This window comes from Lepidochelys kempii, chromosome 2 (genome assembly GCF_965140265.1).
Source record: "Lepidochelys kempii isolate rLepKem1 chromosome 2, rLepKem1.hap2, whole genome shotgun sequence".
Classification (NCBI taxonomy): domain Eukaryota; kingdom Metazoa; phylum Chordata; order Testudines; family Cheloniidae; genus Lepidochelys; species Lepidochelys kempii.
Genome location: NC_133257.1, coordinates 63,932,076 through 64,004,164, shown reverse-complemented (window position 1 = coordinate 64,004,164; position 72,089 = coordinate 63,932,076). Strand labels below are relative to the sequence as shown.

At 42.0% G+C, this 72,089-nt stretch overlaps 2 long non-coding RNA genes across 3 annotated transcripts; both read left to right on the top strand.

Annotated features, from left to right (window-relative positions):
* Positions 1–26,862: 26,862 nt before the first annotated feature.
* On the top strand, positions 26,863–41,253 carry LOC140906665 (uncharacterized). The gene is made up of 5 exons (XR_012157195.1): positions 26,863–27,156; positions 27,253–27,338; positions 36,762–37,198; positions 39,019–39,743; positions 40,322–41,253. It is a non-coding gene; the product is annotated as an uncharacterized lncRNA (long non-coding RNA).
* A 4-nt stretch (positions 41,254–41,257) lies between these two features.
* Positions 41,258–48,952, top strand: LOC140906666 (uncharacterized). Of its 2 annotated transcripts, none has more exons than XR_012157196.1 (3): positions 41,258–45,409; positions 46,186–46,975; positions 47,954–48,952. It is a non-coding gene; the product is annotated as an uncharacterized lncRNA (long non-coding RNA). The 2 variants fall into 2 exon arrangements; XR_012157197.1 differs by having other exon boundaries at positions 47,951–48,952.
* Positions 48,953–72,089: the final 23,137 nt, after the last annotated feature.

Below are 72,089 nucleotides of genomic sequence, written 5' to 3'. Positions count from 1 at the left end.
TCAAAGGGAGATGTGAACTACAACCACCTTCCCCTACCCTGGCATCACCAGAAAATCCTGCCCTTGTGCCTTAACTCAAAAATGGACTGAGAAAGACAAAACACAACTTTATTTGGTTCCCTGAAGTTTCAGATCAGCAACACAAGCCCCTCTCTTCTTCACTGCAAAGGGACATCACGTTGTGTTTATCCGACCACCAAACCGGATTCTTCTCCTACCCCCATTTTTTTCCAGCTTGTGCAGCACAGCTCAGTGTGGAGAGGGGGTCAGGGACAGAAAAAAATTCGTAAACTCCCAAGGGCAAAAAGACTGCTGACTAACTTTTTCCTCAGACAGCCAACATCTCCTATGACTGTTCTCTTCCCTGCTTCTTCACAGACTTAACCCCAGCCTCAATCCGTCTTCCTCACCATCACTGTTCTGCACAGCTTCCATTGTGGGTGAGGGGGGGAGAAGCATTGAAACTGTGTAATCTTCCCAGGGACAAAAGACAGCTATTACCAACTGTGTAGAAAAAACTTAGAATATGGTTATCTAATTGTCCCATCCCTAACCAGGACCTTTTTAATCCACCTTCTCCCGTCTCTTAGGCCCCTCAGCCCTGGGACCATCACAGCCTGATTCCTCCCAAGAAATGCACAGACACAGGGGCATGATCATTTTCCTTAATGTGTTTTTAAGATCTCTAGCGTTAGCTAAATGCATAAGTGTTTCACCAGAAATCATTGATTTATAAGTATCTTGCCTGTGGACCATTTTGGGGTGGAGTGGAGAGGGGTCTGGATGGAGAGGACTGGGGGGAAGCTGTCAGAGTTTGGTAAGGGGATGGGGCATGATGATGTGGCTTCAGCACTGCAGTTCAGACTCAGAGATACAGCAGGAATGTAGCACCAGAGCAAGAGGGGATAGCGGTGGGCAGGGTGGGACTCCATTGTAATTTACCAGCCTGGGGTTCTGGTTCCTGCCCTGGCTTGGAGTCTGCCTCAGCTTTGTCACAGAGGCTTCCTCAACCTGTTTCTCTGAGCAGAGATGCAGAATCACATTCTCCATGTCCTCCAGGACAGCCTCCGTATCCCTGTGGTCTCCTCACCCAGGCTCTTATCAATGACCTGTTGGGGAAGGAGGCTGGCAGGGTGCAGGAGAGTGGCATGAGCCACTTCCAGCTCGGTATTGAGAGCCCTTGTTGAGCTCCTCACAAAATGGGCATGTACAACATGCCCTCTGGGAGTGACTGTTTGAGTCTTTGGCCTTCCTGTGCAGGAATCTCAAGTGCTTGGTGTGTCCCTGGCATTCAATGCCCTCCTGCTCCCAGAGTGTGTAAAATTTCCTGGTAGAGGTAAATGTTCCTGCCGCTCCAGGAGAACTCCTGGAAGGTGGTGTATTTGGCCCACACATTGATCAGCACGTGCATGTGGTCGGCGGACCAGACAGCTACTCTTAGACAACTAGAAAAGGAGGACTTGTGGCACCTTAGAGACTAACCAATTTATTTGAGCATGAGCTTTCGTGAGCAACAGCTCACTTCATCGGCCACGAAAGCTTTTGCTCAAATAAATTGGTTAGTCTCTAAGGTGCCACAAGTACTCCTTTTCTTTTTGCAAATACAGACTAACACGGCTGCTACTCTGAAACTTGTCTTAGACAACTGTTCACCTGTCCTGATCAGAAGAGTGCAACAGGAAGCTGTTCTGATGTGGTCAGCGCAGCTTACCACTACTGGCGACAATGCGGCAGATGGACCTTTATACATTGGGTTAAGGGGCTGGAAGAAAAGCGTTCAGTTACTTGTGGGACCTGGGGTGGAGGACTAGTGAAACTCCAGACCTGGTATGTGCCCCTTACCCCTAGTCACACTGAAACTGGCATGGGTTTGGGCTGTGCCACAAACTAAGGAATGTACTTGCACACACCCCTCAGGTGTACTAGCTTCCTCCCCCTGTACTCACCTTCAGACATACTTCTGGTGGACAATAGGGGGGTTATGGCACAACCATACACTTGTGCAGGTGTGATAAATGAAAGGGGTTTGTACATGTTTAATTTGCTGGGGCAACAGCTAATTTCCTTTGTTTTCTTTCTCGGCCCTTCCCCAGAAGGGGGAGGGGTGAGTGGGTGGGTGAGTGTGTGTGTGAGAGAGAGAGAGAGAAAGGTACCCCACAGGCAGGAATACCCAAGTGCACTTTTCTGGGTCCCAAGGGGTTTTTTGCCCTTGGGTGGTGGCAGCATCTACCCATCCAAGGTCAGAGCAAACCGTGACCTTGGGAGTTTAATACAAGCCTGGAGTGGCCAGTATTAATTTTTAGAATCTTTGTGGGCTCCTACCTTCTGCACTCAGAGTGCCAGAGTGGGGAAATCAGCCTTGACAGCAGGTGCAAGTGAAAATGTACTAAAAATGTCATTACAGGCTGTTCGGCTAGACACCTTGATGCTATTACTCTTCAGCATTCACCTGTATGAGAAATACAGCTTGGAGCTCTTGCACCTCTATTGCCTTGGCTTGACAAGGCATGGGACAAGGGGTTTGCAATGCTTGGGTCTCTAGCTCACTTAATTTTTTGTTTTCTGTTTTTTCTTAATGTATAAAAGGTGCCATAGACATGGCCCATCACTTGTTTTTAAAAATGTATTCTTTAAGACTTGTTTGGATACTCTGTCCATTGGTTTTAAAAGATGAAGTAGGTTACAGCTCATTCTCCCAGAACAGTTTTGCCTTTGCAAGTGGTGAAAACATGTTTTTATCAGCACATAAATGTGACTTTCTCTACAAAGTGCTGAGATGCTGAATAAGAAAGTGTTAGTTTTGCACAGATATTAAATGTAGCCTTTGTTGTTTTATGGTAGCACTCACCTTGTGCTAAGCCCGAATAAACATAAAAGAAGGCTTAACCCTGGCAAACCGCTATTTAACTGACCACAGTTGCACTACAGGGTTACCTGTGGCTCACATGTATTTGACTATCCACTCTCCAAAGTTTGTGCGCTTTATGATGTATGATGTCAAATGCTGATAAAAAAAGTTTAAATTATAATGAAACTGCTAAGAATGTAACAGCAGAGGGAGCCACTGAGACTTGATTTATATTTTCCCTCTCAGCAGTTGGTTTCTACATAGAAATATTCTTGGAATCTTGCAGGGCTCGCATTTTTCTTGATGTGGGTGTGAGACAGAAAAATACTATAGTTCAGACTTATAACAAGCTAATTCCATTTGATTGCTTCTAGACTCCGATACCTACAGCATTTAGCTATCTACAGCATTCTACCTTAACGGGTTTCAGACTACCAGCCGTGTTACTCCTTTTCCCTTTGAGCATTCTAAATTGGAAATATTGCAACAAGTCTGAGGGGCCATCAAGGATAGATTACATTTAATTTTTTAAAAAACCTCGTATTATCAAGACAGCCAATCATCCCTTTGGTTAAATTCATAGATTGTTATGCTACTTTCCCTGACCCTTTGACGGTTTATCTTTTTACAATGGAAACCAGCTGGAGCAGGCTCTATATATTCCTTGATTTGTACAGTGCCTAGTACTGGGTGAGCACTGCCAGAAACTAATAACTTAAAAAAAGCTGGGACATCCTTGGAGCAAGAATGCTAATAACATCTTTCTGTCCTTATTTTCAGAAACCTGTCCCATACAACACAGAACTTTGGGTGAGATGAAAAATAAACAGCAAATGATTTTTGAAGGGACATTTGAAGGGAAATGGGACATTTCAGTTCTAGTTATTGATGTGTATTACAGTTGTAACTGGAAATCCCAACCAAGACTGGAGGCCTGTTTTGCTAGGTATTGTACAAACAGAGAAATTTCCTGCCCTGGAAAGTTTACTCTAAATAGACAAGACAAAGTGTGGAAGGGGAAACAAGCAGAGAGATGGAGTGAGCTATTGTAGGTCATACAACAGGGCCTTGGGAATGATCCCCTGAGTCCTATATACTAGATCACACAGCCTCTCCTTAAAATGCCATACAGTAAATATTGTCTCATGTAGGCTTTTACAACCAAAATATATTTTATCACAACAGAAACATCATAACATAACTATTCTCTAAATACAAATAGTAGTAAGTATTCTGCAGAAGACCATCCATGTATTTAATAATTCAGTCTAGGATATAATATTGTTCAAAGGCGTAGAATGAAACTGGCAATTTTTTATGGGGTTAGTTCCCTGTTGTGTGCTTTGCTCCCAAATTTGATATGGCACATTTGTGAGAACCATCTAGAAATACAGTACGTTGTATTCTAGGCTTGTATTTCCTTTCATAGTCCCTCACTGCCATTTTTAAAATTTTCTCCCTGCTACCCCTGCCCCACCTTTGTGGCTTCTCTCCTCCTTCTAGATTCCTGGTAAGATGATGATTTCTCATGGAATCCTCAGTTCTGTTCGGTCAATGAACACACAGGCACAGTTCTCTAAGGCAGAATTTCCTGAAGCTTCAGAAGCTGAGCTTCCCCTCAGCCCCACCGTGTATTGCTACAGACCTCCCAAGATGCAAGATCCTTATCACTGATTTGGACAAAGTGCTTCATGAAGCAATCATTTTCTCCATCCCATCCATGACCACTTATACCTCCTCCCCAATGCACACACTTCTCTTCTGGTGGGAGATGCTGCAGCATGTGTCCATTATAAAATAATTTGTGTTCATCGGACATGCCTCATTCCATTATAGGTAAGATAAAATGGACAAGAGGGTATGTTCCCTTTCACTGCAGAATCTGAACACCTCTCAACTGTAAATGAAATGATCACAACATGCTGTGAAGTAGAGAAATATTATCCCCATTTTATTGCTGGAGACCAGAGAACTTAAGTAACTTGCAGAAGGTCCCACAGGAAGAGCAAGGCCATCCTTCCAGGAGCTGTGCTAGGAAGGCTACGTATAAAGAAGGATCTTGAACACCTGTGGTGGAAGTGCACCAATGTAAAGTTCTTGGGAGAGAGAAACCGAATGAACATCCAGAAAATAGTAAAAGCCCTAGCCAGCTGTCAGTAACACAGGCCCTCCTGGGTATATCTAATGAAATACCACTGAGGCAAACAAGGCACCAATAAATAAATTCCTCTGGCTCACAATTAGAGTTCACCAGAGTAGCCTCAGGATACTTCTGTAAAGGAAAATAATTACTTGTCAGGACAACAATAAAAGAATGGGCTAGTTCTTTACTTGGTCCCCTTCTATCATTTCATATCATACTTCAATTAACAAACAACTATTGGGAATTGGTTGTCTAACTATCTTTTGTACACAGAACTTCACATACTTTTGATGTTTCTAGCCAAATTTATTACCTTGGAAGAAAGGAAGTGTGTGGTGTAGGTATTATCGTTATTCTCATTTCTATCAGTTAAACTATTAATATAGCATGTTGCTACACTTCTAGGTTATATATTTTGTATAGCTAGTCTGTTAGTCTTTGTGGGGGAAAAATGTGATTTTTTTTTTTGGTAAGGAAATGTGCTAGTTTCTAGATCTTTGGCTGTCCTTATCTCACTTCTTTCCAGCTTTGCTTGTCTGGCTTCTGGAGCTGCCATAAGTCTGTTTACTACATTTCCCATCAGGCACTGAGGCAGGATTCAATGTAAACAAATATTTAAAAGTGAGTGTGTTTATGTGGCCTGGATGCAAGCAGGCCTATTTTGCCACTAAGGAATTTCAGAGTTTCAGGATGCTGTTAGAAGCAGGGAATGGCACAATCAAGTTTCCCCAAAGAAGACATTCAAATTAATTTTGATGTAGGATGACAACTTACTTGTCTGTAATATGAGACCAGCTGTAAGCCTAGTACAAGGTGTACATGGTGTTTTTAAAAATAACTAGTTCATTATTTATGAAGGAGTAACAAGGCAGAGAAAAATACATTCAGAGCCAGTATTTATGTTTGAGCTTGGAAAGGCAATGTTCATTTATTCAAATCTGAAAATTGGTCCCCACAACTCAAAACAAATACAAATGTAAGACTTCATGCTCGTATTTAAAGCTGTAAACACAGCTAGGTTGTGATATTACAATGCTTTCTACCCTAGACAACTTGCTTCTGACACTATAAAGTTACAATAGCTGAATCATAGAATCATAGAATATCAGGGTTGGAAGGGACCCCAGAAGGTCATCTAGTCCAACCCCCTGCTCAAAGCAGGACCAATTCCCAGTTAAATCATCCCAGCCAGGGCTTTGTCAAGCCTGACCTTAAAAACCTCTAAGGAAGGAGATTCTACCACCTCCCTAGGTAACGCATTCCAGTGTTTCACCACCCTCTTAGTGAAAAAGTTTTTCCTAATATCCAATCTAAACCTCCCACACTGCAACTTGAGACCATTACTCCTCGTTCTGTCATCTGCTACCATTGAGAACAGTCTAGAGCCATCCTCTCTGGAACCCCCTTTCAGGTAGTTGAAAGCAGCTATCAAATCCCCCCTCATTCTTCTCTTCTGCAGGCTAAACAATCCCAGCTCCCTCAGCCTCTCCTCATAGCTCATGTGTTCCAGTCCCCTAATCATTTTTGTTACCCTTTGCTGGACTCTCTCCAATTTATCCACATCCTTCTTGTAGTGTGGGGCCCAAAACTGGACACAGTACTCCAGATGAGGCCTCACCAATGTCGAATAGAGGGGAACGATCACGTCCCTCGATCTGCTCGCTATGCCCCTACTTATACATGAATGAATGTATTGCAAGGGAGGGACAGATCCGCTAATTAGATTACTTCTGTGCTGTAGTCAACACCTTGTATGGCAACTACATGGACTTTAAGATGCTGCGTGCTCGATACATAAAACCCTTCTGACAGCCTTTTTACCTATATGAACATAGAGTGCATCCATATAATAACCAAATCTGCACTCTGCAATCTTCAAATCTCTGAAAGCACAGGACAGTGTGGGTGAGATTCTGTGCTTGCCTCTGAGTGCTACAGTACAGAATTTACAGCCCAGGGGATGGCAGAGGCTGAGGTGGTTTTAAATCCTCTTTGTGGCCTCCTATTCCTGTGCTGCTCTGTGGTCCCTGGAGTAATTCAGACAGCTCTTGGGGCCTGTCTTAAATTGTTAGTCTACCCCTTGCTGCTTATGGACCATAGTACTGCCCAGAATCTCAACTGTTCTGCAGCCCCCAACCCAACACACCCTGAAACACAAATAGGGCATCCTTGGAAGGCAGTCTTATGGCTGTCTAGTTCCGTTCCTGGGCTGGGGAAATCTCCCAGCTAGAATCGGTGCATTTATGCTGCCTCAGCATAAACCATGTGAACCAAGGGGGAGGGTCTTGCCATATGTAGGCAATCAGGTCTTTTTATTTTTTGTACTATATCCCATCATATGTAACTTTTTGATAATGCTTACCTCAGCATAAGGCAAGCTGTATTAATCATCGGCAACACCTTGAGCCAGTGCTGTCGTCACCTCTTAAAGGTAGAGTGAGTTAAATATTTTCCTTTGAAAACATTGCAGCGTTTGAATAATGTGAGGGGTGGGGGATTGTTGGGGAGGGATTAAAATACAGTAGGAATTGAGATCTCTGATGGTTCTCGGGTATCCAGGACTGAGAGTCACCTTGTCAACCCCTAGCCTCCAGCATGAGGTAGCTGGGTATTAGTTCTCTAACACTGCCAGTTTTTCAGACACTCAAGCACTCTCCTCCAAGCCGTGCCAGCCCTGTCTGTACCTTGCAGGTTAATAGGTGCTCCCCAGTCCCTTTCAATCACCTCCCCTGTGATATCCAGCACCTGACCCTGGTTACTCACAGAAACCCCAGACCCTGTGCCCCCAAACATGCAGTGTACACCAGTTTTACCTTAAATTGCCAATCCTGTAAAGTCCCACAGCACTTGTCCGCTCTTGGAATAAAACAAAAGTAGGTTTACTCAAGAAAGGATGCAGATGCTACTAGAAACAGAGAAGACCAATGGGAACAAATGCTTACACGCTAAAACACAATCATAAAACGCAAACTATGCTTACTGATAGTCACCTCTCCTATCTAATAAAATAGGTTTTCCTCCCAAAGTTCAGTCTGTTGCAGAACTGGCTGGTTTCACCAGAACTGAGATCCAATTATTTATGAGAACCACCTCACTCCTGAAGATGTCTTCACAATGAATGGATTCAGGCCAGGTCTACTCTAGAGATCTGTATCGGTATAAAATGTGTCACTTGGGTGAAATATCCAACACCCCTGAGTGACGTCGTTATACCAACCTAACCCCTCCCCCCGTGTAGACAATGTTGTGTTGATGGGAGAGATTCTCCTGTCTATATAATTCACCTCCCCAAGAGTCAGTAGTTAACTATGCGGACTGGAGAATGTCTCCTACTGATGTAGTAGTGTCTTCACTGAAGTGTTATAGCTGCACTGGTACAGTAACACTGTATGTGAAGACAAGCCCTCAGTGTACCTCTCCCTCATGTGTGTGATAGTGAAAGTCTTTTATTTCTGTTCATAGATGGGGTCAACCCTTGTCTTGTCGTAATGTTCCTTATTTTTTTTTAAACCCTCCCAGTAGGTTGTAATTGTTTATGGTTGTATCTGATGGTTTCCCATTGAAAGTCTTGGGATTGAGTAAGGCTAAGCAATTAAGCCTTACGTTGCATCACTGGCTAAACAGGGTGGGGTGACAACTCCCTTCTGCCGGAATGGGTCATCACTGACACAAATTAATCCCCTGTAACCAATTTTTAATCCAAGTCTATAAAGCATACCTTCAGCATAGGAATGACATTATTCCTTAAATATTACCCACACATACATCTCACAATGATTATAAATCTTGACAAGTTATGAGCTTTCTGTGGATACCTTATCCATAAAGAGTAGCACGTAAATACCCTGCAAGATGTATGTTTAGCACAGAGAGTTTGTCAGGTCTGAGGTAAGACTTGTTTGCAAAGAACCAGGATCCCTTTGCCTAAGAACCTCCATGGCCCAACATCTTGGAGCACACTAGTGGTCTTCTGGTGTGGTGTCCTGTTTCTAACAGTGACCTATATCACAGGAAGAAGCAAGACTCCTGGAATGCACCTATTCCATTGTGTAATACTATACCTTGAAGAAATGGGGCAGGGTATTTGCTTCTGAGTTCAGTTAGCGGACCAGTAATGATCATTATGAGGATTTGATGGTCTTACCCTCTCCCCCACCAAGAAAGTTTCCATCCATAAAATCATTGCAACTGTCACGTCTACACTAGCACTTATGCTGGCAAAACTTGTCGCAAAAAGATACACACCTCTGAGTGACCTAAGTTTTCCCAGCATATGCGCTTATGTGCATGATGCTGTTGGCGGGAGACACAATAATGCTGCTCATTGAGCTGGTTGTTTTTTTTTTTTTTTTGCTCTCTCCCTTTGGCATAGCGCTCTTATAGCAGCACAGCTGTATCGGTGACACTGTAGGCTTATAAGTGTAGACATGGCCTTAAAAAGATAATTTTTAACCTGGTGCCTGAACCTGGTTGGTCTGGTGGCCACCCAGGCTTGAGAAAAACGCGTAAACAAACTGCAGCCAGATGGGATCCAAAGGAATGAAGGCACTTGCTTATGCAAGAGCAAAAGGCTGGGGGAAAGCACGAATATAGAGGAAGTTACTGAATTCTCTAAAGTCTAAAATGCCTCTGCTCAATGGCTCAAATGTGATCTTCCATTTTGTGCCATCGGAGTCCAGATTATTAAATGAATCTAAACTTCTTGCAGAAACTTCCAAATGAAGAGATCAGAGGTGATTTTAAAGTGGTTATTAGTCATTTGGAATCAAAATTCTTATCCTGCAAACCAGCTGTGACAATGTATTGAGAAATCACGGGGGGAAAAAAAATCACATACTTCCCTTTAGGTTCCTACTGCATGTAATAAGAGATGTCAGCTGTGAAATATCAGGCTACCTGTTTACACCTGCAAGTGGTGGTCAGGTACATGAGGCTCATGTACAAATAATGAATTGCTGCTTAAAACAAATGAGGTTTATTCTGTGTTTGTGATTACAGCACATTGTGCCTTGTTCCAAATATCAAAAGAATGTTTTTTCCCTCTCTCTCAAAGGGATACCAATATACCATGTAGTAGCATAACACTAGTTGAATGGTCAGGATGCAAGGTATATTTCTGCATAAACTAGGAAGAGTTCAGCATGTCATGCCAGCTAAATACTTTTAGTGCATATTATTGACATCATATTTAATTTAATTTTTAATTTAAAGTGAATAAATTCAGTGTATCATCTGAAGACTGAATTTTACGCTTTTCAGAAAGTATCTGCACATTTATGAGCCAAGCTGCAGATCTTCCCGATTTCCTTGGTGTATTTATTTTGAAATGCACTAACGTTAATGAAAATGTATTAGATTTATAGCTAGAGGGACTCATCTTTTCCCTCCAATGATTGTGTTGTATGCTGCATGTGAATAATTCCCCTGACTATGGATAGGTAACTTAGACTGCTAAGAGTTTGTTTGTTTATCTTGATTTAGCAGATCATATTTCAGCTTTGCTCACACTTACCCTATCCATACTCAGTGATGAATGGTCAGTGATGTTGCCATATTCATCTGTAAAGGCCACGGCACTGATAACTACAGTAAATTAGAGGCTTGTTGTCTCTGTGGTTGATGGTGTCTGACTAGGTGTCTAATTTAAAGATCTCATAAACAGATGATATGAAAGCTCGCATTTAATTTTGAGGCTTGTCAGTCCTTTTTGAATGTTTGGTTTCTTTGCAATCAGAAATTGGAAGAAATGATGATTGACACCCTGAGATTTTTATACAGCAGACTTGGATGACATTGGAGGGTGTTGGGTTCCTAGTCCATTCTGATTTGTGACAGATTTAGATTATATTGACCAGAGAATAACCTTAATTTTGTTTTCAGTCATTTTGTTGTTGTTACTCTTTTGCTTCTACAAAACTACTAATGTCATTCTTAATTCCTAAGCTGGGCCTCAAATGAAAGCTTGGACACTATGACAAGTCTGTCCGTTGTAATTATTCTAAGATTTCTGGTGACAAGGTTGACCTCATTAGGTCCCAGCTGTCATCCAATAATATATATTACATCAACCTTAATCTTTGGATGTGGTGTTGTCTTTCCACATTGCCTTTCACATGTCTAGATAGTTTTCAGTTACCATTACTAAAATTATGAAGTTGATCCTGAAACTGCATGTCACTTCTTGCAGATGTAATGTATGACCTTCATAGCTGCATTGTGCCATTGGAGCCCAGTGATAACCAACTTCTCTTGCTGACATTTTTATTCCAATGGGCAGATGTACAGCCAATTATTTTTAAAAATGCCTTCCACCTGAGGAGCTATTTTAGACACTGGCTAAGCAGTTAGAGAAAGTTGTTGCTATTGTTTCTATGTTTAGGAATAGAGCTGTGTAGGAAATTGATGTTTTTGGTTCACTGGCAGTTACCAAAAAAAAAAAAAAAAAAAAAATTATGTCAACCTGAAATGAAAATTTTGAAAAACTTCTGATGTATTGAAAAGTTGAGAAATGCTTCATTTTCAGTCGAATTAAACATTTTGTTCAATCTGAAATGAAACATTTCCTTTCAATTTTGAATGTTTTAAAATGTTTTCTAAATCATTTTTAAATACAATCCAAGGACATTTCTTAATGGGAACTACTTTTGAATAAAAATATAAAAATGTCAAAACAAAACATTTTGATTATTTTTGGATTTTGTTTTTTTTAACTGAAACAATTTCATGAATTTGACATGAAGTAGACCCAAATCTGCATATTTTTTGTCCAAAACAAATTTTGTCCAAAAATGTCACCCAGCTCTATTTATGAACATATTAGCTGAGAATTACTTAAGAAGTTTCATTCTATTATAGCTTGAGGTTTGGCCACAGCACTGAGGCAGCCTATTTATGGTCAATGTCTACTCTGATTGTTCCAGCTAACTTCATGTCTTGAACATGGATTCATAAATCCTAAGAGCAGAAGGGACCACTGTGATCATCTAGTCTGATCTCCCGTATAACACAGTCCATAGAACTTCCCCAAAATAACTCCTAGAGTAAATCTTTTAGAAAAAGCACCCAGTCTTGATTTAAAAATTGTCAATGATGGAGAATCTGCCACAATACTTGTCAAATTGTTCTAATGGTTAATTACCCTTACTGTAAAAATGAATGTATTGTTTCCAGTCCAGTTTCAGCTTCTAGATATTGGATCATGTTATACCTTTTTCTGCTCAATTGAAGAACCCATTATTGAATTATTGTTCCCCATGTAGGTGTTTATAGACTGATCAAGTCACCCCGTAACCTTCTCTTTGTTAAGCTAAATAGATTGAGCCCCTTGAGTCTATCGCTCTCAGGCAGGTTTTCTAATCCTTCAGGTTCAGGTACAATTCTCCTGAGTCCTCTCCAATTTATCAACAACATTTTGAATTGTGGACACCAGAACTGGACGCAGTATTCCAGCAGCAGTTGCACCAATGCTAAATACAGAGGTAAAATAACCTCTCCTCTCCACTCCTACTTCAGATTCAGCCAAGGAAGGATCGCATTAGTCTTTTTGACCACAGTGTCACACTGGGAGTTCATGTTCAGCTGACTATCTACCAGGATCACCAAATCTTTTTCAGATTCACAGCTTCCCAGGATAGGGGTCCCCATCATGTGAGTATGGCGTACATTCTTTGCTCCTAGATGTACACAGAACATCTACATTTAGCTATATTAAAATGTATACAGTTTGCTATCACCCAGCTTACCAAGTGATCCAAATCACTCTGAATCAGTGACCTGTCCTCTTCATTATTTACCACTCCCCTTATTTGTGTGTCATCTGCAAACTGTATCAGTGATGATTTTATATTTTCTTCCAGGTCATTGATAAAAATAGCACGTAGCCAACAACTAATCCTGGAGGAACCCCGCTAAAACACCCCCTCTCAATAGTAATTCCCCATTTACAGTTACATTTTGAGACCTATCAGTTTGCCAGTTTTTAATCCAGTTGGTGCGTACCAGATTAATTTTATATTCTAGTTTTTTAATAAAAATATGTGGTGCCAAGTCAAACACCTTACGGAAGTATATTATATCCATGCTATTACCTTTATCAACCTCTGTGCATAAAAAAGTCAAGTTTGTGGTTATATAAGTTAAGACAATGCTAATCAAATCTCTGGGAGTAAAGTCCACAATTGCCATGGTCAGGAAGGAGATTTTACAATTGTTTACAGTGCAGTATGCTATTTCTTTACTTTGCTGTAGTGCATGAAGTAGGATACTGGACTAGAAGGATGAATTCCGTAATCAGGTTTGGAAACTATTTGCTCTTTTTGCTTACTATAAATAGATCTAGACCAATGTTTATTGCAAAGACTATAAATCAGAACTCTCAAAACGTCTCTTGTTGATCATACTAACAGAGTCATCCATATAACTTTTCATTGATTTGAAAAAAAATATTGAAACAGGTTGGGGATCTATGCTTAGTCATACAGTTTTATTTTAAATATGGGATCTCAGATCTTTTAGTACAAAACAAACAACCCCCCTCCCCCCGCAGCCCCTTCAAAAAGAGAGAAAAGGGCATTGTCATGTACCAAATGTTCATGCCAGTGCTCCACAGCTGTCGTGACAGGTGGTGTGGTCCAAAGAATAGGGCATTGTGTGGGAGTCAGGAGACCTGTGTTCTAACTTCAGTTTTGCCATCATCTTGCTATCACCTAACCGTTAAGGGGGAAGGGTGGCGGGTGTTGAAGTACCCACATCCATTCAATTTATAGCTGAGACCCATTTGATCCTTTAGCCACGTTTCCTTGTCATATCCTCTTCATTTGGCCTGCAGCCCTGATTCAACTCTCCCAATCACCAAAAGTGCTGTTCACTTGACTTGGTCTTCAACGAGCACTGCTCTCTCTTCCTCTGATCTGTTGCTGAGTTGCCCTCTCTCCAGCTATGAACCAATCTCTTTCAGCATCACCCCCATGCCCTGTCACTTTGCCTTTGTGTGACTTTCAGTCCAACAATGTTGATGACTTCTCTGCTCCCAGCCCTCTCCCTGCCCTCTTTTCTCTTCCTTCCATTGATATGGTTGTTGATTTTCTCCATGATTGACTCTTTTGCCCCTCTCTCCCATCCTAAGGGCTGTCCATCCTGCCAAACCCCAGTCCTGACTGACCCCCAACATCTGCTCCCTTCACCCCTGCTCTTGCACTGTGGTGTGTCTGACAGAAACTCTGTGATGAGGCTGACTTCCTCCATTACAAATTAATTTTCGTCTCCTTCAGTTCTGCCATCTTCTTGCCAAACAACTCTAAGAACATAAGAATGGCCATACTGGGTCAGATCAATGGTCCATCTTCCCCAGTGTCCTGTCTTCCAACAGTGGCCGGTATCAGAGCTTCAGGATTAGTGTACAGGATAGAACAATTCTGGAGAGATCCACTCCTGTCTTTTCCTCCCAGCTTCTGTTAATTGGATGTTTGGGGTCACCTGGAGCATGGGGTTACACCCTGACTTTCTTGGCTAATAGTAATTCATGGACTTTTCATTCATGAACTTATCTAGTTCTTTTTTTTAAACCCAGTTATACTTTTGGCCATCACAATATCTAATGGCAATGAGTTCCATAGGTTAATTGTGTGTTTGTGTGAAAAAGTTCTTCCTCTTGTTTGTATTAAAATTGCTGCCTATTAATTTAATTGGGTGACCACTGGTTTTGTATTGTGGGAAAGGGTAAACAAATAACACTTCTCTACTCACTTCTTCTACACCATTCATGATTGTATAGACCTCTATCAGATCCCCCTTTAATAGTCTCTTTTCTAAGATGAACAGACCTAATCTTTTTAGTTTCTTCTCATATGAAAGCCATTCCATACTTTTGGTCATGATTGTTGCCCTTCTCTGAACCTTTTCCAGTTCCACTATATCCTTTTTGAGATGAGTGACCAGAACTGAATGCAGTATTCAAGGTGTGGGTGCACCATAGATGTATATAGTGGCATTGTGATATTTTCTGTTTTGTTTTCTATCCCTTTCCTAATAGTTCCCAAAATTCTGTTAGCCTTTCTGACTGTTGCTGTGCATTGAGCTAAAGTTTCCAGAGAACTATTCATGACGACTTCAAAATCTTTCTTGAGTGGTAACAGGTAATTTAGAGCCCATCCTTATATGGGTGGTTGGGATTATTTTTCCCATTGTGCAGCAGTTTGCACTTATCAGTGTTGAATTTCATCTGCCATTTTGTTGCCCAGTCACCCAGTTTTGAGAGATCCCCCTGTAACTCTTCACAGTCGGATTTAGATGTAACTATCTTGAGTAATTTTGCGTCACCTGCAAATTTGCCACAGGTACTTTTCCACTTTAATTGAATCCCAGTTGTCTTTTCACCACTTTTGACTGACTTCTCAAACCCTCCCCTCCTGCTTCCACTTCTCTCTGCACAGAATCTCGCCAAATTTTCCCAAGAGAAAATTGACAAATTATTATCTGACCTTCCCCTCCTACAAACCTCCTTCCTTGTCACAGATGCAGAAGTTTGTCTGCTCTCTTCTTCTAACCTCTTGACTTGCCCCAGTAACCTTCATCCTATCCCATCTCCTGGTCACCGTAGCACCCACTCATCCTCTACTTTACTCTTCTCCTTAACTTCTCAGTCTCCTCTGGCACTCTTTCCTCACAATACAAGCATTCATTGGTCTCTTCCATTTTATAATCCTCATCCTGGAATCCATTCGGATCTCCCACTACTGTTCCATTTTCTTTTCATCTCTGAGCTCATTGAACATGCTGTTTGCAGCCATTGTCTGGAGTTTCTCTTTTCCAATTCCATCTTAGGACCCTCCCAATCCAGGTTCAGCAGCCCTCGTTTTCCACTGAAACCTCTCTCATCAAAAGTCTGTAATGACCTTTTCCTAGCCAAACCTCAGAATCAGTACTCCATCCTCACTCTCCTTGACCTCTAAGCCATCTACAACAGTCAGCTTTTCCCTCCATTGGTTTCCATGACTCTGTCCTCTCCTGGTTCTCCTCCTATCTTTCTAGTAGCTCCTTCAGTGCGTCCTTTGGAGGATCCCCTTCCCAGCTGCCCTTCAGCTTTTTGTGGGTGTTCTGCAGGGTTCTGCCCTTGGTTCCTTTCTCTTCTGCTCTACACCTTCTCTCTAGGTAATTTCATCTGCAAACACAAATTCAACTGCCATCTCTATGTTGATGACTCACAGATCTATCTCTCTAGTCTAGTCCTGTCCAAACTAAAATCTCAACCTGTCTGACACCTTGTGGATGTCAAGCTCAACATGGCTAATAGAGTTCCTTATCTTACCCCCCAAGCCTTGCCTGCTACCTTCTTTTTTATCCCTGTGGACACCACCACCATCCTGACCATCACTCAGGCCCATAACCTGAGTGTCATCTTCGAGTCGGACCTCTCTAGGTTCTTGCATCCAGGTTATGTCCAAAACTTTCCAATCTTTCTGTATAATATCTATAAGATACAGCCTTTCCTATCCATCCACACAGCTCAAACACTCATCTAAGCTCTCATCTCAAGTGTCAATTATATTGCCATATACTTTTCTCTGGCCTTAACAAATGCAGTCTTACTCTGCTCATGTCCATTCCGAATGCTGCTTGAAAGATCTTTCTCCTAGCCCATTGCTTTGGCGATATCACCCTGCTCTTTGCAGCCCTCCACTGGCTCCCTCTTCCCTATTGCATCAAATGTAAGCTGTTTGTATTCACTTTCAAAAGCCTTCATGACCTCTCCCTATTCTAACAACTTCCTATTGTTGTGGACTGGGAAGTGGATGGTCTGGCCTAGTAGTAAAGCAGGACTCAGGTCTAGTGGGCAGAGCAGGCTTCCAGGTTGGGGAACAAAGCTGAGGGTCAGCACCAGAGTCAGTTGCTAATTACCACAGCCAGGGGTCAAGCCAGAGTCAGGAATCAAAGCTGACATCAGACAGGACTGGTACCTGGGGATGGAAGTGAGATAAAGGCAGGAACTGGAGGAGAGGAAAGCACAGAGCAGGAGTGAAGGCAGGAGCCAGGAGCAGAGAAGGAATCAAGAACTGGGATGGGTGCAGGAGGCAAGCACAAGCATGGTCCAATGCAGCCACAACAGGAAATCACCTTATTGGTTAGACAACTTCTTGTGCCTCCCTTCTGGCATAAATAGCATGTTGGACCAATTGGTGGAGCTAAGGCAGTCCTCCAAACAAGGCTGCCACCAGTGGTGCCTTGGCTAAGGCTTTCTTTCTACTAGCTTCTCAGACCTCCAGGTTTCAGCAAACATTGGGTGGAGGCCAGGATGCAGTGAGAAATTGCACCCATCATTTCTGGTTTATGTCAATCTGTCCATTTCTGCTGCTAATTGGCCCATGATGCTGGCTTCCATCACTCACTCGTTAAATTTTCAAACAAGCACCTTTGTGCTTTCTCATGTGCTGCCCATCAAGGTAGCCAGGTACTTCTGATTAAACACTTGCCAAACGACCTCATTATTCATCTTCAAATTCCTCCTCAAAACTCTTCCATGACGACTACAAAAACTTGACACAGTTCATGGCAAATACACCTGTATTTCCCTTCAGTGGCCCAGCATGGACACCCACACTCAGGCTTCCAGCTCCACAGCAGTTGCCTTTCTTGCTGGGGGAGACCCTCAACTCACTCCCTGCTGACTGGTGTATTTCCAGGCTGCACGGTTCCCTGCCTTCACTGTTGTTCCCAGCAGAGAGAGGCTAGTCAAACACAGCTGCTAGCCGAGACAGTTAGCTGTGTGATTGCCTATCAGTTATGGATACCACACAGCTCTTTTTATGCAACCTATTTTATTCTTAAGGTAAAAGCACTATAGAAAAACAATATATTTAAAATAACCTATACACATGCTAATAAACTCAGAGATCCCCCGCACTCTGATAAGAGTTTGGGTTGGTAATTAATCCTTCCGACCCTTCCATAAGGATTGGGGCCCACCTTGGACCAGAAATGCTATCCGTATGCTGGATCAGCGATGAGTCGGTTTAAAACCAGGCAATTTACCCAGAAATCCTTTCTTTGTCTGTTGGTCACTGGAGAGTCTAGTTTGTAGTAGTATATATGGACCTCTCCAGGGGGATGGCTTCAAATGAGGAATTACATTTGCATCCCCTTCCTAGAAAGAGGTTATAATGCCGTGTACACAATTGTATTTTTAATAAAATGGGCCGAAAGGTATTAACTTAATCCTTATTGAATTAGTTTTAATTCAGTAAAGTTTATCTTAATTCTATAAGGCTTTTCCAGGCTATTGAAAGGTATTGTCAGTCTTTCATAGGCCAAGTCTACACTAGCGAGCTTACAGTGGTGCAGCTGTACTCATGCAGCTGTGCTGCTGTAAGATCACTTGTGTAGCTGCTCTATGCCAATGGGAGACAGCTCTCCTGTCGACATAATAAAACCACCTCCACGAGTGGCCATAGCTATGTTGGTGGAAGAGCATAGCGCTGTGCAAGCTACCACTTATGCCAGTGAAACTTACGTCGCTCAGGGGTGTGAGGAACAGTCACATTTAAATAGGACTCATTTATGTTTAACACATGAAGGCAAGCACCTGAATATTGACAAAATGTACAACTGCTTATCTAAAAATGCTGGAAATCTAAATACTAAGATGGGTGCACTAGAGTGCCTGGCACTAAATGAGGATTTTGATATAATAGGTATCACAGAAACTTGGTGGAATGAGAAAATCAATGGAACACAGTAATACCAGGGTACAAAATATATAGGAATGATGGAGTAGGTGGTGCTGGTTGGGGAGTGGCACTATATGTGAAAGAAAGTCAAATGAAGTAAAAAAATCTTAAATTAATCGAACTGTACCATTGAATCTCTGTAGATAGAAATTACATACTTGAACAATGAGAATATAAGCAGTAGGAATATACTATTGCCTACCTGTCCGGGATGGCAACAGTGACTGTTAAATGCTCAGGGGGAATAAAGAGGCTACAAAGGCAGAACACACAACAATAATGGGGGATTTCAGTTAGCCTCATATTGACTGTGTATATGTCATCTCAGAAAGGGGTGCAGAGATAATATTTCTAGACATCTTAAGCAACTGCTTCTTGGAGCAGCTAATACTGGAACCCACCAGAGGAGAGGCAATTCTTGATTTCGTCGTAAGTGGAGCACAGGGTCTGGTCCAAAAGGGGAGCATAGATGAACTGCTCAGTAATAGCAATCATGAATGTAACTAAATTTAACATCCTTGTAGGTGGAGAAATTCTGAAGAAACCCCCTGCAGTAGCATTTAACAAAAAGGGGTACTACACAAAAAATGAGAAAGTTAGTTTAATGGAGATTAAAAGGAACAATCACCAGGGTGAAATGCCTGCAAATGGCATTTAAAAACACCATAATGGAGGCTCAAACTAAAAGTATACCCAAAATGAATGAATGAATAAATAAAAGAACCGAACAAAAAATTCTACCATGGCTAAACCACAGAGTAGAGGCAGTTAGAGACAAAAAATGCATTCTTTAAGAATTGGAAGTCAAATCCTACTGATGAAAATAGAAAGGAATTGGCAAGTCAAGTGTAAAAGCATATTAAGGCAGCCCAAGAAAGAATTAAGAGCAACTAGCTACAGACACAAAAACGACCAGCAATTTTCTTTTTAAGTACATCAGAAGCAGGAAGCCTGCCGCATGATCTGTAGGGCTCTCAAGGAAGACAAGGCTGTTGCGGAGAAGCTAAATGAATTCTTTGCATCAGTCTTCACTACAGAGGATGTGAGGGAGATTACCAAACCTGAGCCATTCTTTTTAGGTGACAAATCTGAGGAACTGTCCCAGATTGAAGTGTCAATATAGGAGGATTTGGAACAAATTTATAAGTTAAACAGTAATAAGTGAGCAGGACCAGATGGTATTCACCCAAGAGTTCTGAAGGAACTCAAATATGAAATTGCAGAACTACTAACTGTGGCTTGTAACCTACTGCTTAAATCAGCCTCTGTACCAGATGATTGGAGTATAGCTAATGTAATACCTATTTTTTAAAAAAGACTTCAGAGTCAATCCTGTCAATTACAGGCCAGTAAGCCTGACTCCAGTACCAGGAAAATTGGTTGAAACTATAGTAAAGAACAGAATTATTAGATGTGTAGAGGAACATGATATGCTGGGGAAGAGTCAACACAGCTTTTGTAAAGGGAAACCTTGCTTCACCAATCTATTAGAATTCTTTGAGGGTAACAAATATGTGTGTAAGGGTGATCCAGTGGATATAGTGTACTTAGACTTTCAGAAAGCCTTTGACCAGTCTTGTCAAAGGCTCTTACGGTAACTCTTAAGAGGCTTACCAAAGGCTCTTAGCCCATGACTGCTTAGTTGGCTTAAGAGAGAAGGTCCTGTCATGGACAAGTAAGTGGTTAAAAGATAGGAAACAAAAAGTATGAATAAATGGTCTGTTTTTATAATGGATAGATAAATAGTTGGGTCCTCCTAGGATCTGTAGTAGACCTGTGCTGTTCAACATACTTATAAATGATCTGGAAAAAAGGGTGAATATGAGGTGGCAAAATAAATACAAAATTACTCAAGATTGTTAAGTTCAAAGCTGACTGAGAAGAGTTACAGAGGAATCTTACTAAACTGGGTGACGGGTTGATCACAGAACCCATCTGGGAGTTGCCACCTGATGTGCCAAGACTACTTCTGCTCCTGTTTTCAGCTTAGGACTTCAGTGCCTTGCCTGGTTTGAGCCAGACCCACTAGCCTGCTGCATACCCAGACCCAGGTCTGAACCTTGTCCCCTGACAGCTATAGGCTTAATTGAAAGCAACTTAGGAAGTGTCCTGTCCTTGACACTCAGATGCCCAACTTCCAATGGGGTCCAAACCCTAAATAAATCAGTTTTACCTTGCATAAAGCTTATACAGAGTAAACTCATAAATTGTTCACCCTCCATAACACTGATAGAGAGGTATGCACAGCTGTTTGCCCCCTCCCCAGGTATTAATATACACTCTGGGTTAATTAATAAGTAAAGAGTGATTTTATTAAATACAGAAAGTAGGATTTAAGTGGTTCCAAGTAGTAACAGACAGAACAAAGTGAATTACCAAGCAAAATAAAATAAAACATGCAAGTCTAAGTCTAGTACAATTATAAAACTGAATACAGGTAAAATCTCACCAGTTCCAGTAAGCTTTCTTTTACAGATTAGTCTCCTTCTAGTCTGGCTCCAGCAATCACTCACACCCCCTGTAGTTACTGTCCTTTGTTCCAATTTCTTTCAGGTATCTTGGGGGGCGGAGAGGCTCTCTCTTTAGCTGGCTGAAGACCAAATGGAGGAGTCTCCCAGGGGTTTAAATAGACTTTCTCTTGTGGGTGGAGACCCGCTCCTCTCTCCTATGCAAAGCTCAGCTGCAAAATGGAGTTTTGGAGTCACCTGGGCAAGTCACATGTCCATGCATGATTGAGTTCCTTACCAGCCAAGCCACATTCCTGGGAAAGCACAGATGTGGGTTGGTGTCTCCAAGTTCATTGTTGGCTTAAGGGCTTCTTGATTGGGCACTTACTGAGAATAGTCTTTTCTCAGAAAGCTGACCAACTGCTGCACTAAAACCTGCTTAGAATCAGACAAGTTTACAGCCAATATTCATAACTTCGAATACAAAAATGATACATGCATACAAATAAGATTAATAGATTCAATAGATCATAACCTCTACAAAGATATGTTACATGGCATATGTAGCATAAAATATATTCCAGTTATGTCATATATATATACATTCATAAGCATATTTCCATAAAGCCTTATGGGGGGCACCGTCACAAAATTTAGTGTTGAAAAGTGCATGAAGGAAAGTGCAGAGGAAAACAAATCCTAACTATACACACAAAATAATGAGGTTTAAATTAGCTGTTACCACTTGAAGAACATGGAGTCATCATGAATAGTTCCCTAAAACCAACTACTCAATCTGCAGTGGCAGTCAAATGAGCTAACAGAATGTTAGGAACATTAGGAAAGCGATAGATAATAAAACAGAAAATATCATAATGACACTATAAGTCCATGGTATGTCCACACCTTGAATACTGCATGCAGTTCTGGTCACCTCATCTCAAAAAGGATGTATGAGAATCAGAAAGGTATAGAGAAGGGTAACAAAAATGATTAGGGGTATGGAACAGCTTCTGTATGAGAAGAGATTAAAAAGACTTGGACTTTTCACTAGAAAAGAGGTGACCAATAGGGGGATGTATCCCAGAAGTCTATAAAATCATGAATCATATAGAGATAGTGAATAGGGAAGTATTATTTACCCCTTCTCATCACACAAGAACTAGGCATCACTTGATAAAATTAATGGGCAGCAGGTTTAAAACAAACATAAGGAAGCATTTCTTCACACAATGCACAGTTGACCTGTGGAACTCATTGCCATGCAATGGTGAGACACCCACCCCCGGGGTTCAAAGAAGAATTAGATAAATTGATGGAGGATAGGACCAGCAATGCCTATTAGCCAAAATGTCAGGGACGTAACCCAGTGCTCCAGGTATCCCTAACCTCCAGCTGCCAGAAGCTGGGACTGGACAACTGGAGATGGATCTCTCAAAACTGCCCTGTTCTGTTCATTACCTAGGAAGCCTCTGACACAGGGCACTGTCTGAAGACAGCTCACTGCCAGAGCCTTTCCCTGCTGCTGGTGTCTTTCACTGTGGTGGGGAAAGACTCTGGCAGCAGGACACTACACTACTAAAAACAGCAATACTGACATAGGAGCACTGCTTGGGCTTATAGGGTATATACCCTGGAGCATAGGTGCCGACTTCTATTGGCGCTGGTGGGTGCTCGACCCCTCTCTGGCCCTGCCCCGACTCCACCCTTGCCCCACCCCTCCAGCCCCCATTCCAACCCCTTTCCCAAAGTCTCTGCCCCCTCCCTGCCTCATTCGACTCCTTCCCCAAATCCCGGCCCCAGCCCTGCCTCTTCTCTGCCTCCTCCCCTGAGCATGGCATGTTCCTGCTCCTACCCCCTCCCTCCCGGAGCTTGCTACAGCTGTTTAGTGGCAGCAAGCGCTGGGATGGATGGGGGAGGAGTGGGGACGCAGCTCACTCAGGGGAGGAGGTGGAGGAGGTGAGGTGGTGGGGCAGGGCAGGGAGCTGCTGGTGGGTGTAGAGCACCCACTAATTTTTCCCTGTGGGTGCTCTAGCCCTGGAGCACCCACGGAGTCAGTGCCTATGCCCTGGGGTTCAGGTGTGTAGGACACTCTACTCACCTTAGCCAGGCCTCACCATCTACATTGCTATTTATACCCATGCTAGATTGGCAGGCAGTGTCTGTACTCTACACTCTGCCGCAAACGTAGACCTACCCTAAAAGTCCCAGTGAAGAAGAGAAACTACTATTCTTTATCAGCTCTCCCCACCCCCCATAGTCTGATCTTTTGTCTCAGTGCCAGATCCAATTCCATAGTAGTCTATTGGAGTTTTTCACTGATTTTAGTGAAGCAGTGTTTTGGGCCTTAATAGACATATCTGTGGTTCTCTGCAACAGAAAGACTTTGTATCTACAATCTGCCAGCAGATGGCAATAGCGTAGGAGTTTGAAAATATCTCCGTTAAGAGGAGCACCTTTGCCACCAGTTGTTCGTGTTCTTGGTGTGCAGAATCCTGCTCTTAAATCTGACAAAGAATTGTGAATGCAATATTTTTCCTGTAAGAAAGTTTATCATCTCAGTAGGAACTTTTTGATCTATTAGTGAATTTTTGAAGTGTTTCGTTAGCACTGACTTTTCCCAAGTATGTGAAAATGATGTTAACTCTGCTATTATGTTAGTGAGACTAGATACTAATAAAATTACAGTAAATAGAAGATTGCTTACACACAATGTTGTTGTTTACGTAGCATTTTCCCAGGGCCCCAAAAGGCACTTGTCCATCATGTATTATTGTTTACTGAAGTCCTTTACTAAATAGACAGGAAGGTCTCTTCAAGATTCTTCTGGTTACAGATTATAATCTCTGAGGGAAAAAAAGCAATGACAATATGTCTGGTGATAGCAAGTGGGCTTCCACCATAGCTGAGCTCTCATTAAAACTCTCCTCTCCTGACTTCTGTTTTTTTTCTTTTCATTTCTAAGAATACAGTGTTTAGCACTTATATGGAACTCCCCTGCTCTACATCTCGAAGTGTTTTTCAAGGATGAGTTAGCATCATCTCCATTTTCATGGATTGGGATACTGAGACAAAGAGAGTTAATGACCTGTCTGATTTCACAAAGGAAGTCAGTGGCAGAATCCGGGTTAGAAGCCAGGTGTCCTGATTCTCAGTCTGGTGTACTGTTCATTGGATCATGAGGCCTCCTATTTACACTTCAGCCCTCCTGGCACCCTAAGAAAGAACTTCCTTCCTACTTCCTAATCTATGGAATAACCAGACTCATATTTCTAGGGGTGGGATTTTTAAAAATGCCCAATTAGGTGCCTAGCTCCCATGTGTATGTAAGGCAGTTCTTTATATCGTATATTAATGATGGCATGCGGCGTCACATGTCCCCCCAGGTTTCTGCCTTCCATTTAGCATGGAGGTTTTCAAACTGTCGCCTCCTGCCAGGAGCCAGTGGAGTGGAAGCTGGTGGGAGCCACCTGGCCCACTTGGGTCCCTGGCTCTCTGTGCTATGGGAGCTGGGGCGTCTCTGCACACCTGGGCGCTCCCCAGGCAAGGCAGGCAGCACAGCTGTGAGCTGTGCTCCGAGGTGCTCTTGGCTCTCTCCCAAAGGAGCCCAGTGCCAGCTGGTAACACTCACTGGAGCTGGACCCTGACCATGGAGGTGGAGCCCAGCTGCCATGAGATGCTCCTGAGGGGCTCACTCACTGCTACCCTGGTGCTCCTGGCTCTGCTGCTGCTCCTCCAGAAGCATGTGTGGGGTGGTCATATGCCCCGTCTCTTCCCAGAACCCTTAAATTGGGTCCTCCTCTCCCACTATCCAGAGTTACATGTCCTTTCTGAACCAAAGGATACAGCTTCCTTATTGCATTATATTAAAACAGCTTAGATGACACCTTGTCGGCCAGCTTAGCTGTAGCACAATGTGCTACCATGTGGGGATCAGAGTTTGAGAGCCTAACCCTTTTGTTCCTAAGATCTGCCTGGGGGCTTGCAAATGTGTTGTAGAGACAGCTTTCTCCAGGTGGTTTAGGGTCACTGTGGGTTCCCTGGCTGATTTAGGAATGGCGTCCACCTGCTGCTGCACTATATAGTTTTATGGTGGGAGGAGGGAAGAAATAAGAAAGGAAAAGGGGCGATAGGAGGATCTTTGTGGTTCCAAGATGAACTCAAAACCACACCACAGCCTGGGAGGAATAGCAAAACCAACAGCAACCCCAGCTAAATGCTCTGAGGCATTTCCCCTCAGAAGTTGCTTTAAAGATAATCGTCCGGTTCATGGACTTTCAAAAGGAAAAAGCCCGTTATTCTTTCAAATATTATTGGTGTTTGTGTTCTGGCAGTACCCACAATGCTCTAGGGGCTTTCCCCTGATACATGAAGACACAGTCCCTGCCTCTAGGAGCTCACAGTCTTAGAAAATAAGCAACATGCAAAGGGTGGGGCAGAGAAATCAAACATATAATCAAAATATAACCATGTATAACATGTAATAACCATCAGCTATCCTGAAATGGCCCCAGCCAATGTTCGTTAGCCAACTGCTTGGAGGTATCTTGGCAGAGCTGAGCTTGAGGAGGGATTTGAAGGAGGAAGAATAGTAGCCTCACTGAACAATTTTGGAGAGGGGGGTGTTGCAAGTAAGGGGCATCATAGAAGAAGGTGGGAAGACAGTTGAGAGAAGTGGACAAAGGGGGAGTCAGTACTGCCCAACCCCAAATATTCAAACATGAGAGAGGCTTGAAAATAATGAGATTATGTTCAAACAATAAATCTGTTTTTTTTATTTGCCTTCTGCTTTTTGAGCCTTTAGGGTGCACTGGGGGTCACATCTGGAAGCTTTCTCCACAGCCATGAGGGCTAGGAACTTACTTTTTCTTTAAGAATGAAGGCTGAAATCATCATATATCACTTCACTGCAGGAGCTGGGGCTTTAAGGAAAACAACTATTATCATGAGACTTGTGACAAAATCATTGGAGTTGGCAACACTGTGGGAGCAGCGGGTGGGTTGGCAACCCTCCCGCTTTCGCCGGGAGTCTCCTGGAATCACGCACTATCTCCCAGAGGCTACTTCAGCCAAACTGGGAGATTTTGGGTGCTAACAGTCCGGCGCGGCAGCAGAGCTAAGGCAGGCTCCCTTACCTTCCTTGGCTCTGTGCCACTCCCAGAAGCAGCCAGCACCATTCCTGCAGCCCTGACGGGGGAGGTGGTCTCCGCACGCTGCCCCTGCCCCGAGCGCCAACTCCACAGTTGCCATTGGCCGGATACTGCGGCCAATGGGAGTTGTGGGGCTGGTGCCTGTAGGCAGCAGTGCACGGAGACCCCCTGGCCCTCCTGTCCGAGGATCCGCTGCCAGAGAGATGTGCCGGTTGCTTTCGGGAGCCACCCGAGGTAAGTGCCAACCCCCTGCCCCAGCCTGGTGAAAGTGGATTAGGGTAGGGGAGAGCAGGTGACAGGGGGTGGGGGGATGGAGTGTGTGGAGGGCGGAGCCCTGGGGAAGGGGTGGGACAGGGGCATGGCCTCAGAAGGGGTGGGGCAGGGGGCAGGGCAAGAGTCTTTGTGTTTGCGTGATTAGACAGTTGGCAACCCAATGGGCAGCACAATAACAGAAAAGAGTAGATTTTGTGGGAGAGGCAAAGCTGTGAGGGGGCTTGGAGGGGAAGAAAAGAAGGTTGAACTTGCTGCAGTGGCAGTGGTAGAGTCAGAAGAGTGAAATGGTGAGGGGGTTGAAATTAATGCAGGAGCTGCATTATGTCTGGACTGGAGGGCGTGGGGGGTGATGCGATTTGTTTGTTATGGAAGCCAGGGAGGAGAAAGCTGCAGTAATCAAGACTTTTCTCTTTCGCTCTAACAGATGATGTGGGTGGTGAATCCTCCCCTCCCCACAACCAGAAATGTCCTGACTTCTGGCTTGCTAGCTAACAAGTGCCTATGTATTCATAGGCTTTCATGCCACACACATGGCATTTGCCGAATCTAACTCATGCTTGTTGGCTGACATAAAGTAAGTGAACTTGGGTGCAAGGGAGGGAGTACATAATCGATTCCATATCTAACATGAAGGGTATATTTTTACTCCTTTTTTCTGTGTCTTCTTTAGGTCTGTTGCTCATACCCATTGTGCAGTTGCAGTGCTGAATACTGATGAGACCAGGCTTACTGCAACAGGTGATTGTAACATATAAGGTAACAAATGATTGGATCAGGAGGCATTACCTAATCACCTCTGGTTATTTTTGTTGTAGTTTTTACAACTTCTATCACATACAGAAAGATAATGCTAAGTACCAGCTGCTGCAAGAATGTGTTTCAGCCTTAAATCCAATATCATGTCCGTGGGACTGACCCTTGGGTAATGAGTTTTTTGTTTGCATTTTCCTTAGAAGCCACCAGAGTGTTCCATTGCCAAGTGCCAACTGTCTGCTAGTGCCAAACTCATCATTGTCTGGGTGGCATGAAACACAGGTGTTTGCTCCACTGACTGCCTTTCCAAAATATAAAAAAATAACTCTCCTCATTGATGCAATATCTTACATATAAGGGGCTGTGCAGAGGAGTTCCGAACGCAGTCTAGCAATATGTGAGTTTAGTGCTTTAAAATAACTGGAAGTGTTTAGTAAAATAGACTGTTCTCAAAGATGTAAGTGTGTATGGAGGGGAAACCTGTACTCGAGTCCAGATCATCTTTATTTTCTGCTCATACAGCGCCTAGCATGATGTGGTCATGGTCGGTGACTAGGGCTTCTTGATCCTACTGCAGTAAAAATAATAAAATGTTCAGTCTTCAATGAGTGGTTTAACCTAAGTAATAATACCTTGCTCTTTATCTAGCGTGTTTCATCCATAGATTTTAAACCATTTCACAAAGGAGGTCAGTATCATTGGCCCCATTTTATAGTTAAGGAAACTGAGACACAGAGCAGTGATGTAATTTGCCCAAAGTCATAGTGCTCATGGGGCAGGTGACTGTATCAGTTTACACTTCATGGGTACTGTGACGTTGCACTCTATATGATTTTTCAAAAATATGCTAATGAGTGTGAATATAATGTAACTGGAATATGCTTTATGCAAAAGGTCTCTTGTAAGGTATAATTACAAAGCTTATAATCTACTGAGTGTGGTCATCACATTTATACAAATAGATCACTCTTGCATCTGAAACTAGAAACATGAAATATAACTCCGAGGTCCTATTGTAGTTATGCAAAGTGTGGGCCATTAATGGTGGTTTGGAATCTTAATGGCTCTCATTAACCACGACAATTGACTGTAGATGGCTCTGTTTTACTTGACAGGTTTCAGAGTAACAGCTGTGTTAGTCTGTATTCACAAAAAGAAATAAATTGGTTAGTCTCTAAGGTGCCACAAGTACTCCTTTTCTTTCTGTTTTACTTGTAAGTCTTCCTGTATACTGGCAAGTGGGTAATGAAGTCTTACAGTGACATATGATCCTGTCACCTGAACTGGAATCCATCTTTAACCTGGTGCTTTTCCATTGAGAAGGAGGGGTCGGAACCCAGAGGGACAAAGGATTCCCACCTTGTGCAAAAGATATAGAAGTGGGTGGAATAGAACAAAGGGGAGTGGCCATCACAAGAAATCCCCTAGCTACCACCTGAGCTGGAACAAGGGGTGTACCAGGGGAAAGGATTGTGCCCAGACTAGGAAGGCATCCAGTCTGTGAAAGAAACTTACTGAAATACCTCTGAGGGTGAGATTTTATCTGTATTCAGTTTCTTACTGTATGAGCCATAGACTTGCATGTTCTATTTTATTTTACTTGGTAATTCACTTTGTTCTGTCTGCTATTACTTGGAACCACTTAACTCCTGCTTTCTGTACTTAATAAAATAACTTTTTACTTATTAATTAACCCAGAGTATGTATTAATACCTGGGCGGGCAAACAGCTGTGCATCTCTCTCTATCAGTGTTATAGAGGGTGAACAATTTATGAGTTTACCCTGTATAAGCTTTATACAGAGTAAAACGGATTTATTTGGGGTTTGGACGCCATTGGGAGTTGGGCATCTGAGTGTTAAAGACAGGAACACTTCTTAAATTGCTTTCAATTAAGTCAGCAGCTCATGGTTCAGACCTTGGGTCTGTGTTGGAGCAGACTGACGTGTCTGGCTCAACAAGACAGGGTGCTGGAGTCCCAAGCTGGCAGGGGAAGAAGTAGCACATCAGTTGGCAACCTCAACGGGGTTTCTGTGATCCAAACCGTCACAGGTACAGGCTGAAAACTAATGATTTTTGTGTGTTATTGTGATATGTATTGTGATGTCATTATAACTTTGTTTCCACTGTCCTGCACCCTTAAATTATAAAGGAGCTGCCATTTTCTGAGGTAGAGTTAATGCAGCATGTTACAAAGGGGGAGGCACTAACTTTTATGTTTTCTGATTTTGTTTCTCTTAATCTAAAATTAGTCATGCAATGTGAAAATATGGATGCGCGCTGTATGGGGATGGGGAGAGGGGCGGGGGGGGGGGGGGGGGGAAGAGAAGGCAATAGTGATATAGCCAAGGACATAATTTCTAGTCATTCTCTGTTTTTGCTTATTGCCATAGGTTTTAATGATGATTTTTTAAAAAGGTGATGTTTAGGGTTTGTGGGGTGCTCAGAAACTTCCTTTCCACAGGGAAACCTAATGAACTGAGCCTCAATGCACCGCTGTGAGGTAGGGAAGAATTATCCATATTTTACAGATGAGGCACAGGAAGAGTAAATAACTTGCCTAAGGCCACACAGAAAGTCTGTAGCAGAGATGGGAATTGAACTCAGATCTCCTGACTCCCAGTCCAGTGCCTTCAACACAAAAATATCCTTCTTCTGAATTTTTGCCTTTGAGTCTTGCTGGCTAAAATTATATATAATATCCAGATTTGGTAGGCTCAGACCTAATGGGAATGGGGGAATAACAAAACATCTCCAAGGTGAAACATGTCTTCCCCAGGCTGGTCATCCACCCCTCTTGGATCCTTTCAGATCTCAGGAAGCATCACAGACCCAGCGAAAAGGCTTGTGGGGTAGGAGGTAGCCAGTGTTAGATGAGTAGAGGCAGGGAGGTGGTGCAGTCGTAGAAAGAAAAGGTCTGTGAGGTAAGTAGAAGGATTAACAGCCAGTCTGCCCAGTATTTTGTATAAGGAAATGAGTGACACTCCAAAGTGAAAGCAGCTGTGTTCACTATAATATTCAACCATCACAGCTGCTTTCAGTTTGGAGTACAAAGTGAAGAAACAGAAGCATTTCTGTCACTGAATTCTTCAGTGGTGATATAGAACATAGGGTGATAGATATGGCAATTTTGTGCAATATCTTTGGGAGATCTTACTGTGTTAAGTGTATGTATCGTTGTGGACCAGGAATTGTAGGTAATTCTGGGGGGAGGGTGACCACAGCCCTCCAGGAACTAAGAACAGTGAGGGTTGACGAGGCAAATTCACTCAGATGGTAACATGGCCAGAAGAGATGCTCCTCCTGGAGATGCTTGCCTATTTTCCAGCTGCATTTTCCAGAGGCCAACAGACAAAGAAAGGACTTCTGGATAAATAGCCTGACTTTAAACCAGCTCAGAGCCTTCTTCCTGATCCAGCAAATGGACAGGACTTTCTGTTCCAGGGAGACCCCAGTCCTCCTTTGCAAGGAGGTTCTTGTTCTGAGGGAAAGTGTTATGAACTTGAAGTGAAGATGAAGTGAGCTGTAGCTCACGAAAGCTTATACTCAAATAAATTGGTTAGTCTCTAAGGTGACACAAGTACTCCTTTTCTTTTTACAGAGGCAGCACGTGTGGAATATGTGAAAGCGTGAATTACTGACAACAATAATGACAACAATATTGAAAGCAAACATTATAGAAGGAAAAAGCACAGAGGAAAAAAAAAGGGTCTCATAATCTTTTTGGAAAAGGAATAGAGAAGAGAGAGACCAGAGTAGGAATTAGGAACTATTGAAGAAACAGCAGCTGTTGAGCTTGTGTGAGCAGCAAGATTTGTCCACTGCTGATCTGAAGAAATGGGAGGAGGTAACCCATGCTGCACCAGATGATCTGAGGCAGGATGGGGTACACCTAAAGACAGGGCCCCCCCTTTTCCTCCTACAGGGCAGGCAGGAGACTGAGGAGACAGTGCCACAGACAGCAGAAGTAGCAGTGATTGTGAGAGGTCCAGATACTTGAAGGCTGTAGTGGAAAAGGCTACTCATGCAGGAGAGATGAAAGGAGCTGGAGGGAGACAAATACCACTAGCTCAAATGGTCAAGGCATGCTCATGGGGCCCAGGAGGAAGGACATGAAGGTGTACCAATTCAGAGGCTGGCAGGCAAACAGATGTAGGTGTGATGAACCCCAGCTCTTTGCCAGTGGGCTGAATTAATATTAAGGTTCTTGGACTCTTGACTGTGAAAATACAGCTGCCATTGCTCTGAATTGTGACCGGGTCCACTAGAAAGAGAACCCTTTTTCCAGTTAGAGGTCTCTTCTGATCTCACTTTTCCATGACACCAGATCTGCAGACAGGAATGTTAAAACTGGCTGATACTATTTGATTTATGGCTCCATTTCTTTAATCATCTGCCTCTGTCCCATCCTTCCACAATGCGGTGAGTTGAATGAAGTATAAATAATGTTGTTAGATGCTTTACCTTTGTATCCTGTTTAGTTTACTGATGAGGGCTAGTCTTTTTTGGTGTTTTGGAATGTAGGAAACTCTAGTAGTACATGGATTTTATCGTTACTGTAAATGCCATAACATTTCAAGATACTGGGACCAGAGTAGATTTATGATATTGGAAAAATCTTTGAGGAGAACAGATGTGAACACTGAAACCAAATGAGAGCATGGATTTTTCACATTTGTCCCTTTTAATTCTCTACATCTTTTTAACTCTGTCTGGAACCTTGAAATGCTGTAACTATCTTATGCCAACAGGTGGCAACATTATAAGTTCATTTTTAAAGATGATTAGAAACAATTAAGCTCCCAGCTGCTCCAAAATTGGTCAGAAAGAATGTGGGGAAAATAGTGATTTGATATTTCCTTGGGTAAGTGCTTGGGGTTTAAAACTTTTGTAGCATGTCAGTAAAACATACAAACATCATAGATACAATTGTGTTGTGGGTCCCTCCCACCATTTAATTAATTCAATGTTCTGTCACTCATTGTTTTTCTTTATACCTAATTTGCTTTACAGTGGATTTAAAATTCAGCATTATTTGATATGGTTTTATTATGCTATCCTCTTACCAATGCACGGGCAACAGTTTCATAAAATTATTAAGTATGGTATCAGCAGTTTCCTCAGCACTTAGCGAACCCATAAGTAATATAGCTTTGATTTAAATAGACATCCAAAGTTTGGTTTCTACAGGTTTCCCTAATTTGGCTGCATAAAATTTATACAGGAGTCAAGTCAGATTCTACCAGGCAGCTTTGTCCTTCAGGAGCATAAGAATAACAATATGAAATTTGTTGTTCTGTACTATGCAGAAGATCAGACTAGGTGATCAGAATAGTCCTGTAAAACAGATATATTATGACTGTAGCTTAGTGTGGCCAGGTGCCTGGTTTTCGATAGGAAGGCCCATTCAAAAAAGGGGACCTGCCAGTGTCTGGTCATTGCAGGCAGGGGAGTTGGGGAGGTGCAGTGTCATCACCCACGTTAGCCCCTAATCAGCCAGGGCCACCTGCTACCTGCATTGGGCGGTTGCAGCTCCCAGCCCCGGCTCCACAGGTGAGTCCCTCCTGACCCAGGTAGCGGGGCTGGGGAGGGGGGGAAAGCAGCAAGTGACTGGGGTTGGGGGAAGAGGGATGGAAGGCGCGGGGCCTCAGGTGAGGAGGCGGGGCAGGGGAGGTTCTGGCACTCCTGTTGGAGTGTCTGGTTTTTAAATATTACCAAATTGGCACCCCTACTATAGCTGAATGCAGATTAAATGTTAGTGTTACATAAATGAACGATACATACATAAACAAACAAGGTATCTGCATTTTCCCCCAGACAAAATGCAGATACCTGCATTTTCAGTGATGGAAACAGCTTCCAATTAAAACATATATAATAAGAGTCTGTCCATCATTGAAAAGCAGTTTTATATAGGAACTAGCTTAGGGACCAGTCGGCAAGCCCATGGAGAGTGGAATTCCCATTGACCTCCAGGGGTATTCCCTTTTATTTCAAAAGGAGTTATGCATGAAAAAGTCTTGTAGCATTGAGTCCAAATTTTGTAAAGTGTTCTGGGATCCTTTGGGACTAAAAGTTCTTTATACATGTGAGAAGAATTATTGTTGTTGTGCCTAATATTAATGTGAGTCTAAATATTTTGTACCTACCTGGAATCCAAGTACAGTATAATTGAGTTGAGAGTTCAAAGAATGTAATACATGATTTTGTTACAAAGCAAAGCCTAATGACACCATTGCAGTTTGGCTTTAGGCCAAAACCAGATGCCTCTCATAATTAATTGGCTTGTTAGCTAATTAGGAGGAAAGCATATGACTTGTATTAAATGGTGTCAAGTCAGTCTTAACAGTGGTCAGTGCAGGTTTACCTCCAGGCATAGCTGTCCCTTGGGTACAGCGAATTGGGGTGACTGCCCCGGTCCCCGTGCTTTGCAGGGTGGGGCGGGGGCAGAGCCAGGGTGAGCACCTGGATCTGTCGGTGTTACAACCACTTCACTGGTTGGGTTTGCTTTACATTGTATTAGTGGATATGCTCCTCTTCACCAAAACAATAACTTATTTCATTGCGTATTTGGTGATCTGTGCTTTTCACTTATAAACATGAAGACTTAGCGATAGGTTCTGTGCTGTCTCCAGAGGCTTATGCCACCTTCATTCCTCCAGATTCTGCCTGGGAAACTAGTGTGGCCACTGGCATAAATTAGAACAACTGGGGAGGCAACCAGACCCAGGCTACATATGGACTGCAGAGCCTTTATATGTCCGGTTTCAGAGCAGCAGCCGTGTTAGTCTGTATTTGCAAAAAGAAAAGGAGTACTTGTGGCACCTTAGAGACTAACAAATTTATATGCGCAAATAAATTTGTTAGTCTCTAAGGTGCCACAAGTACTCCTTTTCTTTATATGTCCCCTCATACACTGAGCCCCACTCCTGGCTCACCTGCTGCAAGGAGGGCAAGAGAGTGCTATCTTCTCCAGCCCTAAGCATGCTGCTTCTGCCCCAGCAAAATTCTCCTTTTGGCCAATTGTGTCTCTTCTCTCTCCATGTGAAGGCACCCTCATAGGTTGATGAGCTGAAGCAGATGCAGGGTAGAGGTTAGTGTTAGTGGTGGAAATCACACTCTGAGTCTAATTCATTGTGGTGTGGAGAGATTTTAAAATTTTCTGTGTGAAGAGCTCCATGTAAAGAGCTATGCAGAGGAAATCATTTGCAGGAAGCACAAATTTTATTGATCCTATAAAACCTAGGAACTATGTTATAAATTCTTGAGCTTCATCTATTGGCACTCTGATATTAACTATTTACATACATAGACAGCTATTGTTTAAAGAGCACTCCTGTAACACTGTGCTTCAGCTGTGATGGCAAATGGCACGTCTCATTTTTTCCCTCCACCATTAGGCCCATGAAGTCTCGCCCAGCAAAATTGCTCTGGGAAGTAGACAATTTAGTAAACTCTGGATCCCTCCGCTCAGAAAGAGTGTGATTTTTTATTTATTTATTTATTTGATGCTATGAGTAACTTTCTATTTTTTTTTTTTAAAAAGGAGTACTTGTGGCACCTTAGAGACTAACCAATTTATTTGAGCATGAGCTTTGCATGCATCCGATGAAGTGAGCTGTAGCTCACGAAAGCTCATGCTCAAATAAATTGGTTAGTCTTTAAGGTGCCACAAGTACTCCTTTTCTTTTTGCGAATACAGACTAACACGGCTGTTACTCTGAAACCTTTCTATTTTTTCTTGGGCCTGGACTGTGTCCCAAGAGTTCATGCCTTGTGATTTCTAGCCTGGATTAATGCACCTCCACCGGGACTTCCCTTGCAACTACTTGGTGCATAATGCAGCTTCTCACCTGTTTGGTGGTGTCAGCCTCATGGAAATTATTATGCCATTTCTCAAGACAACTACACTGGCTTCCTAGCTGCTTCCATGTGCAAGTTAAGATGTTGAATTTGATCTAAAAACCCTATATTGGGTCGAGGCCTGGCTGTTTTAGAGACTACCTCTATTGACTACCATATCAGACGAGAGAAGGTCACTGAGCTAACAGTTTGGAGACTGGTGGCAGGTAGTATTTTCTTGGGGAAGGGCCTTTGATTCTGGAATTCATTGCCCCTGCTGAACTGACACAGCCAGAGTCTGCTGATCTTTAGGGGACAGTGCAAGGGAGGGTTTTGTTTGAAATGAGTGGCTTGGGGGTGAGTGGTGAGCTTTGTAGCAGGTTAGTGGGGAGAATGTTGTCTTTTCTGCTTTTAGTTAAAAAGTAATTAAAATTGCATATAATTAAACATAGCATAGGCACTGTGGGACCTGGTAACTCTGTGCATGTTATACATTAGAGGATGGATCTGTAGTAATGGTGTGGTAATTATCAGGGCTTTTGTCATTTGTGTCTGAGATGTTTCATGTTGTGAATGTGGAACAGCACAAACAAATCTGCTATCCTTCAGTCCAAGGCCCTTCCTTACCCACCCCCACTATCCCATTTAAACCTCCCACTCAAAAAAAGGTGTCTTCTCTCACCAGGCTATCCTGGTAAATAAAGGAAAGAAAGAAAGCCCACCTAGTCACACTGGAAAAGACCTGTAATTCATTATAGCAATGTCACCAAAATCTAGTGTGGAGGGGGGAGGTAAGTGTTACAAACTGCAGATTTATGCAAGTATTTAATAGTGGCTTGCCAAGAGAGTCTGTATTCTTTTCAGAAGGAATCTTTCTTTGTGTCTTTTGATATTTAAAGAGCTGTAATTACAATGGCAAAGCTTTGAATTCTTTTTTTTCTGTCCTCGTATACACATTAATTTATGGACCAATCCAACATTACAGACAACCTAATGAAAGAATCACACACTCCCTTTATACTTTTTTTTTTTCCTTTTTACAGTTTCACTTTTGTGGATGAATGCAAAGTAGTTGATGCTATAAATAAGTTTAATGATGTATCTCGCCCCTCAATTGCTGGTTGTTGATGCTGCAGTCCTGCATAATAGGAGAAGAAAGGAACTGAATTTAAATCTTTATCTGTCTTCCTCTCTTTCTCTCTCACTGATGATCCAAAAGGCTCCTCCAACTACTAAATTCAAATAAAAAGAAAAGGAGTACTTGTGGCACCTTAGAGACTAACCAATTTATTTGATCATCGGATCCGATGAAGTGAGCTGTAGCTCACGAAAGCTCATGCTCAAATAAATTGGTTAGTCTCTAAGGTGCCACAAGTACTCCTTTTCTTTTTGTAAATTCAGATGTTTCTCTTTTGTTTTTTTTCTTGATATTTAAAGCTCTTAACATGATTCCCCCCCATTCCCCTTGCTTTGTTTTGTTTAGCATTGTGAAAAAGATTAAAATTATATCAGTGAATGCTGGTCGGTTCCATCAAAATATGAATACCCTCTTTAAAATAATGCTGTCTTTTTTTTAACTGGCCAGAGTTGTTGGAGAGCAGCAGCAGCAGCAGGAAAAGGGTGGAAAAGCTGCTGTGAGATTTGTGCTACTGTCTGTGAAATATCCCCAGGCTGAAATATCAGACAATTTTGGATAAAGTGCACTGTGACGGGGTGTACCAACCCTGCACTGGGCCAATGGGGCGTGACCAATCACTGTGGGCCCAGGAAACCACACCCCCTCATCCCTGCTGGGCCTGCTTAGTGTGGAAGGGACAGATAAAAGGAGGCAGTCCAGATCAGTCTGGGTTGCCTGAAGAGGAGGAAGGACATGTGCTGCAGTCTCCTGCAGAGGTGTCTGTGACTCTCCAAGCGGTGGGAACCATGGATCTGGACTACACTGCGGACGACCAGCTGACCACAGAGACTGACTGGGATGCTGAGCTGCTGCCAGCCAAAGAGATGCCTGAGATAAGCTTTGCGGTAGGAAGTGACCCAGGGAATGCTTAGAAGCTGATGCTTGAACTCTTAACTTGGAATTTCCAGGCTTCATAGGACCCTGGGTCGGAACCCAGTGGAGTAAGGTGGGCTCAGGTACCCCTACCCCCACCCCCCACAGCATTTGCCACTAGGTGTGGCTATTAGGGGCTATAGCTATAGACTGATTGTTTGCCCTGCCCTGCCCAGGGGCTACAAACTGACTGCTTGTCCTGTCCTGCCCAGAGTATCATAGCCCCCTAACTGCTACTGTTTGTCCTAGCTGGGAGATTTAGGAGATTAGAGACTGAGCATTGGCTGTGCCCCACCTATGGACTGCAGACTATTTGCTGTCTTTACCTGGCCCAGAGTGTCAAAGCCCAGCTGCAATTGCTTGCCCCAGCCAAGAAGCTCAAGAGGCATAGACAGAGAGTTTACTGGGCCCTACCAGAAGCCCTGAGTCCCTCTAATTGAAATTGCCTGATCTATCAGGGAGTCCCGACGGCATGTATCAACCCCCTCAATGAGCCAAAGGGGGTGGGCCCGCTCAACATACAGGGACCCCCATGACACACCCACTGTCAGAAAGTATGGCTAGTCATTCGAGACCGTTGAACTTGCACCATCCTCAAGGTAAATGGGGAAATTAGCCCCCACAGAGAGATCCCAAATAACAATGTCTATGCTCCAGTCAGACTGCAGAGCTGGCTAACAATCTGATTGACCCCTCCCTTGGTTTTCCAATTGTAGTGGAGACGAGGCCTTAATGAAACCAACAGGTTCCAAAACACAGTTAAAGCTCAGTCAATGCTATAAATTGGAGCCATGTTTACAGATCAGTGCGGGAGAGCGAGGTTGCATGAAAAGACTGTAGCTGTGAAGTGGGCATGGTTGTAACTTCTATATGAGGGGTATAAACAGACGAGGAACCTAGCTGTACCCTCTACCCTAGAATATATTTTTGACTCCTGGATATTGGTTACAGAAATGAGCCATTTAAAAAAAATCCACTTATTATTTGGATGGGTAAGGGATAGAGGTTAGCCATGGTGATATTTCTCAGGCCACCCAGGGCTGTGAATCACCTTGTTGCCACCTTCCTCCAGTGTGAGGGGGTCTTGCTTGTGCCAGCTGGGCATTAGCTCTAACGCACCCAGCCCATCAGACACTCCCACACTCTCCTCTGGGCTACACCAGCCTTGCAGGTTGACAACAGCTGCACCTCAGCCCCCAAGTCCCTTCATAGCGTCCCTCTGTGGTATCCAGTCCGTGATCACTGGGTACCCACAGAAATCCCAGATCCTCTGTCCCCAGGTGTATGTCTAGACTGCAAAGAAAAACCCATGGCTCTAAGTCCCAGAGCCTGGGTCAGTTGACTGGGGCTTGGGCTGCGAGGCTAATAATAGCAGTGTTGAATGTTTCCACTTAGTCTGGAGTGTGGGCTCTGAAACTCAGTGAAGGAGGTGGTCTCGGAGCCAAGGCTCCAGCCTGTGTGTGACCATCTACGCTGCTATTTTTGCCCCTGCGAGCCCAAATCAGTTGACCCAGGTCTGAGACTCAGTGCCACGGATTTTTCTTTGCAGTGTAGACATTCCTAATGGAACAGTGTACCTGAGTTCACCAGTTTTACCTTAGCTCACCACTCTGTCACACACACACCACTTGAATTTGATTATAGTAAAACAAAAGGAAATTTATTTAAGAGAGAATAGAGATTCAAATAGAAACAAGACTGAGTCATGGAAACAAATGGTTATATTCAACACAAAATCAGAAAACTGGGGCCTACACTTATTAATAATTATCTTTCCTATCTAATCAAATAGATTCTCACTCCAAGGAGCCAGTAGCTAGTCTTTCATGAAGCACTGCCATTCATTAAGGTACCTCTTCAGTGAATAGATGCAGAGCGTCTTTCTCCATCCTGTGCTATATTGAACCAGTCTTTTGTCTTTATTCACATACACGGCAGTCCCCTCACTGTCTTATCATTCCTCTTCACTTCCAGGTGATTTCAATGTTTATACTTTGATGGTTTTCCATTGGCTTTTCTGGTTTGGTGTAATGGTGGACAATTGAGCAATGCAGTACATAATTGGCTAACCAAGGCGGGGTGACATCCCCCCCTCCCACTTGAATGGCCCTGAATGGTGACTGAGACATGATTCCCTGGTGACTCATAGGTTTCACTCCAAGACCAGAAGTACATTTTCAATGTAGTTATATTAGTCCTTAAACATCTCAGAATGATTGAGTATCGATAAGTTACAAGATTTCAGTAGAGACCTTGCATGCTAACCTTTAGCGATAAATACCATGAAAACGGTGTACTAGGTGTAGTGAGTTTGTCAGGTCTGAGACAGGAGGTGCTTGTAATTAACAGTGAACTGTTTTCTAGTTGGGACCAATGGGCCTCTGGGTCACATCTTGTGCACTTTGCCATCCTGGCCTGATGCTGCTGTGTGACAGCCTCTGAACTGATGGAGCTGGTGAAGAATCTAAGTACTGAAATGCCAAGATGCTTTGGAACCAGAGATTGGACTCATGGCAGGTATGACTCATCTCTTAATCTTTCTCTATTACAATTAGCTTCATGCAACTGGGGCCTGATCCAAATGGTCTTTCCACTTACTGAAATGGGCTTCAGATCAGGTTCTTTGGGACAAGGTTGGGAGCTTCTCGACAGATTCTTTTTGGCTTTGGATGGACATTAAAAGGTCCTGTGACAATTTTGTTAGAACAGGGCTTTGCTTCAGTGTTCTCTTGGTAGCCTTCCTTCTCATTCTTACTGTAACTGTGCAGCCATGATGTGTGCTGGCCACCACTTACCACCCCTGAGGTGACTGTGTTACAGTGATGCTGGATGTATACAATTCCCAGACTGTATCAGATACAGATCAACTGTATTTAAGGTGATCTAAACAGTCCTATATATGAGGCAATTACTGGGGTATTAATACAGCTCAACTGTCACTTATTATAGGGACAGTCCCTCATTTCAGACCCAAATTTACTTTCATTCGGGTGCTCTCTCATCTTAATTTAGGAGAAGAGGAATACTTGATCCCCAGATCATTTTAAACATCCCTATTCTTTTTCTATAATTTTTGTCTCTGTTGTTGATTGTAGCCCATTGTTGGGTATGAAGTCTGGAACACTTTAATCATGCAGGTTGCCAAATTTAAGACGCAGGCCTTTTCTGTTATCTTTGGCTCCGGGCATCTGATCTTGGGCCAAGCTTTTGCTGAAGATCCATGAGTATCGTTTCATAATGGATTACAGGCAGGTGAGCATGGAATGAGTGACTCTCAGTGATCTATGAACACAATACATTTGTGGCTTGAAATTGCTCACTTTTAATATTATTTCAAGCCTTGAAAGAACAAAAATATTAGTTACGCCTGTGATTTGCCTCCCCTCACCCCCATCCAAAAAAAAAAAAAAAGGAGAGAAGAAAAGAGAGAGGAAGCAAGCTGCCAGGGGGCTTGGTCCAGAGCCCATTGCATTCAGTGAGCTGCATTAAAACAGATACTTTTTAACATATATTAACAAGCACTTAAAAAAGCTAGTCTGAGAACAATTTTTTTCAGTAAAGTTTGCATTGCATTGTACAATATTTTTTCAATGAACTCCAGAAATTACTCTCTCTTGTTTAGATTTCTTGGCAACACACATTGACTGTGAAAATACGGATAGTACATTGTTGTGCTCTTGACAATGGGGAAACAGTGACTCAGCCGGAACAGCCCTGCAAAATCCTTAAACATGAGTAGAGTTAAAATGAGGAAAAATAAATAAATAAATAACCTCCCTGAAAAACATGTTGCTCGGGTCCTGATCCAAAGCCTACTGAAATCTATTCAAGTCCATAGGCATCAGTGGCATGGGATCAAGCCCCAAACTTTACATGGCTTAGATCATGAAAGCACTCAACTGTGTTCTTGAGTTCCATTGAATTTGATGAGAGTTAAGCACATGCATAAGCACTTTCTTGAGTTGGGACCTCAGTGTAGAAAGACTCTTCCTTTTTTTGCAAAAGTAATGTGTATTCAAATCAATCCTGTGAGAGCTTTAGTTTTCTTCATAGAATTTCTTCATATATTTTATTCTCCCAATTTCCAATTGATTACTACATTTGTGATGCTCAGTTATTCTTAGAATACAAAAACTCTTCGCATTTAATGAAAATATTTAAACAATCCTTTTTGGTGAAGAAGCAAATTATGGTTAATCTGTCTGAGGTTTTGCATACAAATTATAAACTAGGGAACAAGTTGTATTTGATCTCCATAGCTCTTATGTTAGACTGTATAAAATGTATGAAAAATGTTCCTTGTAGTGTTCACTATACTTCTATTGCATTCAGGGAACAATAGGAGAGCCCTCTTGTAGGTAATTAAACACCTGCAAATTTTCATAGATCTTAATAGGAAAGTGTGTAGGTTAGCACATAATGTGTCCTTTAAATTGCATAAGTAGAACATTTGAAATACTGTTAAAGCTGCACTTGTTGATACTTTTGAGTACTTTCCCATCAATGCCATTACATATTAAGAAAAAAATAATTGTCTTAGGACAATTAACGAAGGTAAATTTTTGGTAGACTAGTTGAAATTTTTCTGTCAAAATGTGGTTTTGATAGAAAATACCTTTTGGACAAAACAAATATTTTAATGAAAAAAAATAGTTTTCATTAAAAAGAAAATTGAGATCCTCATTACCCACATTTTTAGGTTTTAAATTTTGCAATGAAAACCTGAATATCTAAAAAGAAATTTGTGCAAATGAAGAAAAAATTGTTGAAACTTTTCGTGGGGATTTGTTCCGTTGAGATTTGGAGCATAATTAATTTGGGCTGAAATATTAAAAGGAACCTAAAAGAATCTGGTTGTTAAAATTGTACCATAGTTGTTAGACTGAATTCACCATGGATATAAATGACTTCAAGAACTGACACCTAGTGAAAAAGGTCTTATTGGAAGAAATATTAAGGCTGTATGTGGAAGAAGGCTGGGAATAGGAACATGGAAATTTGTCCAACTAATCCAGAATCCTCTCGTCAACTGTGCTCAGCATTAGATGCTTCAGAGCAAGATGTAAACCCCTTATAATGGATAGTATGCCAATAAAGTATGTTTCTTCATAACTTCAGGGAGTTAGTGCTTGGCATATGTCCTGAATCACAAGGGTTAAGAGCACTATTAAATCTTCGTCCTAATTAGGATAATTCCATCTCCTGTTTCCCCCTTATCAATAACCAGTTATAATGATTCCTTGGTGTCCTTTGAAAGAGGAGGTGCTGTATTTTCAGATAAGGTTTGGGGATGTGTTATGTTTTAGTGGGAGGGCCTAAGACTTGGTCTTCATTTACTTTTTGGTCAGTGCGAAGGTGACAAACCTAGATGTAGGCCACTACTTCAAATCTGGCCCCTAACTTGTCTAGGTCAGGTATGAAGGAAGGGTGTTAGCATCCGTTGGTTGTTTGATGTGGAATGAGCTGCCATTCTCAGTCAAGTTACTAGCAGAGAGGGGATTCAGATAAAATAAGTACTGTGTGATGGGGTGTACAAACACCATCCTAGGCAACAAGGGATTAGGGAATTACTTTGGGTCTAGCCAACTCTGCCCTGCCACACCTGCAGCAAACGTTGCATCTAATGGAAGACAGGAAACGGCTCATTTGATGGCAGACCTGGGAGAAAGCAGATCTGCAACCTGCGCCTCCAGAAGCACAGAGCAGAGGAAAGGCCAAAATCTTTAGGATAACTGCCCCAAAGGGCCCTCCTTGAGGGCAGGGAGGGACCCACCCCAGAAACAGTCAGAGAGAGAAGCATTTCCCCTCCCCTGCATATGGACCCTGGACACTGGTAATCTCTTTTTACTTTCTTGGTGTGGACTACCCCAGCAGGGGAAAGCCTTGGACTGAGCTGGCCTGGGGGGTGGGGCAGGGAGATAAGAAGTGGCCCAGGGAGGGCAGCCATAAGCACCCTTGGTTGCCAGATCACTGGGTTGGAGCCTGGTGGAGTGGCAGGGCCTGGGCTCCCCAACCAACACTGTCCTGCTGATCACGGGTTGTAGCCCTGACCACTAGGCCACACTTCATGACTGACCTCTGAGTGAGGACGGTTACATACTTCCAAAACCCTGAGACTGAACCCAAACCAGAGACCAAAGCTTTGAGGTTCATGAATGCTTAGAATAACATTTTTTCCTATTATTTTTGTGCCCTCCTGCGTTTCCTTTGGGGAAGTTTGTGTCATCCGGACGTGGTTTTGGATCCAAACTTTGTGACTTAGGCTCATCTCTGTTACTAACACCACTGGCCCCTAATTTGTATCGTTGCTGGCAGTCTCTGCAGGAAGCCAAAGTCTTAGTAGGCATGGAGAATGAAGTGCTCTCTCACCTCTAGAAGTGAGCACTCCAGCTCAGGGTGGGCAGACACTCGCACTGCTGCTGTCTGGGTTGTACTTGTACTGTGGGTATGCAGAAAACTTCACAAATCCAGACGTTTGATCTGCCCAAGCAGTAAAATTCCTTTAAAAAACACAAGAATCAAAGCCGAATGCGCTGGTTGCAAACACATAAACCCGGAATTAGTAAAGGGATTTGATCAAAACAAAACAAAAATCCCAACTAAATAGGTGACAGAAGCGGGGAAGAGAGATGATATTTAATGATGCCACTCTAGTGCTGTTTTTCCTTTCCCTCTCTTGCTTTAAGCCGCTAGAGTCTGAATAGTGCTTGACAGGGCAGGACTGACTCACAGAACTGATGTCAGATGTTGGCTTCAGCAGACACTGGAATCCAATAGCCACTCCTGCATTTAAAACTGCTAGTTCTGCGTTGTATGCATATGACGCTCTAACCCTTTTACTCTCCTGTGGAACTGCCTCTCTTCTCCCTGCAAACACGCAGTGCTGGAGAGATTAATGAGAATGCCCCTCTTTAGTTGTTGTGATACCTATTTTGGTACATTGGTAGCTGTTTTTACGAATGTGTCACTATCTAAGTACCCAGAAAGCATCAAATAAATTGGGCAATGCTTCTGTGACCATGGAATTATGACAAGCCCTGACTCTGGAATTCAGCTGCCGACAGGGGATTCTGTGGGTGTGAGGCTACAGATGGCGATGCGTTATTACAGCCGCAGAACAGAAGAACATTTGCTGCAGGATTCTCTTGCCCTTGCTTTAGAAATTGACCTTGGAATCCTGCAGAATCCCAGGTCCTACTTCAGAATACAAGTAGCAAAAGCATGATTATGCTGGAAATGTTTGTTTATGCTATACAGCAGCAGAGTAGATTATGGTCTGATTTACTTAAATGGACTGCTCTTGATTGATTTGAGCACACTCTGTATTTCTTAGTTGTCTAAAGACTATATGGCTGTTCTGTGGTTTCTTTTTCAGTAATGACACATCACATGATCTCCTTTTCCTGTGTTTATCTCCCTTCTCAGTGTCCTCAACTTCTTCCTCATGACCCTTTTTAAAAAAAAAAAAATAGAGGATGTGAACGAGAGAGAGAGAGAGGGTATGATTATCTGCTGAAATCATCCCTCATACCCAGCATTTCCCTGTGAGTAGTCATTACTGTGAAAACAGTGGTTGTAGACAGTGAGCATGGTTTAAAACTGCACAAAAATATGTAAACTGAGAGTGAAAATGAGGAACTTTTCATGTTTGCAAACCAGGAAACTGTGGGTTTTTTTTTCCTTTTCTTTTCATATGTTGGTGGTCAATGGAGGAATCTCCTTAAATTTATAAATTCCTTTTTCATTAATTTTTTATTTTATCTTTTTGTTCCATTTGGTACATTATGCAAGCTCCTGGTCAGGGATGGATTAAAGGTGGCTCTAACAGGTCTCTGCTGAGCTGGGTTTTGCATTCTGATGCCCCTTCCTCCTTTTCTAGCCTGAATTGCAGCAGAACCTTCCTTCTCCCCATACTTTTTCCTCAATTTCAGAATAGGTTTGGGATTCCACACATCCCTGTCTATCTGGATGTTCCAGTGTTGCTAGCTCTTGTGATTTTATTGCAATTCTCATGATCTTCAGTGTGTTTCTTAAACCCCTAACTCGTGGAAGCAGGTGAATAGAAGAAAATCGCAGCTTTTTTTTTAAAACAACAACAACAACAATATTTCTAGCCATCTGTGGTTATAGAGAAAAACTTGAAAATATGACCTGAGAGCCACCTGTATGATTAAAAAAACAAAGTAAGTAAAAATAATCTAACATCTATTTAGTTTGGCATAAAATCAGTAGATTTTTTTGAATCTCATTTTGAAGTGCCTGTCTCATGATTTGTGAGTATTTGGGGTTATTCTGTCCCTGTACCTATCTGATCATTTGCTGCTATGATCATTTGACATGGAGGGTTTCAAGAATTATAACTCTCACTGGCTGCCATATCTGATGGTATAGTTATAGACCTCATAAAGCTTTACCTATAAAAGCAGCTCACTCTCCTATCACTATTTCTAGTCAGAGTGTTTATACTGCAGACAAATCAGCAAATTCATCCGATCCATCACAAGGAAACTCTCTTTTGGACTGAGGTCCCTTTTCCATTCCTGTGGCACACTAAAAGGTCACCTAAAGTTGAATAATGCAGATGGATGCTTGATTAATTAAATGAAAAATTGCCCTCCTCATGCTTTTGTAAGAAAGTAGGGTCAGTTTCCTCTTCTGATGGCATAGGAAGAATAGATGCCGGAATTTGTCATCTTTAAAAAAAAAAACAAACTTGTCAATTGTGAATGAAAGATGAATACACAAAACAAAGCAGCACAGGTAACCATGGCTAGGCATTTTAATAAAAGTTTTCAAGAATTATTGAATCAATACCTCTTTATTATTTATGATGAATTCCAACATACACAAATGAGAACATTCTATAAATGTAAGAAAAGAGAAGTTTCAGACTATGTAGATGTTTCCATCTAACACAGGAATTTCATTTTGATGGGTTTTTTTTTTTTAAACATTTTAGATTGAAAGAACAAAAATAATGTCGGTCCCTGGGGCAGGATGGTGTCGGTGTGTCATCTGTAACAGACTGTATCTGAACTGAACACAAAATGCCAGCTACTTCTAGCAAATCACAGATGCCTACTATGACACTGCACCCATGCTCTTCACAGTGATATTATTATGATATGATTATGGCATAATTATGAAGCATTTTATGCAAAACAAGTCTTGAAAGGTGTCCTTGAAAAGGGTATGATTTGCTGAACATGATTATCCTATTTGTATCCATGTATCAATTTTGTATCTGAAGTTATAAATACTGATTATGTATTTGTACTTCAAATGTAGTTTCCCCTGGGTAACACCCACTAGACAAGATGCTTTCAGTCTAGATAGTGGATGGGGAAGTGCCTATTCAGTGTAATGGGCCATTAGAAAAAACAATAGGCCTTAGGAGAAGCTTATCCACCACCTGGTGAGCCTTCCTGAGAATGCTACAGACAGTCTGTGAGTGATGTCCTTGTAGAGTCATAGCAGCCATGTGACCAGGCCACATGACTTTGGACTCCATCTTGGGATGTCAGTATTTTTCCACAAACCAGTCTGGGAACCAAGTTTTGAAATAAATGGTTCCCACCATATGCAAAAGCTATATAAGGCAGGGAGTGAAATCATTTAGGGTTCTTCACTCCCCACATAGACTCCTGGAAACACCTGAGGAACAAAGACTGAACTGGAGGAAGTGCTGGACCCAGGCTAAATGGATTTCTAGCCTGTATATGAATGACCTGGGGACTTCAAGCTGTAAAGTAAGTGCAGCCTGCCCCTTAAGAATCTGCAGCCTGTTTGTATCATTTCTCAGGGTGAGAATCTGCTAATTCATATCCAATCTATTTAGTGTATTAAGCTTGCGTTTTTTGTTTATGTGCTAGGTAATCTGCTTTGATCTGATTGATATCACTTATAATAATTTAAAATCTATCTTTTGTAGTTAATAAACTTGTTTTTGTTTTAATCTAAACCAGTGAGCTGGAGTGCTTGGGGAAAAATCTCTGCTTGGTTACCACAAGTGTACATTGTTCTCTTCACATTGAGGGAGAGGCAGACCGGGTATTAAACCCATATACTGGCCAGATTTGACCAGGGATGGATGGTACTGCTCTGGGGTCCTAGAGTGGGAAGCTGGTGATTAGAGAGCCTGCATGTAACTGCAGCTGGGTATGTTCCTACCTGTGTGGATGCTGGTGAAAGTGCAGGCTGGAGGGCTTTGCAGCTTGTCACAGCAGCACAGTGTGAGAGGGAGCTCAGGCTGGTGGGTCAGAGGGCTCAGTGGTACCCCAGTTCCAGGTGGCAACCTGGGGCGAACCTGTCACATCTACAAATTTAAAAGTGAAGTACACAAAAACAAGCCCGAAGTCACCTAGCTACCTACCCCACACAACCATGCACTAAACCTTTACAATGATCGTTACAAAGGCCACCCCGGACCTGGGGGAATCTGGGAGCAGCCTCCTGACTCTGCGACTTCCCACTCCCAGCACAGGCAGCACAACTGGCTTGTCGTTGTGCTGTCATAGCACCATCCTCTCAACCATTTGCACCCACATGCCACTCCCCCACCACCAGCCTTGAGAAGATTCAGAGAATGGGCAAGTTAAGTTGATGCTGTCGCATTAGCATTAATGTATGCTACTTCCCATCTCTGCATCTTAAGTTGTTTACAACCCTGTTTTCACACTCTGTGCTGACACAATTTCCATGTGATTTTGTTTCTTTTGCAACAGCAGAATAGAACAAAAGGGGCCCACCATCCCTCTCTCTTTGAATTGCTATACAACTTGCACTCATCTGGAAAACTTATGCTCCTTGTCCAAAGGATGAAGGCTTTAGTGCTAAGAGATTCTCAGAAGCAGGCCCTCACTTCTAATCTGCAATTTACTATCACCAGAAATTTGCATAAACCCATCCACATTCAGATGATACTGTGTGTGATGTTATTGACATAAACGGTGACCGTATAGATCATTGTTGCAACCAAGGTCTGGTGCGGCACCAAATATTGTACAAAGGTTGTCATGTGAGGTGTCTATGAAAAGGTTGTAATTTGCTGGTTATGATTATGCTATAGGTGTGTGTATATCATTTTGTGGTTGAAGTTATGAATATTGGCTATGTACTTGTATGCGTTTGTGTTTGTTTCTAAGTAGCATTAGTGAAGCATTTCGTCAGCTTCTTGAGAAAGGAATTTGCAGATCAAGTGCCCAGTCAAGAAACACTTAACTGACAATGGATCTCGGAAGACTCCAATCCACATATGAGAAGTCTTCCTGGGACATTCAAAGTAGCATGTGAACAATGGTGTTGGCCTGTAAAGAATGGAGTCATGCATGGACATGTGGCTTGCCCATATGACTACAAACTCCATCTGTTGCTGTGATTTTGCACAGAAGAACAAAGGGGTTTCTGCCCACAAGAGAGAATATAAAAGGCCCTGGAAACCGCTCCATTTTGTCTTCAATCCTGCTTCCTACTCCTGGACGAACCTTGCTACAAACTGAAGCGCTGAACAAAGGACTGACTGACCCATCCAAGCTGTGGATGTGCTCCAGAGACTTGATTTAAACCTGCAGTTTATTCCATCACTGCTACAAACCTGAACCAAGAACTTTGCCATTACTCTATGTAATTGATTCCATCTAACCAACTTTAGCTCTCATCTATATTTTTTTCTTTTATGAATAAACCTTTAGATTTTAGACTCTAAATGATTGGCAACAGTGTGATTTGTGGGTAAGATCTGACTTGTATATTCACCTGGGTCTGGGGCTTGGTCCTTCGGGATCGGGAGAACCTTTTTTCTTTTACTGGGGTGTTGGTTTTCATAACCATTCGTCCTCGTAACGAGTGGCACCGGTGATGATACTGGAAAACTGGAGTGTCTAAGGGAATTGCTTGTATGACTTATGGTTAGCCAGTGGGGTGAGACCAAAGTCCTCTCTGGTTGGTTGGTTCGGTGTCCCTTAATGGTAAAGGAAACCCAGCCTTGGGCTGTAACTGCTCTGCTCTAAGCAATTTGTCCTGAATTGATACTCTCAGTTGTGTCCCGCCAGAAGCCAGCATCATTACACTGTGTCATTCTTTTATTTTACCAGAATTTTCCATAAGGGCTGGCTCAGTTTCCCCTGTTCGCTGTTATCAATATCCTCCTCATCTCTGACCTCTTAACCTTGAGTGCTGATTCTGCCAGGTATGTAACCATGTACATCACACTAAGCATGTGGGTAGCTCCAGTGACGGCAAACTTTTTGCAGAATCAGGGCTTTGGTGCTCATGGGTGATATGGGTTGTTACTACTTCTCTGTAAGATGTGAATTGGAATTTCCATCTCCCACCCCCATTCAAAGTTACATGTGACCAGGTACTAAACTGATGGTGTCTGTACAAATACCTGTAATGTATTTATTATATGCTGCTGTAAGTACTCCCACCACCCCCACAGGGTAGGAAGTAGGGATGACCCCTCCTCCCACGCCACAGGTATTTTGGTGATGCTTCTGAGTATGTTGGGGCCATCTCTGACACACCAGGAATGCTTTGGATTTGTGATTGTCATAGAAAATCATAGGGTTAACTACTGTTATTGTGGTGCTACCTTTAAATAATTTGTGGGAGAACAAACATATTAACTGGGCTCTAGTTTACAGCCTTTCGCTACAGATGTAAGATTTTGTAAAGACATTGATGATTAGATGTTCCTTTGCCTTTTAGTTATTAATAACAGATTTCTTTGAAAAGTCCACCACTTTTAATTGAATAGGAAATATTTGAATAATTGAGTTAGTACTTTGAATGTTATATTGGTATTATTTAGAAAACCATAACAGACTATTCCAAGGAAATAAGTTGGAACACGTACATGTTTCTTCTGTGTGCCTGGAAGATTATTACTATTATTAATAACCCAGGAGATGATATGAAATGACTCCTTTTGCTACAGTCTGATATGCCTGCTTTTCTATAGCTCTAATGTCTTGGGGGGATGTCACATAAAATAGCAACTGCACACCCTGAATTATAATATAGAAAAAATGGTTTTGTCGTCGGTTGTGATTGACAGCTGCACTGATTTTCAGACAGTGATCTTTTTAAGAATATCTACATGCTTCATGAAACAGGTAGAAAACAAAGGCTGGAATTCTGTCCTTGTACATAGTCAGCTTTCGTGGTGGAAGAATTCAGACTAATGATCAGCACACAGGTTCCCCTTCTTGTCCGCCATACTCTCTAAATCCTACAGCAGTAGGTTGATTTTAAAATCTGTTGAGAGCTGTCAAATGAGAAATGTTAAAGCAAAACCAGTGCAGCACAATAGGAAGAATGTGAACCAAATTTGTGTGTGAAGCCAACAATGTGCTTTCACTATGAAACATAAAAATCACTTCTATCTGCATTTTTTAGGAGCATGGGAATTTCCATACTGGAGTGGGCCAGAGACTGGAGTGAGCCAGTGGTCATTATCAGATGTTGCAGCAGATGTAATAGACTACTACCTATTGTTACAAGTGCCCCCTAAGGTTACTGGAACAGAGAGGCCGAAGAAAACAATTCTCTCATAGTTTTTCAGTTTATTTGTGTTTGACCTTGTTTTGTATATAGCCAGTTTCATGACTTTTCCCCATATGGTTGGTTAGGCTTTGAACCTGCAAATACTTACATGTGTGCAGAATTTTACTCACATGAGCAGTCCTGTTGAAACAATGGGAACTACTGGCACTTTTGAAAATAAAAATATTAAATTAAGGGCCTAAATATGGATTTAGGAGCATAATTTTAGGCACCCACTTCTGAAAATCTTAGTATTGATTCAGTGGGAGTATGTCCTGTCTGTAATAAGCAGACTTAGTGGGATGAGGTTGCAATCTAGCTTGGATAGTTTTTTCTTCAGCGCTTTGGAGGAAGCTAACTTTTTAACCTTGGCTAAGTGATCTAAATTACTAGAGAATGGAAACTGAAACTTCAAGGACTCTGAAGCTCAGCAACTGTTCGCTGAATATGATATTTTCTCTTATTCATTCTTGTGTGGAATGAAATAGTAGCATGACATTCTTGAATCTTTTCTTTGCAAAATTGCATTCTAATCAGAGCACAGAAGAAATTTAATTTTGAATTTAATATCCTTGATTGTTACTTAAGTTGTGTATCTGAGAATTCCATAATACTCCTCTCTTTTGGTGAAGCTGATTATAGAAGTTTATGTGATTGGCCATGGGGCAACTTACTCAAGACTAGCTGTGTGTGGTGGGGCTCTCCCTAGACACCACCTTAGGTTGTAGGTCTCTGGTGAGACTTTCATGCCTGAGAGGAGACACATGGTTCATCTGGCTATAGCTTGGCCTTGACTTTTGCACTCATTGGAGACCTGCTGGAGCTAAAAATGTACATGCCTACATTGCTGAAATGGTAAGAATTTTTTAATCCCTCCTATGCAATATATACTTTGTTCTTTTTATATCTATTGTTTTCTATGTAATTGTTTTTCATTTATACTTTCTACCCATCATTTTTTAATTTACCAACTAAAATGATATGTGAATATGTTGATCCTGTTTTAATATTGTTTGAATTCTAGTGGGGGAATGTGCAATAAACACTCCTGCTCTTTCTGATGCTGGCATTGGTTGTATTCCATTAAGATATATGTACTCTTTGGACCAAATCCTTGTCTCACTGAATTCAGGGCAAAGCTCTCATTGACTTTAATGTGATCAGTCTTTGACCATTTATTACATATTTGTATTAAGATGCACCCAGAGGCTCCAGACAAGAGGCTCCAATGTACATATTCATGGCAAGAGACACTCCCTGCCCTACAGAGATAAGACAAAATGTGGGAGAAAGAACAGAGAAATTAAGTGACTTACAAGGTCATACAGAAGATCAGTGAGGAATAGACCCAGGTCTCCTGACTCCCTGTTTAGTGCTCTATCAATGGAACTACTGCCTTTATGTTGTTTTGTTACTCTTATGTGCAGTAGTTTTCAAAACCAAAGACTGGTAGTTTGCAAGGGATCAGCTGTTTGAATGGTTCTGGATGTTCCAAGATGGTAACAACTTACAAGACTTTACATGTAAAAGTAATTTCTAGAGATTTCAATAGGAGCTTTCATTATAGTTGACATTCTTAGTAATAAAACAGTTCTCGCTTAGAACTAGTTAGTGAATTACACACAATTATTCAGAGTCCTGGAACTGCCTTTGTCGAGCCCTTTAATTTTTCCCTTCACAAATTCATTCTTCCTGTACTGTTCTCTACTGAGCTCTGGATAAGAAGCTTAAAGAACTATTCACAATTGGAGCAGTGTGAGATTATCAGCATTGGCCTGTGAAACCCTTCTGCCAGGTGGAGTCAGCAGCAACCAGAGCCGGGTTCAGTATAGGGGTTCCTTTTCAACAATATAACACAGCACTGGCTCGAGCCCCCATCCAGTATCTTGGGAAAATTACACACCATCCCTGGATGCCTCTGAGAGGCAATACTTCCCCACTTGCAAGCACAGAGTCTGAGTGTAGAAAAGAAACTGTTAATGAAAGAAGGGAAGTCACCTGACACTAATTAGGGGAAATGCCACAAACAGGATTCATAAACATAAAACTGTGAGCAGGACATCCACCCCAGAGTGTGTCAGGCAGAGTCTTCTGCCTCACGTTCTTGAGTTCTACAACCAAAAGTTCCTTTACTGTGCCCTCTCTGTTCCCTCACCATACCCACAGTGGTTGTCCTTGGTCAGTGAGGACCCAGGTTTCAGAAGTATGAGTTCACTTCTGTGACATTCCCCTCTGGTGTTATCTGGACCAGTGATCTGGTAGGTCACTCCAATCCTTGACTCTGGGAGCCAGCCTTACCCTACTCTGCTATGAGAACCCCCACTCCTGGGCTGTTCACTCACAGCCTCTGGCATGTAAGCTGCTCCCAGCTACTTGCAACCGAATGACACTAGCCAATATCTCCACTCCCAGACACAACCCTAGGAACCTCTGTCTTCTGGTGTCCAGTTATGCCCGTTGGATGCTGCAAGCTTATATGAGTTCATCAATTTAACAAAGAAATTGATATGTACCAGGCTTGTTACCCCAAGGGGAGCCTCTGACATGCTTCAAACCAAATGCACTGCTACAGGTAGAATAAACAAACAGATTTATTAACTATAAAGAGAGATTTTAAGTGATCATAAGTCAAAGCACAAGAAGTTAGATTTGGTCAAATGAAATAAAAGCAAAACACATTCTAAGCTGATCTTAATGTTTTCAATGCCCTAGATGCTTCTCATCACAGGCTCGCTGGTTACTCTTCAACCAAGCTCTCCCCTTTGATCAGTGCTTCAGTCGCTTGGTGTGGTATCTGTAAATGTAGGTGGAAAAGAGAGAGCATGGCAAATGTCTCTCCTTTTATGATGTCCTTTCTTTCCTCTTGGCTTTGCCCCCCATCTATCAGAGTAGGTGAGCATTACCTCATCGCAGTTCCAAACTGACCAAAGGAAGGGGGCTGACTCCCTCCTGTGTCTAAGAGATTATTTTGTTGCTGCCTAGGCCAGCACCCTTTGTTCCTGTGAGGCTGGGCTGGGTTTGTCCCATCCACACCCTGATGAGGTGTGAACTGCCCCTCTGCTTCTGGAGAGTTTTTGTCTGGGCTTGCTTTAAGCCATGAGCATACATTTTCAGCCTCATAACCATATACATTAAATTATAACCTATAACATCACTAGAACAACAATGCTCAATACATCATGAGCCTTCCGAATTACAACCTATAACATCACTAGAACAACAATGCTCAATACATCATGAGCCTTCCGAAGACACCAGAAATGACAAACTTTGCATTGGATACCGCTCAATCAATTTACCAAGATGAACATGGGGGTGCTGGGTGTTCCCCCGAGGTACAGAGTGTCACAACCTCCCACCTGGGGAAGAAGACACCTGGCTTGCTCCGCCATCTGAGCACTTGCTCTGGCTGACCACCTCACCAGCCACTGTTCCTCACTGCTGCCGACTGCTCACCACTTTCACTGGCCACCTGCCTCTCTGCTGTGACCTCTGTAGGTCAGTCTCTTAGTGACTTTTAGCTCTCAGCAGGCTGGGCAGAAATACTTCCCCACCACAAGTGATTTCAGCTCTCATTGAGTACTTAACATAAGAAAAGGTTCCTAATGAAGCCTATTTAGCTCTATCTTTGAACAGTGAGGAGGAATAGGTTAAAACAAACCAGGGACTCTCCATAAGAGTCCACATCTCCTGGTCCCAGCCCATTTACTTTCACAGGTTCTGGCATTTGAGCCCCTGGCTTTACGAGGTCCTTTCAGCTGATGGTGACCCCCCTCATTTGGGACAGGTTAAGCACAGTTCTGCTCCCCTTTATTTATACAGTAAAGACAAGAACAGTGATAACAACATTTCCCTGCATTCAGTACTAAAGTGATTTGTAACCTAACACCAGCCAAAGTTGATCACTTTAAGCAACACTGCTCTATCTGCTGAATATCTAAGCAGAGTAGGTGTGTTCATGCAAATACAGTTTGTTCCTGAAGTCCCTCCCCCTCCCAGCTAGCTGTCGGGGAGAGTTCATTCATATCCTGGTTACACCTGCAAAATGTGAGACTCCCATATGTAGGGTGATCAGATGTCCCATTTTTATAGGGACCATCCTTTTTTTGGGACTTCTTCTTATATAGGCACCTATACACCCCCCCCCACCCCCTGTCCTGTTTTTTCACAGTTGCTATCTGATGACCCTACCCATATGGAGTGTGTGTGTTTGTTTTTTATTTTGTTTTTGATTTTGGCTAAGGGTGAGTTTTTGCCCTTTCTGACACTTTGTCTTTGCTACCATAAAAAACTGGGTTAAGTTAGATCTTGAAACGTATAGCAAACTGGGCCATGTAAAAAAAAAATCGCAATTTAACTGCAGCATCAATTCTTGGTTTGTGAAAACTGCTTCCAATATACCTGGAACACTGTGAAAAATTTGCAATGAAACAGAGCTGACAGAAACGTGATTTTTCTTTTTCTGGATGACAGTGTGAATTTTTCCATAAAGTTTTGTCAGCTATTTTACATAGTACCATCAGACCTCTTAACACTCTCACTTCACTTGTGAGACTAAACATTTGACTGGAAGGCACAGTACTTTCTGTATTCTCGCGAGTAAGAAACAAACCATTTTCATTAATTTTCCTGAGCATTTAATGAACCTCAAGTGTATTATTTTTACCTTTCAAGATTTGTGATGGTTAGAACTTGAGAAGTATGAATTTTTAAAATTTTTTGTCCTGCAGTGTGGTATTCTTCTGCTCCTTTGCATATGGCAGAGAAGCACAGCTCAAGGTGTGTCTTTATTTCAAGTGTAGAATTAAATGTTTAGCCCCTATGTAAAAATTAAAGTGAAACAAACATATACAGAACATCAGGGGATCTGAAGGCTTTTAATGTATTGTTCTCTTTTGACTTAACTGAGCTTCTGATGTTCCTGGCAAGACAAGGAAACCTGAGTCATCAGAATAATATCATCATCCTGTCAAAGCATCTGATTCCATTGACATTGTCTTTCCATTATGCAATATTTGCTCGTGTTTAGTTATTATTTATATTTCAGAAAAATGGGCATCTTTCTCTTTTATCTCACTCAGACTTTTATTGGCAATGTCAGTTTTCTCACAACAGTTGACTACCTAATCGGAGAAAGCTACTTCCTTAAATTATGCAGCTGGAGTCCGAACCTATATATTAGATTATATCAACTTGATTACATTTTATTTTGTGTATCTCCATTGGCAATGCTTTCTGTGAGTAAAATAACGACCTTTTAAATTTGCCTACTGTTTGATCAGGATGCTGCCCCATCCTCCCTCCCCCCCCCCCCACACACCCATTTTTTTAAAAATCAGGATATAGTTCTGCTAATTAAAAATCAGGGCCAAAATCTCAGCCAAAATCCAAATTAAATTGGCAGCACAGATATTTAAGGTAGTGACTAATATCTATACAGGGGGAAAAAAAAACCCCGACCTTCCTTCATTACCATTTACAATTTAGGGTTGAAGCAGAGTAATTACCACTGCAGGGTAATTTAATGCTCTTTTATTAACACTGACTTACATCTCAGAGAGCAGTTCTGGGATCCACGAGGATGTCCATTTTCTGTGAAATACTGTCCCATTTAAGGAAATTAAACTGTAATGTACAGTTTTATTAAAAAAACATAAAAGATGAAAGATGGATTGGAATTTGTTCATGCAATAAAATGTAAGAAACCATTAACCTGCATCTTTGTTGGTTTTTGTACTGGGTGCTAATTAGGATATGTAATATTTTGGTGATCTCATGCCCTTACTTTTCTTGAATTCCTGCTCTGCCAATATAAGCTTTAAGCACCTTGGGTCAGTTGGATGGGCAGATGCTTAAGTTTTCACAAAAGATTTGTCCAGTGGCTAAATAGTGAAAACCCTTCTGGTAGGCATGTTTTACATGTTATAGTGCAACTTGTAACCCTGGTTTCCAACTGGGGTAAGGTTCACTTGTGCAAATCATGTTGCTCTGGTGTAAATTGTATCTGTGCTAGAGGTTTGCACTCATGCAGCTACATTGGTGGCTAAAATCCCTTTGTTGACCAGCCAAAAGCATGGATATAAAATAGTTCCAGTCAATAAAAGTTGTTGTTTAAATGTGCGGATAACACTTCTTGCAAATGCCATGGGCTTTTCAAATTACACTTTATTTTCCACTAATAACCATACAGGACTTAACTAAATGTGGTTTCAGGATCTGTGTATTTTCCAGTTACTACACATAACAACTCTTTATAGCATGTAGGATTCAAGAATTGTTCATAATAAATTATGATGTGCCTCATACTAAAGTTCTGAGCTAGCACTACACAATTGTATGCCATGATTTATTTTAGCACTAATGAGCCATTTGGAAATGTCTATCTATGATGTAATTATTGGTTGGAGAAATTGAAGGCTAGACGTGAATTCAAGGATTTTTTTAAAATTTAAAACTAGGGATCTGTTTTGATGGCATTAGCCCTTTTTACATTTTTCTATGAACAGCCTGATGAGCAATTTATATTTGTTATCAAGAATGTTCCTGTCCAGTGCCAGTCTTCTGAAAACTTGAGCCCACAAGTGTCCCTGCTGGAAGTGTTTATACAGCCATCTTGGAAACTGATTCAACAAGTGACTTACTCAAACCATCTTCCTGTTTACACAGGTTTTAGTGGCACAGAAGCAAAACCACACATGATGGTAGGAAAAAAGAATTCCCAATATACTTAAAGGAATAATCACTGGAACAGATTATGAGCAATCATTTGACTGAATTACAGTTGTGTGAAACATCTGTGGAATAGTTTATTTAAAACATATTTGTGAAAATCAAGACCTGTTCAGAATGGGCTAAATCTGTTGAGGAAATTCTTTATGATGAATAGTTCATCTAGCTCTAATCTTGTCTAACTGGTGAAGACCATGAAATACGTCATTAGTGTTGTATACAACATGTCAAAAAGTTGGTGTCATCCCCCCCAACCCACAGATGGCTGTGGTTTTTTTGTGGTGGGTACAGTGATTCTAGTAGCTGCACACATATGGGTCACCTGAGTAGTGTTGTGGAAGGAGGCTTATTACCCATGTAGCAGTGCCAAAAGGCAACATTTATTTAAAAGGCATAATGCCTCCATGAATGCTGAGGAGACCATTGGGCTGCAGGGCTTGGAAAAGGTGTACTCACCCAGTGCAGATCTGCTGCCACATAGTAGAGACCGGATGTGCCTTTACCACATCCCCTTAGGGCTGCTCCCCCTACCCTGCACTCAAGAGCTAGCTGAACCATGAAAGCCTCATGTGTGGGTGTATGATGGGAGGGGCAGGGAGTAGGGAAGGAAAGAAGGGCTCTCTGCACCTTCTCTCTCCAGCACAGATCCAGCCATAAGTTGGACCATACTGTAAGTTTGTAAGGTGCTTTGGGATCTTTTGGAACAAAGAGTGCCCTATGGTTCTAAACTACGATTATGCAGTGGCAGATCTATTCATTCTTAGTTAGAAATTAAAGGGTTTCAGAAAAGCCCATGTGAGGAACATCCTCACAGACATTGTAAAAATGGAATAATTAACTTTCATTGCATCACAGATCAGCTATGGAAAAAGATAGGGAGTTTTTCATGTCTGAACATAGGACGATTTGACTAGTTAATAACTAGTCTATTATTCGCAAAAAGAAAAGGAGTACTTGTGGCACCTTAGAGACTAACCAATTTATTTGAGCATGAGCTTTCGTGAGCTACGGCTCACTTCATCGGATGCATACCGTGGAAACTGCAGCAGACTTTATATATACACAGAGAATATGAAACAATACCTCCTCCCACCCCAAAGCTATTACCAGCAGGACAGTGGGGTGGGAGGAGGTATTGTTTCATATTCTCTGTGTATATATAAAGTCTGCTGCAGTTTCCACGGTATGCATCCGATGAAGTGAGCCGTAGCTCACGAAAGCTCATGCTCAAATAAATTGGTTAGTCTCTAAGGTGCCACAAGTACTCCTTTTCTTTTTGCGAATACAGACTAACATGGCTGTTACTCTGAAACTAGTCTATTATTGTTTAACATTTTATTATGGTAGCACCTAGAGGCCCCAGGCTGGACATTGTAAGCACACACAATGAAGACAGTCTTTGTCCCTAAGAGCTCACAACCAAAGTAATTTATTTTTAATACTCAAAGTCTTTACATATGAGTTAACAATCATTTTTCAGCCAGTCAGATCACAGGATTCATAGGAGTGAGATGATTCAAGTAATGACCCATCATCATGAGTTCTTCTTACCCATTAAACTGACAAAACAGAAAGATGAAAGGAAGAGGGTAAAGGTCATTTGCACTACTGGAAATTGCAAGGTATGTAGCTATGAAACTTATGGTTTTTGTTTTCTCTGTACCATACCTTTAAGGAGACTGCCTGTCTGCAGAGACAGCTGTCATTCTGTGAGGCAGAGCCAATGTAGAATGTTACATACTATGATCTTTCATGGAGACTTAATTGTTTGCTCTTTTGTTTTGTTTTTTTCTTCATTAAAAGTAAGTTTTGGTTTTTTTTCAGGCTCAGGATAAAATTCTGGCCCCACTGAAGTCAATGAGAGTTTACCCTTTGACTTCATTGTAGCAAAGATTTTGCCCAGAAAGTAGAGTCCCTTTTGGAAACGAGGGTAAAAATATTGTTTGACACTTCTTATGGTAACATGTAAATTTGGTGGTTATACAAGAGATAGACATTACCTTAGAATTGGCATTAGTGCAGAAAGGCACTGTGATAGTTTCCCTTACAGAGCTCTGTCAATGGCTTTCAATCCTGACCTGTTACATCCGCCTAATTCTGTTATAGCAACTTGACTGATACTTTTTTTCTGGGACTTTCCATGAGCAGAGTCTGATAATTATGCTGATTTGCTTGGTGGTTTAATGATATGGACCATCTCCACTGGGGACTAGTGTAAGACACCAATCTCATTTATACTTGTGATTTAAGTAGGTGCTGAAGCCAGAAGTGAAAGATTAGCATACTATTCCAATGCACCACACCAGCCTCTCTAAACTAGAGATGGCCTGAGCTGGAAAACTTGGATCGGGATCCCAACTTCTCTGCAGCTGGATTAGGGGGTTTGGATTCACCCCTTATCTTTCTCCATTGCTGGCTAGACGATACCAGATAATGGCAGAATAATATGGGCTCGAGGAAAGAAAGACATTAGTTTCTAATAACGCAGTATGGCCATTTGCCATGGAAAGAGATGTTCACCAGACTCTGGAGATAGGGTGAGACCACTATGACCTTCTAAATAAATGCATAGAGGATGAGAAGAGGGAGAGTCACGAGCATTCTCAGGAGTCATGTTAAAACAAATGGGAGAAGGTCATTTTAAAAACGATGCATTTCTTGAAGATTTTCCCTGTTCTGAGTGGACTTCCCTTATCACTGCTGCTTAGGGAGATCATTTTTCAGTATTCAGGTCTCTTTTATGAGTCTGCTTTTTCAACCAGGCAGCGCAGTTCTAAATAGCAGAGTATTAAAAGGTGTCTAATTATTAATAGCAGGCAGTCCCATAAAAACAATAGGAAAGTTAATTGTAAGAGGACATGAAGTAATTTAGTTAAGTATAATATCCTTAGGGTGGGTGAGCACAAAAGTACTGTTGGACAAGCAGTGATACATCTGCCTACTTTAACAGCTACCCTTCAAATGGAATTTAAACACTGTATACAAACGTCTTTTCATGATGGTATTGAAACTGTAATACAGCTGCAAAGTTCCAGAGGAAAATACTGCATTGCAGCTCTCCTTTTGCTTTGTAGCAAATCTCTGTTGGCATATAACGTACAGAGGAGGAGCTACAATACAAGCAGGCTGTTTTCAGCTTCATTATGCAGATCTCCCATCATCCACGTGAGAAAAACATCTTTGACTTCCTTTTGGAGGGAGCGGGGGAAGGTGGTCAGAGGGCGTACACGCTGATTTCCCCTGGCACTATTGTTCCAGTAGCTCCCAAAGGATAACCTTTTGCCTTCATACGAGATGCAACAGATTTTGACATCCCTGTTGCTTAATTTGAACAATTGTTTATCACTGGAATTTACTGTTAGACTCCTTGGCTGGGACTTTGTGGGAGTCAGAAAGGAATGTTGTCTTAGCCAGCGGACAGCACTTCCCCGTGGGCTGAGTGGACATTGTGATTCATGGTCACTAGCTGGTGTGAGAAAGGGAGAGAGAGCTTTCAAATAACCTTGAGACTAGGCTGGCCAGCAGCATCTCACATGTTTAAATTAAAGAGAGGGAATAGTAGCACTGCATTTGGCGAATGGCGTAGCTGGTAACCTCCCTGGGAAAATTACATATCACCTCTGGGCACTTCTGAGAGGCAATATTTCCCCCTGCAAGCGCAGAGTCTGAGAGTAGAAAACAAACTTTTAATGAAAGGAGAGAAGTCACCTGATATTAATTCGGGGAAATGCCACAAACAGGATTCATAAACCTAAAACTGTGAGCAGGACCCCCACCCCAGAGTGAGTCGGGCAGTGTCTTCTGCCTCATGTTCTTGAATTCTTGAACCGAAAGTTCCTTGACCATGGCCCTCTCTGTTCCCATAGCATACCCGACTCATTGTGATTGTTCTTGGTCAGTGAGGATCCGGGGTTCAGAGCACTTAACAAAATAAGAGACTCCTAATGGCGCCTTAGTTCTATCTTTGAACAGTGAAGAGGAACAGCTAAATCAGACCAGGGACCCTTAGGTAGAGTCCACACCTCCTGGCAGGGACACCTGTCCCCACCCCCTCTTACTTTCACAGTGGTCTGCATCCAAGCCCCCAGCTCAGTGAATTCCTTTCAGTTGAGGGTGACCCCGCTCAATGAGGACTGGCTAAGCACAGTTCTGCTCCCCTTTACTCATACAATAAAGATAACACTGATAACATTTCACTACCCCTGTTTTCAGTACCCAACACCAGCCAAATACTTTGGGTAACATAGTTTGTCTGGTGGATATCTAGGCAGAGTAGGTGTGTTCATGTAAATACATTCTGCTCCTGAAGTCTTTTCCCCTCTCAAGTTAGCTGTCGGGGAGACCTCATTCAGACCCTTCTTGCATATGCATTCTCTTGTCCTGGCTTATTCATCAATTTATGTTGCCAATACCCATGCAGAAACCCTGAATGTATTGTATCCCTGCTGGGAGCCGTACCCTCAGAGTGATCACTTTGGCCAACAGCTTCTACCTGAAGTATCAAAGTGTTTCATTTTAAATTTCATTCAGAAATAAATTCCTCATGTTTCCTCTGAGCAAGAGGCACACGTGGCAAATTGTTACTTACACTGCCAAATCCTTTCTAAATACAACCTGGCTCCTCAGGGATAGGGTGGGGGGAACCATGTTTCACATTTAAACAAAATAGGAATCCACATATATTCCTAAAAAAAATTGGATCTCTTGGAAGTGTATGTTTGCAGCAGAAAGCAGGTTATAAAAGGAGAATGCTTAGTGAGTTTTGTTCTTTTCTATTGAGAAGCACAGGCCCATGTGAGTTCAACTTTTGCATTTGAAGCATAATGCAGAATCCGTTAAGAGGCTGGTGAGTCTGCAGTGAATTCTTGCCATTCCTAGGAGGATGCTCACAGCTCAGTTAACAAGGCTGAAGTTGCATGGCCCCAGGCTACAGCTTTTATTTTGGGGGGGAAAGCCGTACAACGCCTTTTTTGCTCTCTCTTAACTTTCATTAGGAATGAATCATTTTTGCTACACTGTTAAAATAATTGCAGAATGGTGGGATTCAGCCAAAATATCTATAATCTTGCCTCGTAGATCCTGTGTACAGAAATTCAATTAATTAAATACCTGTCTTATGTTTCCATGTGTCTGTTGTTGTTGCAGTGTAGCTGAAATGGAAGGAGTAGCTCAGAGAAAGAGCAGCGTTGTACAATATGGTGCATTTGCACAACGTTGTGGTTAACTGACATAAGCAAGGTTTCTCACATTTGGCTATATATGTTCATTGCATAGACCAGGGATCAACAAACTTTGGCACGCAGCCTGTCAGGGAAATCCGCAGGCAGGCCAGGCCAGTTTGTTTACCTGCAGCATTGGCAGATTCGGCCTATTGCAGCTCCCACTGGCTGCGGCTCACCGTTCCAGGCCACTGGGGGCTGCGGGAAGCGGTGCGGGCCGAGGGATGTGCTTGCTGCTGCTTCCTGCAGCCCCCATTGGCCTGGAACGATGAACTGCGGCCAGTGGGAGCTGTGATCGGCCGAACCTGCAGACACTGCAGGTAAACAAACTGGCCTGGCCTGCCTGCAGATTTCCCTGACGGGCCGCGTGCCAAAGGTTGCCGATCCCTGGCATAGATACTGAATAAATACTCAGGTATTTCTAAACCAGTATGAAAGTTACAAAAAATGCTTTTTCATAGTGGAAAATTTTTAGTCTGCTGGGTTAACTGTGAGTGCTGGCAAAGGGATGTAGGTATCAGAGAGCTCCATATTCAGCCTCCTTGCTCGTGTTTGGGCATTGTGAGAATGGCTAATGGTTTGGTAAGAAAGAAATGTATTGTTCACCATTCAGTAGCACCTGCTCTCTGCCATGTCACCAGGCTGAAGAAGTGGCTTTGTATACCTCCACACTTCACTTTGAAATGTTCATAGGTCACTTATTGCTTGAGACTGCAGAGATTTCATATAAAAATAATCATATTCCTGAATTGTCAAAGGTAAGAACAAAGTCATTTATTGTCTCATTCATTTTTATGGGGTTTTAAAACATCTGAAAGTGTAATAAATAAATTTGCTCAAGATGTTTTTAACTGCTTAAAGCGGAGAAGGGTTAACTCTTGCCTAAAGAATATCTTCTGAATATATTTCAGAGGGACAGAGAAGTCCAGGTCCTGATGGTTAGTTTCATAACATTGAAAGTATACATGGCCTGAGTTACTTTAATGCACTGTTGGCTATAAGGGTTACCAGCTAAGGTAAGGCATGTTACGTATGTTTCCCCCAGTGGCTGACCATGATAATAGTTTCAGCATTCTATTAGCCTTGAATGACAGATAAATACATAAAAGCTGAGTTCCATTGCTCTTGTGTCAGCCTCTCTGAAGCCATTGGGGTACCTGACTATGCCACCTACCTTTCAAACTGTGCCATTTTGAATAACATAGGTCCAGCGGGCGCTACCTGAGTGCGTTGCTCCTGGAAAGAATATCACAGCATTAGACAAAGCCGACTGACCAAGATGGGGCTTTGTCCCCTGAAGTACTATTTTCTAGGACAGTGGGTATTCTAGAGTGACCCACTTTAAAACACTGCCTTTATAACCCAGCACGTATTGGAAGATGGAGGTGGAAGGAAAGCAGTCAGTCTGTGTTGAATTCTGAGCCATCCTTGAGAAGACAATGGCTTTTTTTTATTTATTGGAGTTAGGAATCAAACATTCAATTTAAGAAATAGAATGTTTATATTGAATGTACATTGTGAGTTACCATGCAAAAATGTGTCACCTTCCTGACATTGTCTGTGTAAGTTTTTGTTGACACAATTTCGTTTTGCTTAGTGCGGAGGTAATGTATAAATACTGCTGTTATTCACATACACTTTTGGAAGCTCTTGAATTGAAAAATGTCCTAATGTATTAAGACTGTTCTGTGGGGAAAAACTCTTGACTGACTACCTGTCTACTCTCATCATAGGTAGCTTAACAGAACCGGGTCTGCTCACTAATAGGTAGCAGCGTACCTCACAATGTTTTTTTCTCTTTTAAATATGTACTTAAGCACTTTGTAGAACTACGCAGTTATTTGTGTTTATTATTTGTCATAGAGTTTAAGGCCAGAAGAGACCCACCAGATCATCTAGCCTGCACACTGAACCCAACAACCCAAATTAGACCAAGTTGTATTGCTCTTTTTTCTGCCTTCAATCTCTTCCACACAGCAACTCTTTGTGACCGATTATCAGCATCCAGTCACTGGAAATGTCTGCAAACGGGCCCAGTCTGCAGTCATTGCTAAGGCCCTGATGCTTCAACTGGCTCCCTAGTGGTCCATGGGTCTTCAGTATAGATCCAGTTGCAAGATGGGGTTCATAGACCAAGAGTGGGATTTTCAAAAGTCCTCATCATTGGCCTGACTCTGCTCCAATGGGAGTTCAGAGGTAGCAAAGTTAGGCCAATGCCTACCACTTTTGAAACCCTCACCCTAATTTCCATTAAGTCCAGTCCCACAGTAAGCCCTAAAAATGAAGGTACAGAATGGAAATGGAAACAGTTCAGCTATAACTATAGTACAGGATTCCATTTTCCAGCACTCAGTCCAAAAGCACAAATATTGAAGGGGTCAATCGGTTTAGGCTTCAAACTTCAGTTCCTTTGTAAAAGACTCATTGATTTAGGACTATTAGCATGGAATTAACAAAATATATTTTTTTAAAATGTGCACACACCTTTATGGTGATGGAAAACCAGCATTACCCTCATGGAGCAGACCCCCAGAATGAAACTAACCAATCTTCAAGCTAATCAAAGTACAAAAGGCAAACAAATGATGACAAATTAAAACAGATGTTAAAAATTCTCCCAGTTTAATAAAAAAGATAATTAAAATTTTAAAAAGAGAGATTTCTGATGGCATTCCTTAAAAAGCACCTATTGCAGTTATCCAATTTATCCATTTTGGAGCTCACTCCTTTAAATCGTAATCAGAGCAATTTCTACATCAGTTATAGTCTTTGTGAACACAACTTTTTCAGTATCCTTCTGTTAGACAAATAAATAAGCATGTCTCAAATGTTGGCCAAGAGTCTGAGTATACTGCAGCGGTATTTTCCTTAGTGTAGCTAGCTCTGTGGAATATTAAAGATTGGAAATCAATAGCACAGTTGGGTTTTTTTATAGCCCGCTTTAAGAATAATTACTAATACCATAGTCCTCAGCATGTCAATATTTACATCAGCAAAAACTGGTCTTGACAAATTAGTAATATGAACAGTTGACTTACTTAAAACTGTTGGACTGGAAAGCTAAATGCCGGGCAAGTAATTTATTGCTTAATAAGTAAGGTTTTGTGGAAAGTTCGCATGGGTCATTATAAAGCCCTGAAACATACACCACCACTCAGGGCAACAGGCTCATTAACATTCAACCCCCATTTCCCTTTTGCTTTTTCCAAAAGCAAATATAATACGCTGTGAAAGGAAAACCAAAAGTGTCCATAATCAGCCTTTAGATCTCATCTTATGTAGCTCCTGTCACCATGGTATCTGAGCACCTCAGACAGGAATGAATTCCTCCTCCTAGGGGAGTATTATTTTCCCCAGGGAACTGAAGCATGTAAGGCTCTGAAGCTGCAGCAGGGTCTGCTGGAGTGGACTTCTGCAGACCCTCACTGACTTCACTCTGACTCCTCACGGACCTAGGGTACATGCTAGCAGATCCTGATGCAGAATTAGGGGTCTAATCTTGGCCAAAAGCATGTAGAAAGTCTGTGTCTGAGACAAGAATTGAATTCAAAGCTCCTGAATCCCTGTCCAGTGTCTTAACTGCAAGTCATCGTTTCCCTTTTAATAATATTGCACAGGATGATAAGCTGGGGCAGAATTTCGTTCTCAGTACCTACCAAAGAGTGTTCATATGGACCTTTATAGAAATTCTCAAAATTCTGAGACTTTGGGACACCCAATTACAGCAGGTTTCAGAGGAACAGCCGTGTTAGTCTGTATTCGCAAAAAGAAAAGGAGGACTTGTGGCACCTTAGAGACTAACCAATTTATTTGAGCATGAGCTTTCGTGAGCTACAGCTCACTTCATCAGATGTTTACCGTGGAAACTGCAGCAGACTTTATATACACACAGAAATCATGAAACAATACCTCCTCCCACCCCACTGTCCTGCTGGTAATAGCTTATCTAAAGTGATCAACAGGTGAGATTGTGGGTGGGTAAAAAAAAATGCTTTTCCTTCACATTCTTTGTTAACCTACTAAATGGTCCTTCCAATGATAGATACTTTGATGTGTGTTAGTACTTGTGGCTGTTTTTCAGGCTACTGCTTGTCTTTTTACTAAATTATAAAGTGCACTCGCTCTGTTTGGGGTGACGCTAAAGAACCATTCATGTGTCATTTGTGGTGTTGGGATGGGAAGCAAGGCCCTTTTATATGGTAATTTATTTTCTCTTTAATAGTTCAGTGTCTCTGAACATAATGTACAGTCAAATGGCTTTATGTAGGAAAAAAGACTATGGGTTCCGATGTTGTATTTCCACTGATTCCTGCCTTGTAGGTGAAAGAGAATCTGGTTTGCAAGCTAACGCAGTCCCCAGATATGCTGGAGAAGAAATGGTGATATCAGTGGGGTTAAATTACAACTTGGAGGACCATACAAAGAGGGAAAAGTGATGTCATAGCATACTAATACATTTACTGTGTGATTTACAAGAGTTTCCTGAAGTAATGATGAAGAAAGAGAGAAGCAGGTAGTAGCATGTTGGGGAGAGTACACAACTAGAGATGAGGTGGTGTAGAAAATACCCAACACACACAGGTATCTCCAAACCTCCATTGTCCAATGGCTTTGTCTTGTGTTTCTATGCAGCTCAAACACAATGTATTATTTTTAAAGGAAATTTAAATATTTTAACTCCTGTGATGGATTGTTGTAAAAGGGAACCTATTCAATATTTTACAAAGCACTGTGGAGTATGCTAAGGCAAAGCAAAAGCTCCTGGAACTCATCTCTTCCTGGGTAAGTACTGCAGTCTTTTAGACAAAAGATCAGAGCAAAATACAAAAGTTTAATTGTATTATCCCCCACAACCACAAGAGGGGGTTTGAAGAACACAATCTGTTTTGGAACTTCATCAGAAGCCTCTGCTTTAGTGCATTATACAACTCTACAGAGTCCTCATACATTGTCTCCAGCAACATGTGTATTGCTTAGGAAGACACACACTATGGAAATATTTTTCACACCTTTGTGTTGTATGCCCTACCTATTGGGAGAAAGGGGAGGGAAGGAGCTGCATGCTGTAAATCCATTAAGACATATTATGCCACAGCAAGCTAAAATAGTTCTCTAATGATATGAAGAAACATATTGTAAATTGGAATACAATATACAACCTCCTATGCAGGATATAATTAGCTGTAACTTTCCTTTCTGCAAGGTGCCACCTGACTTCACTACAGTGGCCTGGCTTTTGAATAGAAGAAATCACCCAAGTTTGAGAGGTTTTTCCACGGTAATTTTGTGCTTTCTGAGAAGATAGCTTTGATGCACATAGAACCCTTCAAAGAAGTGTAAATGACAATACTTTCTTCTTTGCCTTCTATTTCCCATGCCACCTTCTTCCTGTTTTCTTGAACCATCTCATCAGGTCAGGAGTGTCTCCTCTTATAACCTTGGTAGATTCCCCCTTCCCATTAATATTCTGATTCCATTCAATTTTTCTTTCTCCTGTGCATTTTGCTCAATTCTTTTGGTGTTGTATGAAATAACAATTCTGTAACTAAGAATACAATATACTTGCCTCCCCATTTAATATGCTTTTATTCCTCCTTTTAGAGGACTTAATTACTGCCTTTTAAACTTCCAGGTTAGACCAGCAGGGCACAGAAGTGCTGTTCATCAAAGCCAGCGTACTGATGCTGATGCATAAACTGCCTGGCATGGGATACAACAGAATGCTACAGGTTCATTATTTCATTTGTTTTTGACATATGACTTTGGAGAATGGGAATGTTAAATCCATGATAATTTGAGACTTTATTCTGTCATTTAATATAAACAGGCACCTTCCTTCACTTTTTTCCTTTTCTTTTTTCCTTCAAACAGTAATTTTTCTGTCCCCAGGGAAAAACGCAGGCTGCAAATTATTTTAAGTTACCCCCCTGAAAGATGTTACCAAGCAATGGTATGTTACTGAAATATGATGAGTCAATAGATTCAGGGTAAACTTTTCAAAAGTGCCTATGTGATTTAGGCACCTAAGTCTCATTTTCAAAAGTCACTTCGGGCCAATACTTTTAAAAATGACTAGTGATTTTTGGGCAACCTAGTTTTTGGGTGTCCAACTTGGGGCACCTTAAAGGGCCCTGATTTTCAGAAAATGCTGAGCACATCCATGCTGGAAATCAGGCCACTTTAAGGTGCCTTATGTTGGACACCTGGAGGCACCTGGAATCAGTCACTGTTGAAAATCTTGGCCTTAGGCACTTAGGGATGATAAGTTTCATTGAAAGTTAATGGGACCTAGGGTATATATACATAGCAAGGCAAGTCATAGCATTCCTTCCTTAGCAGATAGACAAAAAGAACACACTAGGGTATTTCTAAAATAGTCTACTGCACACACAAATGGAACTTTTTACAGTCAGAAAACCCTGAACATGTCACAAAACTGACTGCTGACAAACAGATAAAGAAGCTCCAGAGCAAAATGTTGTGTTGCTTCTCCTGAGCCCATCCAAATGCAGCCACTAAAATGGAAAGAGGCAAATACAGTGCTCTTCACTTCTCAAAGAAACATGGGCTCCCCTGATTTGGAAATAGTGAAGAAGTAAAAGTGGTGATTCTGTATCTTACAGACTTCACATCAGCACTCTCCCAGGAGTCATATATGAGACTTTTTTTCAGATTGAGCCAAATCTATTGTCATATAAAGACTCAAACCAGCTAATTTTGGTATAATTTGATCTATCTTGGGCCTTTCTCTTTCTACAGATCTTTGGTGTCTTCAATGTTGCTTCTGTGTTGTGTCCATCTTTGGAAAGCACTTTTAATTTCATCCTAACACACAGTCACAAAGGACCTGAAGAAGAGCATGTGCCAGAATGGGATTGAATTTGAAAGGATGGTGGCTAAGAATAAAGTAATTATTTTTGACTGCTTTTTAGAACAGACGCGACCTAGACATCTGATACACGACCTTGCAGTATAGGACAAAACGGAGCAGAGCATAGGCAACAGTGCAGGTGAGATTGAGCTAATCCCGAATCTTAATTTTTGAAAGGAGTCTAGGAGTTTAGTGAATGTTCCATCCATTTATTTAACCAGGCACTTTGGACCCTGGACAAACCTATTTTGTTTAGTGAGCAGCTCATATTTAAAGCACATTAATACACACTTCAGTTTTCAGAAACATGACGCTTAATGCAAAATGTGTTTTTTAACCACATGCCTTAGCAGGCAGAGTCTGGCTGCAAGCACCATTGATGTACATATTGGTGGACTACATTGAAAGCCTGATATGATGAGCTCCCTCATTATCTAGTAGGGAATTGAGAGAGCTCAGCATCTTACAGGATTGGGCCCTTCTCCATAATTTCCAGTGCCATTTATTTTCAGTGGGTTTTTAACCCTGTCCTTAAAGCAATGGAAGTGAATGTGACATACCTGGTTTGAATTAACTATTTATTACAGCAGCGACCAAAGGTCCTTGTCAAGATCGGGGCTCCATTGCTATAGTCACAGTAGGAACACAACCAAAGGCAGGATTCTGCCTTGAACAGCTTACAATGAGAGCTGATCAGAAAATGTTGGGGATTTTTCTGTGGAAAATTCTGATGTTACATCAAAAAACTGCTTTTTGGCTAGCTAGACTTCAGCTTTTCAATAAAATGTTGAACTTTTCTGCAGAAAGAAGAAACTTTTTGCACAAAATTGCTTCGTCAAAAAACCCAAGTTTCTGTCAAATAGTTTTGATAGAAGTGTTTTCATCAGATGAAGAACTCTTTATTCTGTGTTCCTCAAGGTGGCAAGATCCCCTCTCAAGTTTTTTTCCTTCTTTGAGTGATTGTACCTATGTATAGTGCACATCAGGATTGTGCATGTGCTCTATGTGTCCAGAACTGGAGAATTTTCCCTAGCAGTATATGTGTGGTGTGTACATGTGCTGCCCCTCCCCCCATCTTCTTCACTGAGGGACTAAAGGGGACTGCTGGACTGCCACCATTTTAGTTCCCTCTACTGCTCGTGATCTAGGGCAGAGTTTCAGTGTTCTTGCTGACTTCAGCTTTTTCCTGTAAAAAGTTCTAAAACTCTCAGATAAGTTTGTAGTTAACAAATACCATCAAGTTTGTTTCTCTTCCTCAGTCCTCCTCAACATGCTTTTTTTTTTTTTTTTATTTTTAACTTTTGAAGTGGGGAAGCAACTCAAATAGGTGAGTTCACCTGCTGTTATTCTGAGGCTGGTGAGATCTGTCGTCTCTTTGCTGTGTTCTGGGAGCCAGACCCTGAGTCATGGTCCTGCTATGAGAAAGCTCTATATACCCTGAACACCTTGTGATTTGAGCTGTGGAAGGCAGCTGCCATGGTGGAGTAGAGGGATTTCTCAGGTCTTTGGGCCTGGTCCATGGAGTATGGTGACTATTAGGACAAAACCCTTGACTTTTGATTCTGTATTCCATGGGGAGCCAATGTAGAGAGTGAAGCACTGGCATGTACTCAGTGACCTGAGTTGCTGAGCAGGCAGGCTGCGGCATTCTGAACTAGGTGGACCTTTTTTCAACGCCGGCAGCTTCATACCTAGGTATAACAACATGAAATAGCCCAGCCTTAGAGATAGTGAATCCATGGATCATAGTGACCAAATCAGAGTCTCCCAGCAAGTCATAAGAGGGTGTTTTTTAGCAGCCATAGCTGTGTGGATGTCTAGAATTATTAGTGCGGAATCCAGGCGGACTGTCCTGATGATTGGAAGTCAGAATCTCTTGATGAAGAATGATATTATAGACAATGATGAGTTCTCTTTCTTTCTTGGAATAACTTACATCTTGCCCAATCAAGGCACCCAGGTTTATGTACCCTTATCTTGTGACCAATTCATTACCATACCATAAGGAATTCCATACATTAGACATGGCCTGCAAGTGTCCTGATTCACCTTTGACACAACATGGCACAGCTTCAGTGAGCACCACCAGTGAAGATTTAGAAGGAACCTAATAGAAATGATATTTCCTGTTAGAACATTCCTATGCTCACCATGCTGTCCTAGGTTGGGCATCCTATTTGCCTGTGATGGTCCTTGCCAGTCTCCAAACTTTCTGGCCAGACCATGGACTTAACTCATGAGTCCTCCTAATATTGTGGAAATAAGAAAAGCTGTCTCACCGGCATCCAGGTGAGAGGGGCTCTGTGACACAGGGGAAGTGTCCACTCTCTGGTTAAGAGATCTCTTCCTCTGCTCAGCATTGGTCTGAGGTCTATGATGGGGAGATTGATTTATCTGCACTCTGTCCATGACTATCCTTAGACTGGTGTCATATGACCAAACCCTGTGCAGTATTTTGAAATAGCATCATTAGGTATGCTCTTGGTATATAGTTCAGCC